Genomic DNA, 72,089 nt, shown 5'->3' with positions numbered 1-72,089 from the left:
CCAAGTTTCTATTCGCCGCAGTTTGGGCTGGACAATGATGAATCAGTCAGTCAGTCAGGACGTTTCCCTTTTTATGTGTAGGGATGAACGAAAAAGTGAGTATCAGTTACCACTCTACCTGAGAATCGTAGGTTAGGAGAAAGCTTCGAATCCATTTCAATAAAACGACTACTAACAGTTATTGAGAAACAGACAATCATTCACCTTAGTTCAGCGTTTAAAATCTCCGCGATTTCCCTAAATCACTTAAAGTAAACGCCGGAGTGGCTTCCTTTGAAAGAGCACGACCGACTTCCCTTCTTTATCCGTTCTCAGTCCGAGTTTGCGCTCTATAATGACCCCAGTGTTGACGGAGCGTTCAACCACAACATTTCTCCTTTCTACGCACGTTAGTGTGCTAAGGAATACAGATGTCAGTGCTACTAGATATCATCAGGATAGAAAGAAGAGAAGCGCCAGGTACGGACATTCCATACCACCTTAGCTGTTCTCAATAATTGTAGAGCAAGTTTTCAGATTCGCTTCGAGAACAGAATAAATTAAACGACTGGAAGATCTTAACGAAATAAGTTCGATATTAGGTCTGAAAATTAGTTACAATAAAACTGAAGTAATATATAACCAATGAATCGAAAAGAAAATAACACAAATTAACAAAGAAGTTATATAAACAAAACAAAGGTAAGGCTTACGTGACAAAATAAGAAATGATCAGAAGAATAAAAATAGATTGTATTGCTCTTGGTAATTAAATAGAGTTCATGATCTTCTGATGTGCCTCTTCTAAGGAAAGCTTATATTAGTGTGGATTACTTGTTTAGCTTGTGGCGGTGAGACATGTACATAGCAAAATGGCCGTCGGGATTTATTATTTAATTACTCTCTTTAAATAAGAAAAATGACCGTGAACACCGGACCGCCAACGACATGTTACAACAGCAATTTTAAGTACATGCGGTAATAATGTTTTACGTTTACGTTCACAAAAATGAGAGACAGGAATTAGAAAGAAAGAAAACATTGACGATAATTGGAAGGTTGACCCAAGTACTACCGATGATGTAATATCCTGTAGCACTAACATGTGTGGCGACTATACACTATAATAACAGATAAGCACTCAAACACCTATACATACAAATTACTGTACTAATAATTCACTAAACGTTATCAATATCGATATGAAGTTACCATGCAGATAGTGTAGCTTAGCATATTACTGCAATGGCTTGAGAGATGATATGAAAAGACTTTATATGGCTTTTCGTGAAAAGACTTTATATGGCTTTAAGTGCTAAACTTCAAGCTGTGAAAAATACTTACTGCTTGAGGATGGTAGGCGGCAGAAAAAATTATTAGTATGAAAGCAAATACATAATACTGATTTTTAAATTATTTAAACTCAAGACTGTACGAAAAGATTGAGAAGGTGCAATATACAACAATTTATCGAACTTAGGTGGATTGTTGGTGTGGACGTCGTGTATTTAGTTGCCCCCGCCCCCACTCCCCACTCCCCCCTCCGCACCCTAGTTCTCAGGGAACCAGAGAAAGGAAAACATATAATGTAGTGAGGTGTTTTTCCTTCAATAAAACGATTTAAAAGTCGACATCGCACACGTTTTTAACAGGATCCGAAATGGAACTTTTTTGTGGCTGCTTACAAGTGGCCATTTGTCTCCCAAAATATTAAAAAAATACTCCGTACCTCCCAGATCTACCCGACCCCTACCCCCCCTACAAACTATCGCCCTTGTCGTGGCTGTGTTGCGTTAAATGTGTAATAGTGATAAACCTCTTCTTCCGGCAGCCCCGTAAATGGCCACTACACAGTTACCCAGCCACTTGTTCGCAAGCACCATAACGTAAACATTTGTATTCGAGGGCACCACCTCCCACATTCAGATCGAATGTCAGCCACACACTCCTGTTACACGAACCTTTAAACAGTAATAAACTCTTAGGCTGCCTACCCACTGTAGTTCTCCTTGTCATGTTAACAAAATTGTTTATACAAGTATCGTATTTCAAACTATATTTTCTGTTTTTATAAGTTACTTGAGCTTTTAAGAAAAATATGTCATACAAGTAATAATGAAGGCAATTACAACTTTACAGACCAAACGTATAAAAACCTTCAGACCTGTTGTTTACCGCGTCATTAAATGATGTTATTATTAGTTAAATTTACACAACATTTGCGTATACATTGATATACCTCATACTGAGTTATTAGGTCAGATTGCAAATGAAAGAACGAAAATTATGCTGTTCCTTTACGTTTAGAGAGTGAGTGTCTTAAATGTTTGTTAATGCCTTGAGTGAACTGTCAATACAATTTTTAATGAGAAAACCATTAGAAACTGAGGGTTGATCCGCGATCAATGCAAAAACGAGTGTTAGAAATTACGAGGAGAGGCAGGGAAACTAACAAATGTATCAAGAAACAGACTACAGTCGAAACAGTGATCACTGACTTTAAAGAAATGGAGGTTTATGGAAAATTTGACCAGGTAAGTGGTTGGTCGATGAACCAAGAAGATACTTTTCTAGATTCGAAAAGGTATAGAAAGATGAGGCGACTGCCGGGTGGAAAGGTGCGCGAGCAACATAGCTTGCAGCATAGTATTTGTTAAGTCCGCGTTGGAAAGCTATTACCAAGATCGTTAAAACTGGGAATTCATCAGCGAGAATTGTAGAGGTGTGTGTTCCCAGTTTTTCGGAGAAAAGAAATGAAGGTAGGAGGTTAATGTTTGATTGGCGATGGTTATTGGAAATGGGGCACTATGAGGGGTTGGGGGAGGATAGGAAGCGAATCGGCCATGTCCTTCTCAAAGAAACCATTCTGGCATTTACCTTCAGCAATTTAGAGAAATCGCAGAAAACTTAAATGGATAGTTGGTCTGGGCTTTAAGCGGTATCCTCCCGAATGGGAGTCCAGTGTCTTACCCAGTGTTTCACCTCTCTCATTAAGTCTTAGCAGAGACAGGATAACAAGCAAGTACATCAGGAAACAAACTGGAGTATAGGGCGTGATTGTGCCTGCAGTAAAAATTTGATGCAGGTGGGCACAATATAGAGCGAGCACCCAGACTCCGCAAGGAAAAAGTCGGAAGTTATTCTGATTATTTTGGCCCTAGGTATCTGGTGACTTGTTACAGAGTAATGGTAAAATTATGGTTTATTCGACCTTCTGCTCCAAATACCTTTGTTTATGCAAAAATACCTTCACAATATTGAAGAAGTGTAATATTCAATCACCGAAATATGTAGCACAAAATGCAACAACCCTCAGACAGAATCGGTACACTTTGATGTTGCGGTCGCCATGGGAACAACCAGCGTGGGGCCGCTGTGCCGGTCTTCCGTTGCATTCAGTTGAGCCACACACGAAGCACATATCAGTAAAAGTACCCCAACTGTAGTCTGTCACTAGCAACGTACAACTAGTACTGCTGAAAGAAAACCCGAGACTGAACCATGTCGTGCTGAATGCAAACTAGAGGGCAAAGAGTAAAGTGGGCATTATTCTTCTCAATAACTAGTACCGTGAGTGAAAGGAATAAGTCTCTTTCCAAGAAAGATACACGCGGATGTCTTCGACATTTACACAGTTCTGCGCATATTTTCTGTGTCATACAGATACGGTAATTAATGGGCATAGAGAACAAACGGAAACGTAATTACTGTGTAATCAGCCATCAGAGGTGACGGATAGTTTAAAAAAATCTCTGAAGATTCTCAGAAATTTTGTCAGCGTATTTCGAGTTCTCATGTACGATCAACGAACGCTTGGCAAATAGACGAAGCAAGTTTTCTGCTCTATTGCGAGGGATAAGTAAACTCGTAGACGATGACCTAGCAGAAGCTGTATTGATGAGATTAGAAAAAAATTACATGACCAGGATGGATGTGTATAGCTGAAGTTGTAATGCACTGAAAGGCAGTCAGTAGGAAGCCTTTATTCAGCAATGGAGGTCAGACGGCTGATGGTATATTCAGTTCACTCGCAGTTCGCAGCTTGATGTGTGTTTTATGGTCACAGAGCAGTATACTCTTGAATAATGTGGCAGACCTGCATTAATTTCTCTTTTCTTCGTGTGTATATACCGGTTTCCTCACTCTCAAACGTATTAGTGGTCTACTTTATAGGCAGCTTTTCTCGTGTTTCTCTCTTATCACAGAATTCATTCGTCATTATCTTTTAATGGAGTGAAAATTCATTTGACGGCACTTACCAGTAAGTATTTACAGTCATGTTCGTTAATGATATTAAATATCCACCAGTGAAATACATGTTTTATCATATAGTTTGTTTCCTTGCAAATACTAACTTCATGCAGCATCGTAGTAATGCGCTTTTTATGTACAAGAGCAGAAGTAATCTACCGACCACTGTGATCAGGCTATAATTAATTTATGTAACAATGTTGGCTACCTTTCACTACAACGTTCTTGAAAAGTAGGTGGTGAAGAGATCAAAATGAAAGCAATAGATGTATATGTGGTCTATTGGAGCCTCTCATTCACTGATACGATGTGTAAGAATAATTTCCTTCCGTTCATTTAAAACTATAGTAAACTTATTTTATAATGGCCACCATTATGTTTAGAATCTGTTAACTAACAAGGAATTCACAGTGCTGAAGATGTGAATTTGAGGTAAGAGAGACGCAGTGGATAGTCTAATCTCTTAATGTGCACCTTCTATTGTAAAGTTTCTTCTAATAGTGTAAGGTCTATTTTCCAAAATATTTCACATGTTATCCCACATAGCTTTTTATACTAAAATGCGTGTTTATTCTCCCTTCCTGTTTTATGTAGCTTCCGGATTTTCAGTACTTAGCAACAATGCCTATAATTCTTTTAGAGACGACAAAGGACTCGGAAGGGCAGTTGAACGGAATGGGTAGTGTCTTGAAATGAGGTTTAAGATGGACATCAACAAAAGTAAAACAAGGATAATGAAATATAGTCGAATTAGATAATTCATTGCTGAGGGAATTAGATTACGAAATGTGACTGTAAAGGTTTTGCTATTTGGGGAGCAAAATAACAGATGGTGGGCGAACTATAGGGGGACATAAAATACAGACAGTTCTGAAAAAGGAGAAATTTATTAACACTCAACGTCAATTTAGATCTTAAGGGGTCTTTTCTGATGGAGTATGTCTGGAGTGTACCCTTGTACGGAACTGAAACGTGGACGATAAACAGTTCAGATACAAGGGAATGGAAGCCTTTGATATGTGTTACTACATACGAATGCTGAAGATTGTATGGGCGGACCTAATGCGGACCTAATAGCTAATGATAAGATACTGTGTTAGGGAGAAAAAGAAATGCATGCTACTACTTGGCTATAAGGGGGGATCGGTTGGTAAGACATGCCCAGATGTCAATTTGGTATTGGAGGGAAGTATATTAGGTAAAAATTGTAGAGGTGTCCAAGACTTGACTACAGTAAGGAGGTTCGAATAGATATTGGTTGCAGTAGTTATATCGTCCAGGATAAAATGGCGAGGAGAGCTGCGTCAGACCAGTATTCGGACTAAACAACAAGCAGAAGGATGACGACAACACATCTCAATTTTCACTCTATTGAAATCTCAGTCGAATCGTCTGTTTGATTTCACGAATGTAACACTGAATGGCACATGTTGGATATTTGGCGTTCTGTAGCTTTCATATGCACTTACATTTTCATGAAATATAGTCGCAGTTGCGAATGGGAACAACCGTCAGCTGTATAAGAGAATGACGACAACGCAAATTTGTGCCGGATCGCTACTCGAACCCGAATTTCCCGCTTTTCGACCAGCAAATACCTTTAAGCAGCGTGCAAAATATGTATTTGTCATCCGAAGCTCAGGTACTAGCCGAGCATCAAGAAGATGACAGATGATACCATCGCCAAAATTAGGTGGTTATAAAATCAGTCATCATGTCGAATACACATTCTGAGAACAAAATACACCGTGAAGTGGTGGGACTTGGGTTTCGTGCAATTGATCTTCTGTTAGTAGGAGATTGAGCTTTTGGTCTGAACTCGTATTGCTAACTACTTACCACGTATTTTCGTGGTTATTTTTCAAGTTCCTCTGATAAACTTAACGTTAACAGTCTCTAAAATGGTTCAGATGGCTCTGAGCACTATGGGACTTAACATCTGAGATCATCAGTCCCCTAGAAATTAGAACTACTTAAACCTAACCAACCTAAGGACATCACACACATCCATGCCCGAGGCAGGATTCGAACTTGCGACCGTAGCAGTCGCGCGGTTCCGGACTGAAGCGCCTAGAACCGCTCGGCCACCAGCGGCCGGAAACAGTCTCTAAACTGTATACCTGTTACCTACGTAGATGTCATTAATACCACTGTAAGGTCCGGTTCATTTGTTAAGTGACATTTGCTAGTCGTAAAAGTATTTACACAACTTAAGTAAATGAAGTGCATTCTCCTGTGTGGGAAGCAGTTGTAGGCTACCAGATCGGTGTTTTCGGCAGATTAAAGTGTACACTGGAGCACGAAATATTGTTACGCAGTTAATACTAATAATTCATTAACCAAACGAGATTTAGAAGCCAGAGTTTCTGAAATGAAAGGTATAGTTTTTTAATGGCATTCGGAAGCTTTTGAAAAAACGAGTACAGTGATGGAACGCTGGTTAAAGTGGACGTCAAATCTTTCGTCAAAAATTTCTGACAAATGTACTAAAATTGAGAGGCGAGGTGGCAGGAATCAACTGTTGCGGTGTGGACGCAGCCGAACGGGCTGCAGGGCTCTCGCGCCAGGCTGTGTCGGTATACGCAATGTATATAAAAATGAGGACATGCACGTATTTAAAATAGTTTAGTAAATCTCCTTCAGATAATGCGAATTTTAACACACAGCACCACTGAAAAATCGTAGCTAACCCTGTTTCTATGTAGTATAAATCGGGCCAAAAGAAAATATATGTCATTAACGCCTGACTATCTTCTCGCTACCCACGACGACGGAGCTTGGCGTGAGACCCCAGTTTAGTGGTGTTTACAGCGCAGCAGCAGATTCCGGCCGCCTTGCCGTTCAGTTTCAGTACATTTCTCAAATACTTTTGCGAAATTTTTCAGAGTCAACACTGCCAGGTGATGTATCATATCTACGTCTGCACGGCAAGCCACTTTGCGGCGTGTGACGGAAAGTATCTAGTGTACCACTGTCGCTTTCTTCCTTTTCTGTTCCAGTCGCGAGTCGTGCGGGGGAAGAAGTGTCACTGGTAAAATGGTTCAAATGGCTCTGAGCACTATGGGACTTAACTTCTAAGGTCATCAGTTCCCTAGAACTTAGAACTACTTAAACCTAACTAACCTAAGGACATCACACACATCCACGCCCGAGGCAGGATTCGAACCTGCGGTTCCGGACTGCAGCGCCTAGAACCGCAAGACCACCGCGGCCGGCTGTCACTGGTAAACCTCGGTGTGACCTCGAATCTCTCTACTTTTACCTTTACGGTGTGTTTGAGAGATACACGTCGGAGGAAGCGTTAATCGACTCTTGTAGCATCTGCCATGGAGTTCGATGAGGATCTCCGAGGGGTTTCGCGCTTAATAAACTAGCTTGTCACGAAATGCGCTGCTCTTCTTAGGTCATTCTATTAATCCTATGTGGTACGGGTTTCAGACTCACGGGCAATATTTAAGTATCGATTTAAAGATGCTTTTCTAAACTACCTCCTTCGTCAGTGTACTACATTTCTTGTTCTATCTGAAATATCCCTTTCCAGCGATTAGTTTTATGTGGTCACTTTAAATCACTCCACACGCTTACTCCGAGATGTTCAATACATATGACTGATCCTAGTGATTATGTTCTACAATCGTGTAATGATACAATAATGTGTCCTGCCATCTATTTATCCGCAGTACTTTATATTTGTTTATGTTAAGGGTCAACTACCAGTTCAGCACCAAGCTTCGATGCTCTGCGTGTGTGCGTGCATTTCTCTACAGTTTTATAACTTCTTTTCAATAGTTTCGATTGCTGTTAAGAGCAGTTCAAGGTTTCATTAAAAGTCTTGCTTTAATATCTAGGTCGATACCGAAGCTGGTGAAATTAACTGTTTAATAAAATTAATGCCCCCCTGCATACTGTCACTTGCCGAAGACTCGTTTCGATATATTAGGAACTGAAAGCGGCCCCACTTGTTAGGCGACTCACCTTGTACAGTGATTCATTCCATAATCGACTAGGCTCAGCTCGCAAGGTCCCACGGAACCTGACGAACAGAAGTTAAGGTGTGTAATACAATACAAGTTCAGTTTTCTACAGGCTTCCAGTAGAGTTAAGGATGGGAACCGGTAACCTCAGGTTTTTAAGCTCTTGTTGAGGTGCTAGCTGTATTCTTTACAGACGTTATTCACATCGATGTATTTGAGCTCTACGGTATAATGTAGTGCTCTCATGCAGTAAGCCTTCTACCGTTTAACCTTCGCGGAAAGTTTTCCGCTAATTTCTAATACATTGTAGGGAGAATTTTCTTCAGTTCGTTCTGAAGCCTGCTAGACAGTTACTGCCTTCCATTTGGTGAACCGAAATGTTATACATTCGATGCTGTAGTTCGTCGTGCACCTGTTCTATCGAGTTCTCAAATAGATATGGATTTGGATGCTAGGATCGAAGAAGAGAAAGAAGACAGCCCCAAAGACAGGAAACCTTTACCACCCCCCTTCCCTAGGATCCCTACCTCTCAGGTACTTGAGTGAGACGCCGAAGGAGGTTTGGTGTTAAATCGTCTCCTACAAAACGGACTTGCCCCACCTTTACCCTTTGAGGTCCCCGAAAGAAATCCTAGCAACTCTATGGAAGCGGCAAATGATGAAAAATGAGGCACACTTGTTTGTGAGGGTTGTGTGATGTGTGTTCTGTGTCAGTCATGATTTATCTGTTCTTGTAAATCATGCTTTTAGCTACAATACGCACCCCTTTCAAAATTTATACATCCCTCCCATCTATATCACGTCACATAAATGTATAAAATACTCTATATAAAATAGAAACTCTATACACTACAGTATAAAAGTTGTTCAGCTAGTCACATCTTATTATATTCTCCACAAATATAATACTCTATTTAGTTTATTTTGTCTAGATATCTCTTTTTTTCTGTGATTCTCTTAAGTTGTTCTCTATTTCATGGTCATATCCGGTTTTCTAAGCAATAAGATTACAGAATAGTTCTGGATTTTAAAGGAATTCGGTGCAGGAAATTATTTGGAAAAAACACCGAAAACAACTCGGGATCCGACAGTCGTTACTCCGCCCGTTAACTTAGAATGTTAACGTCCCTGGGGGATATACAATTTTACACCCTTTACATTGTATTTCTCCTTTTTTTTTTGCTTGTGTTAAATGCCAATCGAAATATTTCCTTATAGTACCCCAAGTATTATTATAATATTTTGGGTCCCACAGATCTGATATTAACTTTTCTTGAGCATTGCCAGACCAGTAATTCTCTTTAAATTTCTTTTGAAAGTCTTCCCGAGAGGAAAAATTCTCAATATTTACTGTTTCCCATCATGAGTCTTCCCGTAGAAGGTACCCCACAGCAAATTCGAGCTTCTTGGAATCTTACCAATTTTTTGGCAAAGCTTGGTTAAATCCTTTTAAGAAATGGATCGGACGTACATCTCCGTCCGGCTTAAATTTAGGGAACTGTCTAGATAACCCTGTCTTAGCTCCACACTGCATATCAGTCACCGCTTCACTAGTTAACACAACATTAGGTGAAGTTACCCTTTTTTCTACTTTGCCTTGGATAAGCTTAATTTCTCTCCACAGGTCGTCCATACAATTTCAGAAGTTCGTTTGATTTTCTTCGAACCACGATCCAATGATGCTGATCAATACCAGAAGCAGTACCACGTACGTGCTAAAAAAAAAGTCACATAGCAAACTATTGCCTCGGTTTGCGAAGGCTCCCGTCTACAATATTTATCGCTAAATGCCTATCCCGGTTCATGCTTCATGGTGCACCTTCCAAATTGCAGGATGCATATATAACTGCTTCCAGGGACAACAAAAATATGGTTTCAATTATTTCATATAATTATTAACCAAATTTAAAAAATTAAAATGCTTTCGTAATTTACTAATTGAGAGGTGGATTCTTATGTTAAATAATTAACACACTAAGACAGATATTACGGTTAGAGGCTGTGTATATTGCTTGAGACAACGCAACTGACGACACGCAAATGACGCACATTATACTCAACCTTTATTTGAGAATGGATGCACTTAGCGACCTTTCAAACCTGTGCAAAACTTTTGCGTGCTGACACCCCCACAAAATAACGAAAGGAAGGAAGTTATCGCTTACTGCAATTTGGCTGTTTATTTAGTAAAACATTAGCATCGGGCATGACATTTTAAATTATTACTTGTTTACTGCTGACTCCATTAATTACATATTTTTCCGGACAGTAACTACATACACCGTTGAGAACACCTTTAAAATTATAACATTGTATGACAGACAGGTCAAGAGATATGACGCCATAAACATTCCGACGCGTGAAAAACTAATTTTGCTTATAACACAGCGCATATTACGCTGACTATATTCATCCAGCGTTTCCTAATGACAGCACTTAGTTACCTCCAACAAACTTAGGCATGACTGGAAATATTTTGCAAACTTTTTCTTGCTTATATGTTTAAGTTTAAATATTTGACACATTACCTCTTTTGCAAAGTAATCAGACTTTCGAAACTGTTTGTGTAAGAGCTCAATTCTTTAAAGAATGAGGTGCGTATTGGTGTTTTAGTAAGCATCTTAATTCATTTTACCATAGAGCAAATCGTAACAGACCATCGTATCACCTCCGCCGAACTTCAGTCGTACCACGACGCACTCATTGTCAGATAAACACCGTTCCACAAGTGTCTGCGATATTCCACCGAAACGGCTCTGAGTCTCATACCATTTACCGAAACTGATCACTCTGTTAAACGCTCTTTCATTCTTTCACGGAAAAATGACAGCGTTTTGAAATTTCCCGTCAGATTAAAACTGTGTCACAAAGAGGAATTCGGACGCCGAACACTGCTGTTCGTGGGCAATACTCTTGCAGATTCGCAGATTCAATTCACATCCAACGGACAGATCACCATCATTTTAAAGTCCAACATTCCGTCGAAGACTGGAGAAATGTCGTATTTAACTACAAACCGTGGCGCATAATCTGGTTATCAGAGGCTGCATGTCACCATCCCCTCCTCACTTTGTCCACAAATCTAGGCGATGAAAATTTTCCACTGCCACAATTTTTACTGAATATCACTGGAGGAGTGTGAGCTTGCGACGTTGGCCACAGAGACGAATATTCGGTACGACGAGAGCTAAAAATGTCGTAGCGCGTGAAGAGTAAATATGTGAACATGCCGCCATTCTGACGAGTGATAATTCTCATTACTATTTATCACGGATTCGTTACCGGATACCTACGAGGGTCATTCGGAAAGTGAGGTCCCATCGGTCGCGAAATAGAAACCACAGTGGAAACCCGACGGCGCTTTGCACGGATGGGTTGGACAACGTCTCTAGTACGTCCGTCGTTCACGTCATGTCGCTCTTTTCAGTTCTGAGCGCACGTAACGGTACCTAGAACAAATGACTTCTGTGAGATTTCGCCTGGTTTCATGCAACCCCTTTTTAACGTATCTATCTTGCACTTCCTTCTTCATGACAATCCTCTGCCGCGCACTGCTGGGGCAGTGAAGACGAACCTGCTGCGTTTTCGATGGAAAGTATTTGATCATCCACCAGAAGACATTTTGGTACATCCATTAAGCTCCAGATCAGCGCTGAGAATTGTGTTCCATGACGAGGGTAGCGGAAAGCTGGTGCAACGCTACGACAAATGAATAAAAAGGAGCGGCTACTATGCAGAGAAGTAACTGGGAGATGAAAATAACTGTTGCAGACAAGACGGTTTTTGTTGTGGTTTCCATTTCACGACCGGTGGGATCTTACTTTCCGAATAACCCTTCTGTTGTTACTCGGCCTGCACGATGTGACTCGCAGGTTCGAATCCTGCCTCGTGCATGGATGTGTGTGATGTCCTTAGGTTAGTTAGGTTTAAGTAGTTCTAAGTTCTAGGGGACTGATGACCTCAGATATTAAGTCCCATAGTGCCCAGAGCCATTTGAACCACGATGTGACTACTATTGATATCGTAACAGCACTGTTATTTCTGCTTCTGTTGTCAATAATAATTTCATTCATTGGTCGACCTGGTGGGCGGGCGTAGGAAGCGGGAGACGAAGCAAGTCTGAATGAATGGCCATTGAGAAGGCGTCAGCCGCTGGGTCACGGTGATGCAGCGCCGCTAGCAGCTTCCGCTACCTGCTATGCGTGAGGCTTCTGTACTTGGACCTCAGTCGTCGGGCGCTCATAAAAGAGACCCAGCTACTTCGTAGTTGAGGAACAATGTCACACGATTCTTGAAAATACGTGTTATACGTTCACCTTCTTGGGTGGCACTTATGGATGGGAAAAAACAGTCGGTTAAAACCGATTGCGGTTTTTTAATTCTGAATAACCGGTATTTTTCGGTATTTGGTTGGCCTTGGTTATAACAGACATTTTCATTTATTTACTGATCACCAGGTATAAAACCGATATATTAGTTGGCCATAGCAGCTGTGTCAAAATTTTTGGTTTTCAAATTTTTTTTAACGAATTTGGTAGGAAGTTCGGTGGCTTCTGTAAGATTCGTATCATCTTTGAATGATATTGGAGTCAACTTACATTATAGAAAAAGTATTTACGAGCAATTTGGACAACAAATATTGACCAGTAGATTAATTCATTATTGAAACTCTAACTACTGTCATGTAATTGTTCATGGTAAATGCTGTATTTTATCTACTACATAAATTGTTTATTTGAATATTTTTGAGGAACAATTTTAGTTTTGTCAATAAGAAATAAATTGTGTTCAAGTAACCATTAAAAAGTAAAGATGCGTTTCAGTAGAAATGTGTTTTTCGTTCGAAATAATTAAAGAAAAAGAACGAAATGTTACATAATAACTTATTATTCGTCTGTCATTTCCGTGAAATAATACAAGAGAAAGAAGTCATGGCGACAGTAATAAATTAAAAACTTAAGTTTACAATAAAAACAAAAAGTAGTTGATCTGCTGCCTGTGTCTACGTAAAATGCCTTTATCTGCTTGTAGCCCGTGGAAATGGACAACGTAACACGAAAAATAGTGTCCCCAAACCCAAGTTTTCACTCTTTAGCACTGACTATGCGTAATTCCCAAATAGTGGTATCATTCTCGATTACACGCATACTCCGAGATACTCAGAATATATGACTGATCCTAGTGAGTATGTTCTACAATCGTGTAATGATACAATAATGCGTCCTTCCATCTATTTATTCGCAATACGTTATATTTGTTTATGTTAAGTGTCAACTAACAAAAAAATGGTTCAAATGGCTCTGAGCACTATGTGACTTAACTGCTGAGGTCATCAGACCCATAGAACTTAGAACATCTTAAACCTAAATAACCTAAGGACAGCACACACATCAATGCCCGAGGCAGGATTCGAACCTGCGACTGGAGCGGTCGCGCGGTGCCAGACTGTAGCGCCTAGAACCGCTCGGCCCCTCTGTCCGGCCTCGATTACAACGTGATATTTGGGCACAGATTTAAAAAATTAGAATCAGTAGGGCAATACTGGTGAATTTAATGTACAGTTAACACCTCACTAGTTTTCAAGAAAAGGAGCGGAGAATGGACGAACTAAGTTTTCTTCTATTTGCCTATTTTTTTGATATTTTGAGTATCTGTAACTTGCAACGTATAATGCAGAAGTCTGAGGGAGTCTTACAATTTTTCAGTCTTTGTTCGATGTCTACATTTATTGCTGGAAATGACAGCAATAAAAACCGAAAATCGCTTATTTCGGAAACCGGTTATTTTGAGCAATTGCAACAGTCAGGTTGAGCTGGAGATGAAAATAAATAAATAAATAAACGGTGTAACCGGAAACGGGATTAACCGAAAACTGACTGTTTTAGCGATAACCGCAATCCTTAGTGTGACTTCATCCAGCAGTAAAAAAATCATACTTACTATTTTCTCGTGCTACGATAGAATATGAATCCGACGCTGAACATACAAATGCAAGCGTATATTCCCTCAGAACGAGTGGAAGTTTAGTACTAAGTACAAATGGGGAAAGTTTACAGGAACCGAACAGTTCGGCCTTTCTGGCTGAGGTTTATCACTTGTGGCCAGTTGCACAGTAATTATGCTGTAATGGAGAAGTAAATTCAGAGAAGCTCCAAATCAAATTATTGTCTCTGAAAGTCAAAGAAATAAATTGGTAGCAACGACTGAAATCTAAAGCGGACTGAACTGAACAATAGCCAGACTTTTGTGTCTGCTGCTGCAAAGAAATTCCACTGCAGCGAAGCTGTAGAGACAGATGTAGGAGGCGTAGTGGTTATGACACTGGCCTCTCATTCTGTAGGGAGGGTATTCGAATTCCCGTACTACCTTCCAGATTTGCACTGATCAGCTAAAACTTTATGGCCACCTGCGTATTAGGCCGGAACGGAATACAGATATGTTTCAACAGATGTCTACGCACAAGTCACACAATTGAGGCAAATTTCAAGCCGGTGGATCTGGCACCAGATAGCCTCTGATATGTGTTTCATTGCGTTCAGATGAGGCGAATTTGGTGGCCAAGACACCACCGTGAGTTTACTATCGTGCTCCTCAAACCACTGTAGCACGGACAGTTATTCTGCTGCGAGATGCGATCGTCGTGGGGGAAGACATAAAGCGTGAATGGATGCAGGTAGTCAGCAATGATACTCACATAGTCAACACATATTAATAGCATCTGGTCCACAAGGTTTCCTGTTTTTCACACTTTTTAAAACTATGTGCAGTTCCTCTATTGTCATTAAATTGACGTGCTATTATATAATGTCATCTCTTCTGCCTTCATTTCGAGTGTTTTTTAGCTATATTTAAGTTTCTGTTCCTCGTTCCAAGATTCTGAGCTAATGACCTTCTTTAGACGAACTGGTATTTTTGTTTGTATATACAGGGTGATCAAAACGTCAGTATAAACTTGAAAACTTAATAAACCACGGAATAATGTAGATAGAGAGGTAAAAATTGACACACATGCTTGGAATGACATGGAGTTTTATTAGAAAAAAAAAACAAAGTTCACAAAATGTGCGACAGATGGCGCTGGACAGCAAAACTGCTAACTTGACGGGTGAGAGGTACGCCGATATGTTACAGAATCGCTTCATCCCCAGCCTGGCTGATAAACACCTGCCGGAACGTACGATGTTTATGCAGGATGGCGCTCCATCCCATATTGCTAGACGCGTGAAAGATCTCTTGCGGGCGTCGTTTGGTGATGATCGTGTGCTCAGCCGCCACTTTCGTCATGCTTGGCCTCCCAGGTCCCCAGACCTCAGTCCGTGCGATTATTGGCTTTGGGGTTACCTGAAGTCGCAAGTGTATCGTGATCGACCGACATCTCTTGGGATGCTGAAAGATAACATCCGACGCCAATGCCTCACCGTAACTCCGGACATGCTTTACAGTGCTGTTCACAACATTATTCCTCGACTACAGCTATTGTTGATGAATGATGGTGGACATATTGAGCATTTCCTGTAAATAACATCATCTTTGCTTTGTCTTACTTCGTTATGCTAATTATTGCTATTCTGATCAGATGAAGCGCCATCTGCCGGACATGTTTTGAACGTTTGTAATTTTTTGGTTCTAATAAAACCCCATGTCATTCCAAGCATGTGTGTCAATTTGTACCTCTCTATCTACAGTATTCCGTGATTTATTCAGTTTTCAAATTTATACTGACTTTTTCATCACCCGGTATATTTCACACACTTTCGTAGATATGTAGAGACATTACCTATTATGCTAGCCACTGATATCAGTCATTTGTCCAGCAGCATATGCTTGTCGAATTGACGATTCCGTTACCAGCCACCACATTAGAACAAATACATAACGTCGATTTTACGACCTGCTCTTACAGCATAACACGTAGGCAGAGCGCGCCGTTGGCTAACTGCTGCTCATCTGGAGCACGTTGCTGTCTGCGTAACGCTTTTAGACGGTTTCCCACTGTCTAGGCAAATTAAAGGCTGGTTCTTCACCCTCTCCAGCAGTATTTCGACTAGACTTGAGGCTCTGATAGGCAGAACCCACAATGGTTTCGTAGGAGACGACTAGTCTACAGGCGGCCAACAAACGTCCAATATCAATTAAGAGAGTATTAATATGAACACCCCTGTTATAACTTGTTTATGATGTAACACACTCTCACACTATCCGCATATTCAAACAACTGTACTGTTGCCAATTCCAGAAAACATAAAATGTAGCAGTTAACGATTAATAAATCACGTGCGAAGCGCCCATGAATAGTTGGGAGAACAATGCTCGTTGATAATAAACTTCCTGGAAGACTAAAACTGTGTGCCGGACCGAGACTCGAACGCGAGAACTTTGCCTTTCGCGGCCAAGTGCTCTACCGACTGAGCTATCCAAGCAAAACTCACGACCCCGCACCCCTCCCCATAGTTTTCCTTCCGCCAGACCTTATCTCCTGCCTTCCAAACTCCACAAAAACTCTTCTGCGTAACTTGCACGCCTAGCGCTCCTGGAAGGAATGATATTGTGGAGTCTTGGTCTGGCACACAGTTCTAATTTGCCAGGAAGTTCTACATCAGTAGATTTTCCGCACCAGAAAGAAAATTTCATTCTCGAAACATACCCCATGCTGTGCTTAAGCCGTATCTCAGCAATATCCTATCTTCCATGGGTGCTAGTCCTGCAAGTTTCACTGGAGAACTTCTGTGAAGTTTGGAAGGTATGAGATGAGATACTGGCGGAAGTAAAGCTGTTAGGACGAGTTGTGAGTCGTGCTTGGGTAGCTCAGTCGGCACAGCACTTGCCCGCGAAGGCAAGGTCCCGAATTCGAGTCTCGGTCCAGCACACAGTTTTAACCTGCCAAGAAGCTTCATATCAGCGCAATCCCCGCTACAGAGTGAAAATTTCTTTCGAAAAGTGCGTTGGTAATGACTACCACATGAGTTCAGCTGAATGTAAAATAAATGATAGGTTTCGATTCATTGGTAATATACTGGGAAACAAGTTTTCCTACTGCGACATGCTCTTTCAAAAGGGATTACGTTTCCAGTGACGTATCAACTTTACAGTATCCCCCATTTGCCGTAAAACAGATAGCAGTCATGCTCAGCATGATAAATTATAAACCTGGAACTAGCTGGTTGTATGTTGGCTTCGTTATTTCTCCTGTTCCAAGGAATCTGGAATTTTCCAAAATCTTAACAGCCGAACGGGTGATTTTAACTATTGAATAATAAAAGTTCATATAGTTTAGCTTTCTTATTTTTTGAACACTCAAACAGCGGTTTCATAATAATCATTCAGCTTCCGCTAACACGAGGGCTGTTCGGAAAGTAACAGCTATCCTGGCGAGGAGGTAGTATTTGTGCGCGTAGCGCCGTAAAGGTCACTTCTGCATGTTCTTTGATCCAGTAAGCATCCGGCTGTAAAAGCATGAACCTCGCTCTTTGCGCATTCGCGTATTATAACCTCAAAACGTGAGCACTGTAATAAAAGATCCCGCGAAATGCGAGCAGTAATAAGATTTCTTTCGGCGCAAAATGTTTCAGCAGAAGACATTCATCGTCAACTGCGTATTGTAAACGGTCCAGATGTTATGACTGAAGCCACTGAGCGACAATGGGCTCGATTTTTTAAGTGGCAGAACAAACACTCATGATGAAGAGAAGAGTGGTAGGCTTTTTGTTGTGTGTAACGATCTTGTCAAGAAACAGCTCGGGAAAATCTAAGATTCCCGTCCATGAACTGCTGAATAATCCCACAAATTTTTTCTGCCGATTGTACAATGCTCTCGCTGATAACTTAGGCTACCGGATGTTCTGTATTCGGTGGGTACCGAAATTTCTCACAGAGGTCCACAAAACTAAATAAAAGTGCTCTGTTTTACACTTCCTTTCACTGCTACGAGGCGGGAGGAGGTTGTTTGAAGAAAACTGTGACTGGTGACGAAACGTGGTTGCTTACGTTATCGCTGAAACGAAACAGCAGTCGACGGCTTGGGCCATACCAGTTATCCATGCAGGCCGAAGAAATCCCGCCAAAATTTTGTCGTCGAGGAAGGTTATGGCTACGTTTTCTTGGGATGCCGAGGGAGTTTTGCTCGTTGAATTTATGTAGCGTGGAACGATGATCACTTCACATGTCAAATGTGAAACTCTGAGGAATCTTAAGCGAGCCTTTCAAAACAAACGTCACGGTTTGCTGACATCCCGTGTTGTGTTTTTGCATGGCAACTCTCGTCCTCACAGCGCTCGAAAAATTCAGAGATTTAGAAGCAATTCAAATGGGACGTTTTTGATCGTCTCCCACACAGACAGCCCAGACTTGGTGCCAAGTGCTATTCATCTCTTCGCTCATATGAAAAAGTGACTTGCGTCTGAAATGTGCCCCCTCGATAGAGAAACTTCTTCAAAATCCTCCAGCTAAGCGACACTGAAAAAGGCGAATGCTTTAAAAGTTTCACTTGCGTGTATTGTCACGTCAAGAAGGCACATTCCAACGGCGATGGGATTATCTTTTATGTTTGGGGACTGTGTAATTGCCTCTTGTAAGACATTTTTAGTGATATGAAAAGACAACAAATCAGTAACGATTATTAATGTCGCCGTAAATATGATGATGTTTCAGGCCAATGCGTTTGTTTATTTGCCGCCATTGTTCAGAGACTCTCGACTGTGAAAATTTAATAAAATTCTTACATTGAAGAAATGTAGAAACTAATGTAATCGGAGTTCGATGTTGAGGAAGATAAGTTATTTCTCTATTAAGAGAACGAATAACCGAAGAGCCAAAATGGAGCTCGAATCGTTTGGTCGTTGAAGAGTCTAGCTCCAACCCTTTGAAGACGGCCTCTGAAAGTCGCAAGTAACACATATAATCCAAAAATGTTATTCACATAATGAAAGTAAAGTATTTCATCGTGTACTACGAAGTTAAACACAGTTAGACCATAAATGTTTATTTGTTATTCCGTAAGCAGGCTGTACACATAACTTACATGTTGCTTCCACAACAAGGCAGAGAAAGGTGAGTGAGTACTGAAGTGACAAATGAATATGAAAAAGGGGCTTCTTAAAACAAGATTATGTAGCATATAGCTAGGCTCTCATGCCCGGGGTTTTAGTGATATACGTTCGTATTCACACCCTGAGAAACTGAATTGGTTTTAAATAGCGCATATGCAAAAACTAATTCTGTCACATATTTTACTTGTGATTAAAAATATATGCTGTACGTCACAGCACTTCGATAATGATGAACTTCAAAATACCGTGGAAATTTATTTACGCACCCAGCCGGCAGAAGTTTATGAAGAAGGAATTTGTAAATCAGTGAAACGCTATGATAAATGGCGACTACGTTGAAAAATAGCAAAAAGCTGTAGTTTCAAGATGTTTAATTTTTTTTTTTTTTTTTTTTTGCATGCAAGTTTTTTACTTACAGCCAAACACAGGTTACTTCTCGAACCTTCCTCGTATAATTCCCATATGCTCACATGAGCTACAAAATTCCAGATACTCGCTGTGACTACACAAACATGTCTGAGTTTTTCATCGGATCTTCAAAAAATGGTTCAAATGGCTCTGAGCATTATGGTACTTAACATTTGAGGTCATCAGTCCCCTAGAACTTAGAACTACTTAAACCTAAGTAACCTAAGGACATCACACACATCCATGCCCGAGGCAGGATTCGAACCTGCGACCGTAGCGGTCGCGCGGTTCCAGACTGTAGCGTTTAGAACCGCTCGACCACCCCGGCCGGCATCGGATCTTCCCGCGAAGCTAGAGAGATTAGAGAAAATAGAATTTCAGATAAGGACTCTAGAATGATTTCCATTGCTGGAAGGGAAGTATTTAAAATGTCTTTACATACGTTTTTACGTAAAAATCACAAAATTTAGAGGAAACGTTGTTGTAAATAACTTTTTAAAATGCACATTGTAATGTTCCTTGTTAATTAACATCAGAATTATTCTATTCTTATAGAATGAAAGCAGTAGTTCGCTAGTACATCGTTTACATATAGTTAGATTTACACAAATTTACAATCTTTTATCAATGAAGTGGTCCATATCCACTGGTACCTAAGGGTTCCTACTTAGCATTAGGCTTGAATACGTCACACTATACAAGATAATACTTGCGATATGCGTTTATGGTCCATATTGAAACGACTACGAAAATATAGCGTTGTTGTTACCTTAGACTAAACGGAACTATAGATCATATACAAACTAGGGTAGCGCTTAAGGTCAAAGATCTGGTAGATTTACAAAGGAGTGTCACAGACGTGATCAAAATTCTAAGTTGACGTACAATAGTTGCAAATCCATTTATTATCTCGAGGAATCCTGCCGAAGAAGTTTAGACAATCTGATTTGTGATACTGAACAAGTTGCTACGGTAAGGACCTCGAAGATAAAGTGAGCTTAATAAAACCGAGCAGGCAGCGAAATCGTGCTTGCACCACGATGTATCTCGCGTAGCTATAATGAGGATAACATTAAGATAACTAGTTTTATTATCTACTTCTCACATAAAAACATCATTTCTTCACAGATTTGTTGTCGCGGCATACGATCTGAAAGTTCCAGTTAATATTCAACTTGAATTTGGTGAGACTGAAACTTCAAATCACTGTGGAGTATGCGACTAACTGTTTTTCGGCTGCTTCATGTTTACTTACAGATCGCTGTAGGAAGCACCTCAGTGTTTCCTGGGGTTTATTAGTTGCTTTGACATACAAATCGATTCTTTTCTAGAAATGAACCGCCGGCCGGTGTGGCCGAGCGGTTCTAGGCGCTACAGTCTGGAAACGCGTGACCGCTTCGGTCGCAGGTTCGAATCCTGCCTCGAGCATGGGTGTATGTGATGTCCTTAGGTTAGTTAGGTTTAAGTAGTTCTAAGTTCTAGGGGACTGATGACCTCATAAGTGAAGTACCATAGTGCTAAGAGCCATTTGAACCAGAAATGAATCCTTCTCCTCGAATCTCTCACCCCATTTATTGCTGGCGTGCCAGTGTTCGACGCGGCCATGACGTCCCGTCGAGTAGTAATCAGACTCTCGCCGTTCTTGTAAAATGCGTTCACAGGGAGTTCTCCATGATTACTAAATGGAAAGGATTTCCGCATACATAGATACCACTTATACTTTTCCACTAATTCCTCAGAGGTTGCACTGTTAATTTCAAAATTTTCAGTTTTCCGGTGCCACACTTAAGCTAAACGAACGATCAGGTGTGGTGAGAGCAGCAGATACAGTTCGGAGTTGATGATGTTGCTTTGGCAGGAGTGGCAACTAATGACCACTAACAAGAGAAGGAATCCCATATTGCCTGATTCTGACAGTTGTGTTTAATGTATGGAACCTGCCACATCATATAAAAACGAAGGAGGAAAACTACAGAGCCATATGAAATGGAAGGAGCATGTGGAATCACCTAAAGATAATACTAATGACAAAGAGCTGTGGACATGTTAGGGAGACGCTGGTGTTGCCTTTTCTGCAGTAACTTACCGTTCCTGTATTACCAACTAAACCCGGCGGAAACCGTAATGTCTGATTTTAGTTTCACGTTTTGTAACACACCTTCACTGTTTTCTTCACGTCACTTGCAGTCAACATCGAAACAAGATTGCACATACCTTGACTAACATTTGGTGTTTGCTTGAATATTAAATTATTTGCTTTTTTGTATTGCATATGTAACGATGCGAAGACAAAAGATGAGCGATAGAGGACACCTCCGGACTAGCACTAGACCCACGAGATTCAGGGGCGTGCCACTTGAGGCGATCTGTCGTAACTGAGCCTGAGGTGACAAAACTCATGGTATACCTCTTAATATCGTGTCGGTCATCCTTTGGCCCGACGTATTGGAGCAGCCCGACATGGGGTGGACTCAACAAGTCGTTGCAAGTCAATTACAGAAATATTGCTCTATGCTGTCTCTATAGCCGGCCATAACTGCGAATGTGTGCCGATGCAGGATTTTGTGCTCGAACTGACCTCTCAATCATGTCCCATAAATGTTCGATGGGATTCATATCGGGCGATCTGGGTGGCCAGATCATTCGCTCGAATTGTCCTGAATGTTCGTCAAAGCAATCGCGAATAACTGTGGTCCAATGACATTACTCTTTGTCATCCATAAAAATTGAATCATTATTTGGGAACGTGAGGTCCAAGAATGGCTGCAAATGGTCTCCAGCTAGCCGAACATAACCATTTCCAATCAACGATGCGTTCACTTGGACCAGAGGACCCAGTCCATTTCACGTAAACACAGTTCACATCATTATTGAGCCACCATGAGCCTACCTGCACCAGGCGAACGGTCTACCCGATGGGAGGCCCTAGCCACACGACATTTCCATTTACCATGAGCCTGCACAGTGCCCTGTTGACAACTTGGGTCCATGGCTTCGTGGGATCTGTGCCACATTCGAACTTACCATCAGCTCTCACCAACCGAAATGGGGATTCATCTGACCAGGCCACGGTTTTCCAGTAATCTACGGTCCAACCGATATGGTCACGAACCCAGGAGAGGCGCTCCAGGCGATGTCGTGATGTTAGGAAAGGCCCTCGCATCGATCGTCTGCTGGATTGGATTGGATTGGATTGGGGTAAGAGACCAAACAGCGAGGTCATCGGTCTCATCGGATTAGGGAAGGACGGGGAAGGAAGTCGGCCGTGCCCTTTCAAAGGAACCATCCCGGAATTTTCCTGGAGTGATTTAGGGAAATAACGGAAAACCTAAATCAGGATGGCCGGACGCGGGATTGAACCGTCGTCCTCCCGAATGCGAGTCCAGTGTGCTGATCGTCTACTGTCATAGCACCTTAACCCCAGTTGTCGCCGTACTGTCCTAACGAATACGTTCGTCGTACGTCACACATTGATTTCTGGGTTATGTCACGCAGTGTCGCTTGTCTGATAGCAACGACAACCCTACGCAAACGCCGCTGCTTTCGGTCGTTAAGTGAAGGCTGTCGGCCATTGTGTTGTCTTAGGTGAGATGCAATGCTTGGAATCTGGTATCCTCGGCACTTTCTTGACACTGTGGATCTCGGAATATTGAATTCGCCAATGATTGCCGAAATCGATTGTCCCAAGCGTCTAGCTCCACCTACCATTCCGCGTTCAGAGTCTATTAATTCCCGTAGAGCGGCCATAATTACTTCCGAAACCTTTTCAAGTGAATACAAATGAGTACAAATGACAGGTCCTCCAATGCACTGCTCACTTATGTCTTGTGTACGCGATACTGCCGCCGTCTGTGTATGTGTATATCGATGTCCCACAACTTTTGTCTCATCAGCGGACAGTCATCAATGAATAAATAGTAATTCTGAACTTAAAAGACAACTATCTCTAGCATTATTGTAAGCAGAAAAAAGTGTTTTTTTTTGCTCGTTTAATGATGGTAACAGTTAATGCCGTCCAGAACGGACGGATTTTCAGAAAGAAGCCAACTTTTTCTGGTATTGCGGTAATGTATAGTGAACAGCAGCGACTTTTATTGGTCCCAGATGATAGTGTTTACGTTATTGAGCTGTGTAGCTGTGGGATGAGGTTGAAGTAACCAGATCGAATCGATAACCGAAAGGATATAATTTTTGCTTGGTAGGGAGAAAACTGACGCTTTACGATATAAGAGACTTTTTTGTTATAGTTTGTAGGGAATCGTCGAGACATATTGAAAATAAATGTTATTTCAACTTAAGAATTAAGAAAGATACGCCATAGGGGTAAGCCGTTTTTTAAATGATTTCAAATTGTATTTAAAAGAAAATCTCGTACCACAAGTGTAACTAAAAACGTCCAAGAAATAGTACTGAGAAAACAGACAGGAATAAACTAAAAAGAGACCTGAGCGTCAGTACCCAAAAGTGTGTGTGTTAAAATGTTCTGTTTATATCTGGAGGCACTGCGGGTTTAAACAGATCTTATCTAGCCTAACTGATAGCAAAGCTGATTGGTCACTGCAGAGTCAGTTTTATTGTGAATGATATAGATGTTCCATAATAGTTTATTTTTCCAAAATTCAGTCAGGTGCGTTATTGTTACGTTCCAGACAGATATAGAATTACTTTTACGAAAGAGAGAAAGTGAAGTTTAAGACAGCTGGTCGAAAGTTCTTAAACGAACTTTTTTGTATCATCAGTCTTCTGACTGGTTTGGTCTAGCCCGCCACGACTTTCTCTCCTGCGCTACGGTCTTCATCTCAATGTAGTACTTGCGCCGTGCCTTCTCGATGATTTGTTAGATATATTTCACTCTTCGTCTTCCCCTATAGTTTTTACCCTCTACAGCTACTTCTAGTATCGAGGAAGTAATTCCCCGAGTATTAACACATATCCTATCATACTGCCGTTTCTTGTCAGTGATCTCTACAATTCCTTTCCACGCTGGTTCTGCGGAGAACCTCTTCATTCCTTACCTTATAATCCACCTAATTTTCAGCATCCTTCGATAGCATCACATCTCAAACGCTTCGAGTCTTTTCTTTTCCGCTATTCCCACAGTTCTTGATTCATTTCCATTCAACGCTGTACGCCAGACATTCTCAGAATTTCCTTCCTTACATTTGATACCACTACAATTCTTTTGGCTATTATCGCTGTCTATGGTCGAACTAGGCTGCTTTTATCAGTCTCTTTGCTTCATCCATGTTTTTTTATTCCATGGTAGCAGAATTCCCTAATTCCTCTAGTTCATAATCACCAATTTCGATGTTATGTTTTTCGTTAATGACGTTTCTGCTACTCCGCATTTCTTTCCTCTTTATTGAATTTACTCTCAGTTCTTATTCTGTACTCGGTGGACCGTCCGTTCCATTCTACATATCCTGATACTTTTCACTTTTACTGAGGATAGCAATGCCATCAGCGAATCTTAACATTCATTTCCTTTCACTTTGAATTGCAACCCCACTCCTGAATCTTTCTTTTATTTCAGTCAATACTTCTTCGAGGTATGGATTGAACAGTGGTGGAAGATGGTGCTTTCCTGTCTAACACACTTTTTCTACATCTGCATATACAGGGTGGCTCAGTTGCCCCTACCTGTGGGTTTTATGCAATACACAGCGCCTTTTAAAACCACGTGCGAGATTGTCATATTCTCTAGCTCGCTACACACGAACTATTAGCCGTACAGAAAAAAAATGAGCAGGACCTTTTTGTAGGAAATTCAATTTACACTACTGGCCATTAAAATTGCTACACCAAGAAGAAATGTAGATGATAAAGGGGTACTCATTGGACAAATATATTATCCTAGAAGTGACATGTGATTACGAAATGGTACAAATGGCTCTGAGCACTATGGGACTTAACTGCAGTGGTCATTAGTCCCCTAGAAGTTAGAGCTACTTAAACCTAACTAACCTAAGGACATCACACACATCCAAGCCCGAGGCAGGATTCGAACCTGCGACCGTAGCGGTCGCGCTGCTCCAGACTGTACCACCTAGAACCGCTCGGCCACTCTGGCCGGCGACATGTGATTACATTTTCACGCAATTTGGGTGCATAGATCCTGAGAAATCAGTACCCAGAACAACCACCTCTGGCCGTAATAACGCCTGGGCATTGAGTCAAACAGAGCTTGGATGGCGTGTACAGGTACAGCTGCCCATGCAGCTTCAACACGATACCACAGTTCATCAAGAGTAGTGACTGCCGTATTGTGACGAGCCAGTTGGTCGGCCACCATTGACCAGACGTTTTCAATTGGTAAGAGATGTGGAGAATGTCCTGGCCAGGGCAGCAGTCGAACATTTTCTGTATCCGGAAAGGCTCATACAGGACTTGCAACATGCGGTCGTGCATTATCCTGCTGAAATCTATGGTTTCGCAGGGATCGAATGAAGGGTAGAGCCACGGGTCGTAACACACCTGAAACGTAAAGTCCACAGTTCAAAGTGCCGTCAATGCGAACAAGAGGTGACCGAGACGTGTAACCAATGGCACCCCATACCATCACGCCGGGTGATACGCCAGTATAGCATGACGAATACACGCTTCCAATGTGCGTTCACCGTGATGTCGCCAAACACGGGTGGGACTATCATGATGCTGCAAACAGAACCTGGATTTATCCGAAAAAATGACGTTTTGCCATTCGTGCACCCAGGTTAGTCGTTGAGTACACCATCGCAGGCGCTCCTGTCTGTGATATAGCGTCAAGGGTAACCGCAGCCATCCATGGTCTCCGAGCTGATAGTCCATGCTGCTGCAAACGCCGTCGAACTGTTCGTGCAGATGGTTGTTGTCTTGCAAACGTCCCCATCTGTTGATTCAGGGATCGAGACGTGGCTGCATGATCCGTTACAGCCATGTGGATAAGATGCCTGTCCTCTCGACTGCTAGTGATACGAGGCCGTTGGGATCCAGCACGGCGTTCCGTATTACCCTCGTGAACCCACCGATTCCATATTCTGCTAACAGTCATTGGATCTCGACCAACGCGAGCAGCAATGCCACGATACGATAAACAACAATCGCGATAAGCTACAATCCGACCTTTATCGAAGTCGGAAACGTGATGGTACGCATTTCTCCTCCTTACACGAGGCATCACAACAACGTTTCACCAGACAACGCCGGTCAACAGCTGTTTGTGTATGAGAAATCGGTTGGAAACGTTCTTCATGTCAGCACGTTATAGGTGTCGCCACCGGCGGCAACCTTGTGTGAATGCTCTGAAAAGCTAATCATTGCATATCACAGCATCTTCTTCCTGGCGGTTAAATTTCGCGTCTGTAGCACGTCGTCTTCGTGGTGTAGCAATTTTAATGGCCAGAAGTGTAGTTAAATTTTTTACTGGGTTATGTTTTCGCTGGCGGCTGTGGTTTTCGATTTCTTCATGAAAAACGCATTTGAAAGTCACATTTGCACGTTTCCCTTGAATAATTCGAAACCTATCGCCTCTAGCAAAAACGTATCCCAGCACAAGATTTAACTACGTTAAATTTCCTTCGAAAAGGTGCTTTTCATTTTTTTCTGTTCAACTAATAGTCTGCATGTAATGACGGACGAATGTGGAAATTTTGCTTGTGATATTTGAAGGCATTGCGGGTTCCGTAAAGCATGTAACTAGGGGAAGCTGTATCACCCCGCATATTCCAAAAGTCATCGTACGGTGCTCTGCAGAGGGTACCTAGTATCACTGCCAGTAATTCCCTTCCATGTTCCATTTTCAAATGGAGCGAGCGAAAAACTAGTGTCTATTCGCCTCCTTACTAGCTCTAGTTTATCTTTCTCTCTTGTCCTTAAACGAAATATGCTTTGGTGGCAGTAGAATCGTATTGCAGTCAGCCGTAAATGCCAGTTCTCTAATTTTTTTGAACAGTGTTTCGCGGAAAGGATGTCGTCTTCCCTACAGGGATTCCCATTTGATTTCCCAAAGCATCTCCGTAATACTCGTGCGTTCTGCTGACCTTACGGCAATGAATCCAGCAGCACGCCTTTGAACTGTTTCAACGTCTTCCTTTAATCTGACCTGGAAGGGATGCCAGACACTGAAGCAGTACTCAAGAATGGGTCGTATCTGCGTTCTATACGCTCTTTTCTTCACAGATGAGTTACACTATCCTAGAATCCTCACAATATACCGAAGTCGACCATTGCATTCCCTATTACCGAGAGCTTCGTTCTTGGTCTTCTGTCCCTATTATTCCCTCCCGACTCTTGTAAATACAGGTTGTAGGTTACTCCTATTTTTTTAATGATTTCAAACATTTTGCACCATTTTGCATTGTAGAACCTTTTTTTTTTGGGACAACCATGTGAACCTGTCGTGATAATTGTAAGTCTTGCTTCCATTATCAAACGCATCGTCAGAACTGCTTCTCTGATGTCTGCCGAACTGACCGTCATGTCACATCAATTTTCTACTGCGTTCTTTTGAATATTCTTCGTTTCAGAAACACTGATGCATGTGCTGTTAAACTCATAGCACCATAGTTTTTACACTTGTCTGCCCTTGTTATCTTCGGGATTTTTCTAATGATATTTTTTCGAAGGTCTGATGGTATATCTCCAGTCTCAAAGATTCTACAAGCCAACTTGAATAGTCTTTTAGTTGCCACTTCCCCCAGTGATCTTACAAATTCCGGAAAAAACGTTACTTATGCCTTCCAGCTTATTTGATGTCAAGTCTTACAAGACTTGTTAAACTCTGACTCTAATGCTGGATACCATGTATTTTCCATATCGACTCCCATTTTTTGTTCTGTCACGTCAACAGACACTTCTTTCCCCCATCCACTTCCCCCCCCCCCCCCCCCCCCCACACACACACACACCGGAGAGACTTACATTGTACTTCTTCTGGCATTTCCTCTACGTTTAAAAGTTTAATTCCCCTTGCAGCCGTAATACAAATGCCTTTGCCTTTGATTTCACCAAAGGTCGTTTTAAATTGTCTATACGCTCACTCTGTCCTTCCAACGAACATTTCTTTTTCAATGTCTTCACCAGGACTGGGAGTTTTCTCTTTCATAGCAGCTCACACTCCGCTGCAGAGCGAAAATTAACTTTGTAAACAACCCCCAGGCTGTGGTTAACCCATGTGTCCGAAATACCCTTTCTTCTAGAAGTGGTAGTCCTGCAAGTTTCGCTGCAATGCTTCTGGAAGTTTGGAAGTAGAAGATGAGGCACTGGTGGAAGTAGAGCTGCGAGGGCAGATCGTGCGTCGTGCTTGGGTAGCTCAGTTGGTAAAGCACTTGCCCGCAGGAGGCAAGGGTTCCGGGTTCGAGTCCCTGTTTTGATCTGCCAGGAGGTTTCTTGTCACTGAACACCCCGCAACAGAGTGAAAATGCATTCTGAAAATTCAGTTAGACTTTCTTCTCTCTTTTTCCTACTATCGGGCCCTTATTCTAACTCTTCCTTTTCATGTCCTCCCCTATTACAGCGTTCCAATCCCCCACACTATTAGACTTTCATCTCCCTTTACTGACTGTATTGCCGTTCAGTGTTCTCATATACCTTTCTTCACCTGTTCATCATCTGCTTTTGGTGCCGGCATATATACCTGAACTGTTGTTGATGACATTGGTTTGCTATCGACTCTGACGAGAATAATGTTATCACTGAATAGTTCACAGTAGGTCACTCTCAGCTCTACCTTCCTCTTTACAACGAATCCTACTCAAGTTACATCATATTCGGCTGCTATTGATATGACTTTATGCTCATCTGACCATAAGTCCTTATCTTCTCTCCATTTCGTTTCACTTGCCCCTACAATATCTAGACTGAGCTCTTACATCTTACTTTTCAGTTTTGTAACTTCCCTACTACTTTCAGACTTCTGATATTCCACGCTCCGTTTAGGAGAACGTTACCCTTCCATTGGTTATTCAATGTTTTTCTCACGCTTATGTTTCCCTCGGCAGTCCCCTCCCGTAGTTCCGGATAGAGATGTCAATGGAGAGGTCGTGACACTATTTTCAATTGCAGGCCACATGATCTGTGGATAAATATTATGTGTTTTTAGTGCAGTGGTGTCCATTGCCTTCTGTATCCCTATGTTGTCGATTACTGCTGATTCTTCAGACTTTTAGGAGCCGTTTCTCACCCTGAGGACAAGAGTGTGCCCCGAACCTCTGTGCATTCATCCGTCCTCTTTGACAAGGCCGTTGACAGACAAAAGGTGACTCATTATACTGGAAGTCGTCGGCCAGCATTGCGATAATTTTGTTTTCAAAACTTAAGCAATGGCTGGTTTCAAACCAAGGACCCTGAACTCTTTTATTACTATTAGCCAAAAACGCTACTCCTAGACCATGTACAAAGTAGCGTGTCGTAATATTGTTGCGAACCGTTTCGGTAGTGTCTATTGTATGCACGTCAGTAAATTAGGAATATTTTTTTTTTGCTTCAGTAACTGCGATGACTACCCATAAAACCAGAACGCAAAGTAAATAATATTTTAGGTTAAGATCCCTCGAGTTTACATACCCGTTAATTCTGAAGGTATTGTTTATACAGTAGCGATGTTTAGCTATAAGCTTAGTTCCTTTTAGCGTAGCAAATACTCAGAGCTTAACATTCACGGTGTGCTGATTTTCGTTGTACAAAAGGTAGGTGGAACCCAACTCAGTAAAATGAATAAATCTATTTATATATTTACTTATTTACATTATAGCTTATTAGCTAATATTGTACAATAGGCTGTATTTACTGTCTGGAAATTTATTTCTGCGTTCACTTTAAACAAAATAATGAATTTGTCGTTAATTATTATTGTTGTTACTATTACTATTATTACTGCTAAAACTACCAACATACCCGTGTATACTGGTAGTATTACATTTACGTATTTCGATCGCTTGCATTATTATTTCTACACCTGTTAAGATGTGTACACGCAGAAAACTATCTCTTAAATAGTTTTGCATCGCAGATTCCCCACGGATTCTCAGTGGCATCGCACTGCGTAGGTTGGCTGCCAGCTTTGAGCGCATTGCAGTGGACGTTGTAACGGAATCCTAAACCTCTGTCCATTTCAGGTTGGACAGCACTCTTTTTTCCGCACACTTTTCCCCTGTGCTGCCTGGTTGCGCGGGACAGTCTCCCTTTCCTAGCACACACTGCTATGCTCAGTGTCGATCTTCGCTTACTGGCGACCCGTATCACTAGCATTCCTCGGGTGCGCGGACCTGTACTTCAACGGTGCTGCTATTCCGACAGTGCAAGAGTGAGCGTAGAAACAAAATTCCAGACAGCATATACAGCCTATTGTACAATATTCGGATGATGATGTGCCTCCCACGCCTTTCCGGACAATGCGTCAGCGACGTTTTCATATACAGCCTATTGCACAATGTTCAGATGATGATGTGCCTCCCACGCCTTTCCGGACAATGCGTCAGCGACGTTTTCGAGGATTTTCCAGGTCGACTGATAGTGAAGGGTACCATTAACTTCTGGTATTGCATGCTGCTTAGCAGTAACCACTTCTGTACAGAAACATTCGTTTCTTTCGCCTTCTGATTCGGTGCAAATATGTGGCATTTGAATCGCAGCTCGTCAGAAGGAAGTCAGCCTTCTTGAGGGTTTTCAGTGTCGTAATCTGAGCTTTTGCTTGCTGTCACCTAAGTTGGTTGGTTGGTTTGGGGAAGGAGACCAGACAGCGTGGTCATCGGTCTCATCGGATTAGGGAAGGTTTGGGAAGGAAGTCGGCCGTGCCCTTTCAGAGGAACCATCCCGGCATTTGCCTGGAGTGATGTAGGGAAATCACGGAAAACCTAAATCAGGATGGCCGAACGCGGGATTGAACCGTCGTCCTCCCGAATGCGAGTCCAGCGTCTAACCACTGCGCCACCCCGCACGGTTGTCACCTAAGTAAATCGTAGGACCACAACAGATCCGTTTAGTTCGTTTAGTTCATGCGAAAGTGTAACGGAGACCCTCAGGAACTTTAATGGGAACTGTTGGAAGAAACGAGAAACGCAATGTCATTCTCGTGAAACCCTGTAAGATAGAGAGCTACATTAAAGCTAGACGGCGCAACAACTGTACCGACTCCATATTTTCCCGTCGGCGTAATGAGAAACCGAAAAATTGTGGGAGGTGTGGTTGTGACATAAGACACTATACAGTAGCTTGTGGAACATACAGAGTGCGCGTCCGCAGCTCGTGGTCGTGCGGTAGCGTTCTCGCTTCCGCGCCCGGGTTCGATTCCCGGCGGGGTCAGGGATTTTCTCTGCCTCGTGATTACTGGGTGTTGTGTGATGTCCTTAGGTTAGTTAGGTTTAAGTAGTTCTAAGTTCTAGGGGACTGATGACCACAGCAGTTAAGTCCCATAGTACTCAGCGCCATTTGAACCATTTGAACACAGTGCGCCATAATTAATGATTAAAACTGGCACGGGAGAAAACGTACAATAAAAGAAGTAACACATTAAGTAATCATGGGAATGCAAACTATCTGTTTGAGAGATAACTGTACATGTCTGGTTACTAGCCGTCAGTCACTTCAGTATGAAATACTAGGGGGTATAGTAAAGTTCTAATTATAATCCGAGAATTATTATATTATATTGATGAAATTTGGTCAGTGTTATCAATGGTCCCTAAGCGCATGATGTTGAAAATTCCAATTAATTTTTTTATTTTTATTTATTTATTTATTTATTTATTTTACAGTGAGCCGTGGTAAAATTTGCTGTTTTGAAGAGCGCGCCGCAGCGCGTAGTGTGAAGCAGTCGCCCTCCGTTTCTGGGGGTGGCGCCGCTGTGGCAATCGCAGCTTTGGTGTCTCCCTCTGGTGGGAAAGGGGAAAGATTGCCTGTTCACGTGCATTTAAGGGGCGCTATGAGATCGGCATGGTGAGACTGAGTCGGCAAGTCTGGACAGATGGTCAGCCGGGTCAGTGTGGGGCAGTCAGTGTCTGTCTGTCGTCCGTGGTGCTAGTATGTGTTAGGCCGCCAGTCTGCTCGAGCATTGGTCATTGGCGGTTGGATCGATCGGTTGGTCGGTCGCGCACTGGGACACAAGATGACTTGTCCGTCTTGAGCGTCGGCGCATGTGAGGTCGCCACGTCAGTTCACTGGGCCGCGCTTATAGTGAGTCGTAGTGGCTTCGCGGCCGACACGAGAGCAACAGGAGTCAACCCAAGACATCGGTCTGGCCGGGACGAGCTGCGACGCCGTGAGACGGGAGATCGGCGCGCCTTCCTGCATCCGTTGAAGCGGTTGGCAGCGGACGATTCGGGAGAGGGATTTGGGGGGGTTGCGCCAGGTCTTAGCCAGACATCGCAGTTTATTAGAAGTTAAGTGAATCGTGGTATGTTGTTTCAGTTACTTGTTAAACTCTACTTTTTTTCTTGGTCAGTCTCGTCTGTTTCCCGTCCGTATTTGTTAGGCAGTTAGTGTCTGTCTGTCTGTCGGCTTGCCGTACGTTAATAGCTGCCTCTCTGCCTTTGTCATGTTTGTCGGATTCGGTGTTAACGAATTTATAGAATTAAGGTGTAAAGGCCGAATTCCTGAAATATGTTTTTATCTTGCCTATCATCTTGCGAGGCGGTATATGTGTAATGTAGAGCATTTCCAGAATGAGTTTTTCACTCTGCAGCGGAGTGTGCGATGATATGAAACTTCCTGGCAGATTAAAACTGTGTGCCGGACCGAGAGTCGAACTCGAGACCTTTGCCTTTCGCGGGCAAGTGCTGTACCATGTGAGCTACCGAAGCACGACTCACGAAGGTAGGAGACGAGATACTGGCAGAAGTAGAGCTGTGAGGACCCGGCGTGAGTCGTGCTTCGATAGCTCAGATGGTAGAGCACTTGCCCGCGAAAGGCAAAGGTCCCGAGTTCGAGTCTCGGTCGGGCACACAGTTTTAATCTGCCAAGAAGTTTCAATGTAGAGCATGTTGTACATTTTATGTAAGTCTGAATTTCATGGATTTTATTTAAATAGTCATTTTTATAAAGTTGCCACCCCTCCACCGTAAGAGTCCTTTTAAAAACAAATTGCACTTTCGGTGGCAAATAATTTCTTAGTGTGAGTGTTTGTACCATTTCCATCCCTCTTACGGGGTGCATAGTTAATATGTCTGTGTGAGTTGTTAAAATTTTTAGTTTAAAGTAATCTGGTGTGTTGCAGATTTGCACCAGTGTAGTCTTTCAGAGGTTGTTGTGAGCGGTCGTGACTACGGACGTGTTGAAAGGGAGCGGCAAGCTTCTCAGCCCGAAGGCTCATACTGTCAATATTGTTCTTTCTGCCTCTAAATAAAATTGTAACTTGACATTTGGAGGCTGCTTTTCTGCTTTTAAATCTGTTTTTGAAAAGGCTTTTATGAATAAAATTCCCATTTGTTAAAGGTAATTTCATTTTCATCAGTTACTCCCTGGCAACTACTTCCACGCTCACCTAGGGTGACTAAATGTGTTAATGTTCTTGATGAATCGCTAGTAAATAAAGTAAATTCTTTAAGAAAAGATTTTGAAAGTAAATTCAGGGTTCATACAGGAAGTGCCAGAAGTGACTGAGCTGTAGATAGAAACGATAACATGTCCCTTTGAGGTCTTACAGCATATTTTCCCGCTCTCGCACCGAGTAACTTTTCTTGTTCCCACAAACGAAAAATCAATTGCGTTTGCGCCGATTTGACGACACAGATGACGTCATTAATGAGTGGAAGAGTTGTGTAAGCCGACTACTCACCCGGCAATCAACAACGCAGACGGGCTCTGCGGGCAACGGTCCTCTCTCCAGGCGACGGACACGAGGGCTGCGCTCCGCCGCGTAATCAGGTGGCAACCCTGGCGCCGCCACACAGAGGTCACTGGCTCGGCGGATCTTTTCTCCCCCGCAGACCACGTGACCGAAAATACTACCAGAAGTATCCTGGAGCTCGGCCCGGCTCTCGATCTACGGTGGGCTGGTTTATTCCGAGTGAACTTCCTGGATGAAAGTATTCCAGGATCAGAAGAGCTTCTGTGAAGTTTGGAAGGTAGGAGACGAGGTACTTGGAGAATTGAAGCTGTTAGGATGGGTCGTGAGTCGTGCTCGGGTAACTCAGTTGGTAGAGCACTTACCCGCGAAAGGCAAAGGTCCCGAGTTCGAGCACGACTCACGCCCCGTTCTCACAGCTTTACTTCTGCCAGTACCTCGTCTACTACCTTCCAAACTTTACAGAAGTTCTCCTGCGAACCTTGCTGAACTAGCACTCCTGAAAGTTAGGATATCAGCGCACACTCCGCTACAGAGTGAAAATCTTATTCTGGAAACATCCCCCATGCTGTGGCTAAGCCATGTCTCCGCAATATCCTTTCTTTCAGGAGTGCTAGTTCTGCAAGGTTCGCAGGAGAGCTGTAAAGTTTGGAAGGTAGGAGACGAGGTACTGGCAGAAGTAAAGCTGTGAGGACGGAGTGTGAGTCGTGCTTGGGTAGCTCAGATGGTAGAGCATTTGCCCTCGAAAGGCAGAGGTCCCGAGTTCGAGTCTCGGTCCGGCACACAGTTTTAATCCGCCAGGAAGTTACAGCTCATTGTTGTGTATACAATTACTGTTTAAAATTATATAAGGAGAAAGGATTTCAAAAAAGATTTATATGCCCTGCTGTAGTAGTTAAAACTGAGTTCGAGAAAGAAAACAGAAGCGGAATTTTTACAGCACAGCAGAGCAGTGGGTTTTGACAGAAAATCTATAAATTTCTGTTCAAAGGAAAGTGCGAGTAATGTCTACGTCCGCTTGAATGATTGTTAGAGTATCATGTGATAAACTGAAGTAAATCGACCAAGAACTTCTCGAGAATTTCCTGACAACGCTTCCCTTTCGCATAAAATACACGTAACCTACACTACTGGCCATTAAAATTGCTACACCACGAAGATGACGTGCTACAGACGCGAAATCTAACCGACAGGAAGAAGATGCTGTGATATGCAAATGATCAGCTTTTCAGAGCATTCACACAAGGTTGGCGCCGGTGGCGACACCTACAACGTGCTGACACGAGGATAGTTTCCAACCGATTTCTCATACACAAACAGCAGTTGACCGGCGTTGCCTGGTGAAACGTTGATGTGATGCCTCGTGTAAAGAGGAGAAATTCGTAACATCACGTTTCCGACTTTGATAAAGGTCAGATTGTAGCCTATCGCGATTGCGGTTTATCGTATCGCGACATTTCTGCTCGTGTTGGTCGAGATCCAATGACTGTTAGCAGAATATGGAATCGGTGGGTTCACGAGGGTAATACGAAACGCCGTGCTGGATCCCAACGGCCTCGTATCATTAGCGGTCAAGATGACAGGCATCTTATCCACATGGCAGTAACGGATCGTGCAGCCACGTCTCGATCCCTGAGTCAACAGACGGGGACGTTTGCAAGACAACAACCATCTGCACGAACAGTTCGACGACGTTTGCAGCAGCATGGACTATCAGCTCGGTGTCAATGGCTGCGGTTAACCTTTACGCGCCTGCGATGGCGTACTCAACGACGAACCTGGGTGCACGAATGGCAAAACGTCATTTTTTTTCAGATGAATCCAGGTTCTGTTTACAGCATCATAATGGTCGCATCCGTGTTTGGCGACATCACGGTTAACGCACATTGGAAGCGTGTATTCATCATCGCCATACTGGCGTATCACCCGGCGTGATGGTATGGAGTGCCATTTGTTACACGTCACCTCTTGTTCGCATTGGCGACGGTTTGAACAGTGGACGTTACATTTCTGATGTGTTATGACCCGTGGCTCTACCCTTCATTCGATCCCTGCGAAACCCTACATTTCAGCAGGATAATGCACGACCGCATATTGCAAGTCCTGTACGGGCCTTTCTGGATACAGAAAATGTTCGACTGCTGCCTTAGCCGGCACATTCTCCAGATCTCTCACCAACTGAAAACGTCTGGTCAATGGTGGCCGACCAACTGGCTCGTCACAATACGCCAGTCACTATTATTGATGAACTGTGGTATCGTGTTGAAGCTGCGTGGGCAGCTGTACCTGTACACGCCATCCAAGCTCTGTTTGACTCAATGTAACGCGTATCAAGGCCGTTATTACGGCCAGAGGTGGTTGTTCTGGGTACTGATTTCTCAGGATCTATGCACCCAAATTGCGTGAAAATGTAATCACATGTGAGTTCTATTATAATATATTTGTCGAATGAATACCCGTTTATCATCTGCATTTCTTCTTGGTATAGCAATTTTAATGGCCAGTAGGGTATGTCCGTCCGAACAGATTTCTTGCTGAGGTAAGCTGTGGATGCAACTGAGCCTAATTAGATGCGCACATAATCGGAACGTTTCCACCTGTAACACATTTCTGTTAACTAGGACAACATATCAGGCTGTAGTGGTGGCTGTACCTCCGCATTACTTCCCAGACGCCAGATCTGCGAACCATTTCTACTAGGGCGCTTATCCTTCTGTTACTGTGTACTGTCGCCCATGTCAGTTTTTGCACTTAATTATGATACACGCTGTATACCTAGACGTAGATTTACCATTCACGTGATGGGGCTGGGAGTGAACTTTCTAAGGTCATTAATAAGATAACGTTAGGTCTCATGCCTTTGAAATATAAATAGCTAGATGCCGGTAAGACGTAAACAGCCACTTGGCTACGTGGCAGCGGAACTACTCGCGAGTCTTATTGCCGGTGCAGACCAATTAGGGCCTTCTGTGTACAGCCAGCGATTCACGGAGGCGTCGCGCGCGTCTTTGACGTCTGCGCACGGCAGTGGACGCCGCTGGCGCCAGCCGGGGGCGGAGGAAACTGGCGCCATCGCCGCTGCTGCCGCCGCCGCTGCCACCGCCGCTGACGGCCATTATGTCGTTTCCTGGACCGCGATTGTTAGACTTAATTTCTAATGACGCCTGGCTCGCGGTGCGCGCTTAACGGAACACTCATTGTGCGCTGCGGGCGGGGGCGGCAGGCCGGGCCGGCCGCTCACAATTGGGACACAATGCGTGCGCGTCCGGGCCCTTTCTTTCCCTCTCCTTTCGGGATAATTGACAGAAAACGCCCGCGCTTCGGAACGGTTGACCGGTCCGCGAAAGGAGCGAGGCGCGCGCGCCAGTGACGCAGCAGTAAGAACGGCTGCCCACTGGGTTTCCCGCCTGGCCGCTTCCGTGCCGTGCGGAGGCTCCTCGGTCAGGCACGAGGCCACTACTCGCAACGTAAATTTTAAGTTAAGGTTTATATGCTGCCAAAGTTCTGTGAGCTGGATCTCAGTTTTGTTCGAACTGTGATTTTGATGCCTTGTAATTAAGAATGTGATGGGATTCCACAAGATTCAATTTTGGGTCCAATTCTGATACTGATAGGAATGTCTCTCCTAACGGTAGTCAGGTTCTAGTAGATACATATATATCTTATTTCTTTCCCTTCTGATTCTGCTGTTAGTTCTACCTTTAACACATACGAGAAATAATTATGCAGGATAATTCTGCAGTTTACTCAAAACCATGGATTCTTCGAGGCCTACCCTTTTTATTCACAATAATGGTACAACGACAAGACTGCGTCTTTCTTTGTATCTACTCTATTCCACGGCTACTAGGGGAAGACACGATGCAGTGGACTCTCCCTATCCTCATTTGCTTTGCGACAAATGAAAATGAGCCGGCAGCAGAGGTGAACATTACTCGAGTGAGTGCCCATCAATGATACGAAACGCTCTACGACTAAAAAAAAAAAAAAAAAAAATAGGAAAAAAGATGGAGGAATTATCCGGATGGGATGGAAATCGATACACATGATGTACATGTACAGACAAACAAATTGCTAAAATTTCAGAACAATTGGATGAGTGATTCAACAGAAAGAGATTAACAAATTGGTCCACCTATGATCCTTCTGCAAAATGTTATTCGGTTTGGCATTGACAGAGTTTTTGGATGTCTTCCGCAGGGCTATCACGCCAAATTCCGTCCAATTGGCGCGTTATATGGTCAAAATCCCGGGATGGTTGGAAGGTCCTGCCCACAATTCTCCAAATGTAGGTATCCCACCGCTGTCCAAAGCGTCTACAGACACATCTTCGATAATCATTGGGGCCTAATATATCCATATATACCGTGTCCGAACGAACGTGCACAATATCTGCAACCCATATCTGTTCATCGGGGCTCAGATCGAAACGGGACTCATCACTGAAGACAGTTCTACTCGAGTCAAGGAGATTCGGGACCGAAGACATGTCTAGAGACTCCCTGGACAGTCAGGAACCTTTGTGGGATAGCGGCACGTCGACGATATTCTACGCCCCGTTTTGCTGCCCTTTGTGGCAAGCCATCTTAGGCTTACATTTTAGCAAGATAATGGCTGCCCGTACACTATGAGGGTTTCTATTGCTTGTTTTCCTTCTTTCAAGTTCAAGTGGCTCTGAGCACTATGGGACTTAACTTCTAAGGTCATCAGTCCCTTAGAACTTAGCACTACTTAAACCTAACTAAGCTAAGGACATCACACACATCCATGCCCGAGGCAGGATTCGAACCTGCGACCGTAGCGGTCGCGCGGTTCCAGACTGTAGCGCCTAGAACCGCTCGGCCACCCCGGCCCGCTTCCTTCTTTCCAAACGCTGCCTTGGTCAGTAAGGTCACCGGATCTCTCCCCAACTGAGAACGTTTGGAGCATTATTGGCGCGGCCCTCCAGCCATCTCGAGATTTTGACGATCTAACGGGCCAATTGGACAGAATTTGGCATGATATCCTTCAAGACGACATCCAACAACTCTGTCACCAATGCCAAGCCGAACAGCTGTTTGTATAAGGGCCACAGGTGGACCAACGCGTTATTGACTAGTTCAACTTTTGAAGCTCTTTGTCTTGAATAAATAATCCAATTTTAAGTTTTTTCTGAAATTGTAATCATTTGTTTGTCTGTGCGTGTACATCACATCTAACGATTTCCGTCCTGAAAGGATAATTCCATCGTAACGTATCTTTTTTATTCTCTTTTTGTCTTGGAGTGTATTACAAGATACCTTTCCTCCGGTATTTCGTGAGAAAATTTGCGTTTCCTGAGTCAGAGAGCAAGGCGCTTGCCTCACCAGAAGCTGGAAATGTTAATTATTCTTCGTATTTTGCAGTCATTGTCAACAGAGTTCAAATACATTTGAACCGAAGATCAGGAAGAGTCATCTGTGGTCGACAAGATGATTCTGATTTTCAGGCCCACTGCGCCCACGGAGAGTGCACCAAAATGTATTTACTGTGAAATTAGAGTAGAAGCCTTCTCCGCGTCTGAGAAAGAAATGTACTAAGGTGAGAGTTTCGCTGGAAGCTTTTTTGTTACGTGACGAGCAACGAATAAGGCAGCATTAGGCTATAGCTTTTAAATAAAACCATTCTACTTGGAATTTAGCTTAATGAAGGTACAGATACAATACCTCAAGATTCTGTCTATAATGAGGAAAACAGTCACTGTTTAGTTGTAAAAATTATTTTAGCAGCTAACCTGTTTCCGATGTTTTCACACCTGTCTATGGAAAGCACATTTTGTTACATAAAAGATGACAAATCTAATGTTCATTCTCAAGTTTCGCCTATCCTGTTTTATTTTAGTAATCGTAGGTACCGAAATATTAACACAATGCACTGTAACCACATTTCTATGTCTCTTACAAGCCTGGCTTCAGCAAAATAACTGTTATCTGACAGGAAGTTATGTCGATTTTGTTTTTATATTATTGGCATGCATAAAATTATCGTTACACATATTCGTTTTTGTTCGCCATGATGTCTATGACATGCAGTAACGTTAGAGATTTGCCATGTGATAGAATTCACATGCACATTTCACTGAGACCACTGTGTCGGATACTAATGTGTAACAGTAGTATGACATTCTTTGGAACTACAATTTTATTTTTACAGCTTTTAAGAGATCATCTGCAGGCTTAGTGATCGATATTAATGTTTTGATGTGATAGAAATATTTATTCTTTATTTATAATTCCATTACCGAAAAAATGTTGTTAGTCCGAGATTTTTTGCAAGTATGTGCATTGTTCGTGAGAAGAGACGAATTGTTCGTTCAATCGGCTTGATCTCCTGTGTTCAAGACAGAGCATGATATGCTTACCAGCCAATCAGTTGGTACTTGCCTTGTTACTATACTATAGAACTCAGGCAGCTTGTCACATTATAACGAAATTTCATCAGTTTCCAAAAGTTTGGAGTTTCATCGTGTACATCAGTGGCCACCCAAGTTCTTCACATTGTTCTCTGCTCTGACTACGTCCGCAGCGTTAACTGGTGTCTTCTCGAATTGCAAAGTGATAGTGTGGAGTAACTTGTTTAAATGAATTTTCACGTGAACAGACTGCACATACGTAATGGAAAATAAAAATATCAGATGCCGCAGTGCAATCTTCTTACGTTATAAAATATCTTCTTTCCTCCCAGCCTGCACCTGTTCTTCTATAGTCTATTGACGAAAAAGTATTCCACCCCAGATTCGAGGCAGATACTTGTTTGTCAAATGTTAACGAACTACCGGCGATTTCCGTCAGGCTGAGGAGCTCCGAGGGTCAAAACGATCCTGCACTGACGGCCATTCGTATCATCGCACGTTGGTATTCAGCCATTTTATCTTTAGTGATGGCAGAGTTACCAATCCAGCCGTACTCAGTGATGGATATGAACAATTTACAGTGAAAACCATTTAACAACAACGCTTTTCACATGTAATAATACTGCAGCCCTGAAAATACCCTCTATGATTTCATACCTTTTTTCTTTTAAAACGAAGCAACTATCATTTAACAAGAGAAGATTTCACTTTTCGGGTGATTGAACACGGTCAAATCAAAAGTAAACATGATTGCTACTGTTGCTATATTATCTCCCTTGTCCTTTGGTACTGCTATTATCAAAACATTTCCATGTTAGTGAATTCTATATCAAAACTGTATCGTATCTTTCGTTATTAAATAGATATACAGTAAATTTACTTTTTTTTGTCCACAGTGGCAGAGAAATAGGGAAAGTTTCAACATTGTTAGACTGTTCTACAGTAATCGCCAAATGAATTTGTTGCAGATGATGTTGTTCGTACAACGCCGACTATGACAGAGATCGTGAGAGATGAGAGATTGCATCGATGTAGATGACAGCGGCGATGACAACGACGAATTTAACAATGAAATCAACAATGATGTTTCTGTCTGCACTACCTCAGAAATGCGAAATATCGTGAAAAGCATGGACAGCTATTTAGGAGCACATCTAACAGTGAAATGTATTAGATGGACGATATCGAACAATTTGTCGAACATTTTATGCTGAAAAAGATTCTACAGAAGACAATAAAACATTGTTCCACATAATAATTTTATACTGGACGCAAATTTTCACTGTACAATATGTACCTACAAGGGCAACATTTACTAGAAAATTGAATTACTGTGCCTTGTTAATGATTTTTTTTTTGCATCTATCTTTTAACACGGCTTTTAACACAAAAAGATATTTCGGTCTCCACTGTTTTGAGGTAAACGATTTTCATTGTGTACGCAGTCCAGGCTCCCAGCCGCAAAAGATTCCACTGAAGACGGTTACAGACGAAGCAGCAAGGCGCCATCAAAGAGTGAAGCGGGTTGCCTAGGACGGCGTTGGCAGGCTGTAGCCCCCGTTACGAACGCAAAAGCAGCGCAGCGCAGCAACAACGCGCCGGAAGCTTCACCTACTCTTACGGCACATTGTATTGTAGCGTTTCCGTCTGCGGTTCTCATTTTCGAGACACTATCATCGGTTTGAATCTCTTCACACAGCAGTTAGTGTATTTTAGCTCACTCGCTAAGGTCTGAGCAGTTCTCTCAGACTTGTCTTCCTCGCGGAGTGTGTTTGTTACGAGAATCTTCTAGACAGAATTGCAGGAGAAACAGGTGACGCGTTGCTAATTAGAGAGACTGGCATGTTCTTATGGCACCTCTGCCGTGCAGTTGCCAGTTCACTGCGAGTTTATTTTTCCAGCTGCTTCCGGTCGCCTATTGTGGTGCGGCTTTTCTGTCGCTACCGGACACTTCTCCCGTTTCCGCCTAACATTATTCTTTTACGTGTTGTTTGATTATTTCCTTTCCGCTCTGCTGTTTTCACGCTCTTCAGCTCTCTCACACTTTAGCACTCTTCACCAGCTGCAAACGTTCTAGTAGAGCTTTCTCTTGTATAGTCTTCGATGGACAACTAAATAAAGCGAATTTTGTGCAAACCAATTCTTTTGAAATTCTGCTTAAATAAATGCAATTTTCTGATGGAATGCCCCCCTAATAAGATAATAAAACGTGAATCATTACGTATGCTTACGGGATATTTAATTTTTCGGGCAGTTTATGGTGTATTATTTTATTAAAATATCTAAGTAATTTTATTACAGTGTTGATTTGTGAGCAATTTAGAAGTATGTTTCTTGCATATTTACTCTTTAGCACCAATCTGTGACTATTTTCTATACAGCAGCGCTTTTGCCACGAGCCAGTAATCCAAAGTAACTTTTCCTTGATACAAGCATTCTTCTCTGTGTCCCAAGATGTCTACTATTTTATTATAATTATTTCAACTGATTCCACTAATCACACTGTTAAATATTAGTTTTATAGCTGTACTCATTGGTTTTTATGTTAATTCTTTTGATAATCGTCTAGAACTTTTTTTTCAAAAATGTGTTTTAGAATGTTGCAACTGCCGAGCGAAGTGTGCAGTTGGATTGGATTTTCTTTCCTTCTGTGGCGTTTTGCAATGAATTTTTTCGGAAATTTGTTTTTCTGTGCAAGGATGATTTTTCGTCTCTGGCGTTTTTCCTAAGAGTCCGCGCTTCACATTTTGGAAATCATAATCCTCAAATCAAATCTTGTGAATTTTTTCGGCTGTAAATGAGTTAGCTCTTTATTATTGAATCACTATTATTGTCAAAAGATTCGCAAATAGCTGGACCACTTAATTTGACAGCCCTTGTTCTCACTTACACTAACACTCAAAATACACGTTTATTAATCCGACTTCGAGGTGTGTTCCTTGTTTATCTGCTATTTTTCTATGGTTCTCCCTTCTTCGTTTAGTGTTCAACCCTGAGGTGGGTTTGCAGCAGAGCGTCTTTGGTTAAGTTTCGAGTTTGATACGTGAGCCATAGTTTTTCCTAAAAATTATTCCAACTCCTCCCATTCCTAGTCTATCTTGGTCAGTTCCGGTGTGAATGACCTTGTATTCTTCAGACTAGTAATAGCCTGGTTGGGGCCATCTCATCTCCGATATGTCTAGGATATCGATTTCCAATCGTTCCATTACAAGTTTTAGGTTTTCTAGTTTGCTACACTGAAGCAGTGTTCTTACATTCCAAGTTCGTATGTTAAAATTGGGATTCTTTTCCTTCACCTTGTCAGTATCCTTTGCAGTCCCCACCTGTAGATCCCACTGTGGGAGTATTTTGTCTCCGTAAAATTTTACAGAAGATACTGGCATGGTTCACTGCTGGTTATGTTTTTTTAATTTTTGTGTTCTTTAATTTTTGACTCTTTAGGGTGACCATTAAAGCAATAAAAGTGTAATTCATTTCCTACTGGAGTAACTGAACAACAAGTAAGATAGATACATGGGCTGTGAATACTGTGCGTGGCGTGAATAATGAGGAAAACGGGTCAGATTGGCCTAATTATTTAATTTCAAAATGGCGACAAACGCTTAAGTAATATTGCGACCAGGTCTGTATTTTGAATGAAATACTTAATATAATTTTGTAGCTAAGTTAGCTCGAGATAATATGCATAAATTATGAAGCAGTATTCATTTTTAGAACTTTACAGCTTATTCATTTATTTATCCTGACAAGATCAGAGCCATTCTACATTTTTCTTTTTTTACAGCGTGTCGACATAATGATACAGATACTATTAGAGGAGTTACATTTAACACTTACAAGAAACTGTAACACAAACAGTGAAAAGCAGTAATAGCAGCTATAGCAGAAAAAATCCAAGTTTGTATCACTTCCTGGAAAGCATAACAGCAAAACCAGTTTGCCGTCAGGAAGATTGAAGGTGAGTGTACTGGCAACAATGGTCATTAGAGAACGGGTAGGCGAGGAACGGAAACAAAAACATGATGGAGCGCATTTAATGAACAGAGGGAAAGAAGGTGGTGGGGCTGACTGAGAAAAAGAAAAGAGAAAAAATCAGAACGGTAAGAAGTCGGAGAAAACCTGGCCATATACTATCTGATCAGAGCTATCTAACACCTACTAGCGGGTCTTAATATGGGGTGTGTCCACCCTTCGGCTTGAATTCTGCTAAGGGACTTTCGGTTAGGTGCAAGAGTGTCTGTTGAGGACTGGGAGCTCATTCTTCCCCAAGAGCCGAAACCAGAGAAAGCAGAGGTGTTGGAGGCTGGGGTTTGCAGCGTATTCAGCGTTCTGACTCATCCCAGATGTGCTTCACTGGATTCAGATTGGTATTCAGGGCAGGCCATCTACTTCAGGAATGTTATTTTCAACAAACCACTGCCTCGCAAGATGCTGCTTTCCGACAGGTTGCATTGTCATGTTGTAACAGTCAGTTATGATCTCCGAACTGTTCTTCTGGGGGATGCAGTACACAATGTTATAAAATGTCTTCATGTCTGTCCGCATTTAGCGCTTTCTTAAGTACAATAAGGGGACAACACTCCACCCACGAAAACGACTCCCATAACCATCTCCTCCTGGCACTGCGTATGATGGCAAGTGACATTCGCCAGGTATTCGCCTAACCCAAACACCTCCATCCGATTACCACATGATACACCATGATTCATCACTTCAAATCATTCGATTCAGTCATCCATTGCCCAGTGGCTTCGCTTTTTACTCGACCTGGAGCGTCGCTTAGCACTGACTAGAGACATGTGCTGCTTACGAGGAGCTGTCGGACCACTGTGCTTCTTTCCTCTTAGTTCCATACGGGCAGTCATTATGCTAGCAGGACTGGTGGTAGCGCTTTGCTCACGAGCGATCCCCTTTCACTGATTCCATGCGATTATCTACAACCACCCTCCGCAATGATCGGCGGTCCCTCTCCATAAGTACATCAGGCCTGCCTTGTCTTGGTTTAGCTGTGATGGATCTTTGGCGTTTCCACGTTATAAAAACGTCACCAACAGTAGACTTGCCCAACTTTAGAAGGGTTGAAACGTCCCTGATGGATTTGTTACTCACGTTCGATGTCACAGAGTTCTGCGGTTACCACCTCTCTACTTACAACACTATATTCCCTGCCTCTTTTTATGCAGGCGGGTCCGTCCCTCGTGACATCCAGTGGTCAATTCCGCATTATATAGGGGTGTTCGGATACTGTTAATCAGAGAGCGTATTTGTTGTTAATTGGGGAAATGTTATTACATTGACACAATGAGGTGCTCCGGCTTTTTCTTCAGTGCAACAGAGCATTGAACTGGGTGCAGAATGCAGGGTCTAGATTAGATTAGGTGTACTTTTCGTTCTAATCGATCCATAGTGAGGAGATCCTTCGGGGTGTGGAACATGTTAGAAAACAAGAATACACTAGAAATATTTACAAAATAAGAAAAGTTATGCTAATGTGCCTTCCACAGATACCGTATGAAAATGCGCTTGTGGCTGTGAAAAAAAAAGAAAGGTTACCAAATATTGAATGTTCGGTACACTTAGATGCATATGATGATTTGTAGGCTACAGTAGCCATGCATCATCAAATAGAAAAAATAAAACAAAAAACATTTTACAGCATTTATTTACAATGATTGCATTACTGCACAGAATTCGTACAGAAATCAGATTGTACGCAATATTCACATTATGTGATATTATTAGTAACATACACGCATCAGTCGGTTCTGTTGGGAAATCAATCAATGGAGTTGGCCACCAATAAACGCTTTAGACTTTTCTCAAACTGAACTTTATTATCAGTTAAACTTTTTACGGCTGCTGGCGTGTTAGTGAAAATGCGTATTGCTAAATAGTGGTCACCTTTCTGTACCTGAGTAAATGACTTTAAATCTTTGTGAATGTTATTCTTTTTCTAGAATTGATGCCATGAACTGAGCTGCTGTTGGTTTGCAAAAAGATATATGTTTAATGCCAAGTTTCGTTAAAGAATAAACATATTAGGAAGCAGTAGCTAATATCCCCAGTTCCTTAAACAGCCCTCTCCAGGTCGCTCCTGAGTTCACTCCGCAAAGTGGCCGAGCGGTTCTAGGCGCTTCAGTCTGGAACCGCGCGACCACTACGGTTCCAAGTTCGAATCTTGCCTCGGGCATGGATGTGTGTGATGTCCGTAGGTTAGTTACGTTTAGGTAGTTCTAAGTTCTCGGGGACTGATGATCTCAGAGGTTAAGTCCCATAGTGCTCAGAGCCATTTGAGCCATCACTCCACAAATATTTCGTATTGAATTTTTTTGGGCTCGGAAAATTTTAGCTTCGTTTTTGAGTTACCTCAGTAAATAATCCCTTGGAATGAAAGTAAGGACAGTACACTAGCTTTATATATATGTATATCTGAACGTACTCAGACATTTCGCTCTTTACCTATTCTGATCAACACTAAACTGACACACAATATTTTTAGCGCAACGCAGTCTGACTTTCAATAATCCCTACAAAAGGATGGCCCTGACTAAATATAACCTATACCTTTCATGAATCACTTACCTCACAAAAATCTTCGTTATTAGAAATACTGCAATACAGCGTGCGCGAATACTGCCAGCTGAATAAATGATTCTAACTACGGAAGGCACTAACTACTGATAGGCATAGTTAGCAAATGAAAGATTTTGATAGAGAACAAGCAATGTATTTACCTTAATAGTGTTCAAAAGTCATTATATATATATATATATATATATATATATATATATATATATATATATATATATATCAGTCCATGATATCCAATATTACAAATTTACTCTTTCTGATGGACACACGTCCAGATAGTCCGCTCTAAAAATTCCGCCATCTCTCTCCCCACATCCACCACTGCTGGCGGCTCACCTCCAACTGCGCAACGCTACGCGCTGTTAACAGCCAACTGCCCAAAACTACAATAGCGAATATTACAACAATGCCAACCAACCACAGACTGCACACAGCACATCCAGTGATTTTCATACAGACGTGGTGTTACCAATATAAAAACCTAAACAGCCTACTTATAATATATATCACCTGTGTTTGACAACATTGGCATAGCAAATAGAAATTTGTCTAGGCGCTTCAGCAATTCTGTGGTGTGCTCTTCCCAGTTAAATTTATTCAACCTGTAATGCAAGAGTTTAACACTGTCAACTTTATCTATCTTCGTGTCACCATTTTTTAGGCATATACTGACAGGAAACCTTTTTCAAGTTCTGAACTGCACGTAGTTATGTTTTTTTCAAGATTTACTGACTGCAAAGTGGCTAGGAACCATTTATTAATGTCCATCAAAACTTCACTAGCCGACCTTCGTAAGACTACACTTGATTTACTATTTACTGCAATGTTTGTATCATCTGCAGCCAAAACAAACTTAGCATTTATTAATGTTGCTGATGAAAAGTCATTGATATACATAAGAACAAGGGCCCTAAAATGGAACCTTGAGGAACACCATATGTTATTAGTTCCCAGCTGGATGATGCCTGATAGCTTAGCACATGTCTCTTTCGAATTAACACCCTTTGTTTTCTGTCAGAGATATAGGATTTGAACCATTTCACAGCATTTCCTATTGCACCATAATACTCTAATTTACTTAAAAGGATATTGTGATTTACAGTTAAAGGCCTTTGACAGATCAAAAATACGCCAGTAGCCCATAATTTATTGTACATTCTCACTGTATGTGTAGATACCCTTCTCAATACCAGTCCTCTTTAGAAATCTAAATTGTGTCTTGGATAATATTTATTTGTGGACAGGTGGTTAAGAAGATGACTGTATATTTCCTTTTCTAAGCTTTTTAGAATGTGGGCAGAAGTGAAATAGGACGAAAGTTGGTGGTCTTTCTTTGTCTCCTAGCTTATAGAAAGTTATATTTCAACCATTCAGGCAATGTCCACAATAAAAGACTGATTACACAAACAACGTAAGTTGTCACTAAACTGAGAGGTAAGGCACACTGTTTAATCAACTTTGTTGATATATTATCATAGTCACTAGAATTTTTTGATTTTAAGGATTTTATGGTGAACATTACTTCTGTTGGTGTTCTGAGAGTCACACTTATATTATTTTAGTTATTTGTAGTGACTGGTCTCAGATTTTCTATAGGAGCATCTACTAAACCTGACAACCTCATCTTTGCAGTAACAGTTATGAGATGCTTATTGAAAAGTTCAGCAACACTGCACACAGCTGTTAGCCATGTATCATTTACCCTTGATGCAATGCGGCCCTCTTCATCTCAGGTTCTACCAGTCTCTTCCTTCACTATATCCCATACTGTCTTTATTTTGTTACATGCTGTGTCTATCCTTTTCTGATAAAGCATTTGATTTGATGTCTGTATTGCTATCTTCAATATTTTTAGTGGGTTTCTTTTATAGCGTTTAAATCAGAGCTGTTTCTGACTGACAGATTAGATTCCTTTCTGTCTTACAGGATGCCTTTATTCCTCGAGTAATCCATGGATTTTTTTATAGACTTTGGTCTAATCTGGGTTAGTTTTGGGAGAAAACAGTTTTCAAATAAGTTAAGGACGTTATTAATAACAGTGTTGTAGCTCTAATTCATGATATGGGCATTGTATCCATCACTCCAATTCATGACTTTGAGGAGCTTCTTAAAACAATTAACTTTTTTGGCTTACTGACTACCATCTTGAACTCAGATTTAGTAGATTTTATATCCTGATCAGTATTAACATTTAGCAAAAGGAACTGCATAACATGGCCTGAGAGGCTACTTATTATTGGTTTCGTAATATAATTTTTTCGTTAGACGTTTCTATAAAGATATTATAAGTGGCCATCCTTGAACCCTTTTCATTCTAATTGGAAAGTTAACAGTGTGGATGAAGTTGAATGATAATGCTACTGACTGCAAGTTCTTACTGAAAGAGTTTGCAATAAAATCTACAGTAAAATCATCAGAAACCACTAATTCTCTCTTTTTTGTTGCTACCTAGGCCAATAAGGCTTCATAGTCCAATTGGGCGTCAAAGTGATTTATGAATAGTTTAAAATTACCTGCTGGTACTCAGTGCACCGTTACTATTATGAATGATTATTATGAGATTCTACTATTGTTGCACATGCTCCCATACCTTGCTCTTGGCAAAATTTATGAATTTTTATGTTAGTAAGTGTATGGCAATTCCTGATGAATGTGGCAATTCCTCATTCTCCATTTCTGTCCTATGAAAGTGAGAAGCTAAATCCTGCAACGCTTAACACATCTACACCAGTAATTACATAATGTTCAGAGAGGAAGATTATGTCAACTGCGCTGGATGACTCTGATTCATCAATGCAGATAAGTAGTTCGTTAATTTTACTTCTTAGCCCTCGAATATTTTGACGCACTAAAGAAAGTTGGCATTTGATATTGACTGAGATAAAACTGGGTGGAAATAAAATTTCTGCTGATTGGTTAAATTTTTTAAGTAACTACTGTGTTTGATGGTCCGATGTGTCAGAATTGTGCTGTTTAGTTTCTTTGTCAAACTGAAGGTTCGTTCTGAATTCTGACCTCACTTAGAACTTGACTTCTTTCTGTTCTACCTATCCTAAAAAAAGTACTGCTCCAACACCTGTGTGGTAGCTTGGTCTAGAAGCGGACAACAGCAATAGAGAAATTTGCCGATGTTTTTGTTTTATTGATAGGTAAAGATATGGTGAGACCTTGTGGTTCAGTTATGGTGAGACGACAGGTACTTAACCTGCAATGCGATGAACTGGCGTGCATGGACACTGAGGAGCTGCTGAAGTTATCTTTATGAAATGTAACCCTAGGATGGCTTGCCATGTAGGGCAACAAAACAGGGCGTGGACTATCGTCGACGTACTGGTGCCGCAGATGACCACCAAAGCGGTCCTGCTATGAAAAGAAGTGGCACTCAAGATCATGACTCTGGTTGTCAGGCCGCATGGCTGGTAGTCCGCAGCCCGTGGCCTCGCGGTCGCGTTCTCGCTTCCCGAGCACGGGGTCCCGGGTTCGATTCCCGGCGGGGTCAGGGATTTTCACCTGCCTCGAGATGAATGGCTCTGGGCACTATGGGACTTAACATCTGTGGTCATCAGTCCCCTGGAACTCAGAACTACTTAAACCTAACTAACCTAAGGACATCACACACATCCATGCCCGAGGCAGGATTCGAACCTGCGACCGTAGCAGTCGCGCGGTTTCGGACTGAGCGCCTAGAAGCGCGAGGCCACCGCGGCCGGCACCTCGAGATGACTGGGTGTTTGTGTTGTCCTCATCATTTCATCTGCATTCATGCGAGTGGCGAAATTGGGCTGAGTAAAGGCTGGGAATTTGTACGGGCGCTGATAACCACGCAGTTGAGCGCCCCACAATCCGAACATCATCACCACCCAGTCAGGCGGGTATGCCATAGCTGTCCACGGCGTCTCCAGACGCTTCGCTGGTCATCGGGATTCAGTTCGAAGCGAGACTCATTACTGATGGGAATTCTACTCCAGTCAGTAAGATTCCAGGAGGGACTGAGAACGTGTGTATCATAATGGGTACTCCGTCTTCAGCCCACGATTGGCCTTCCTGGACCATCCGACCGCCGTGTCATCCTCCGAGGAGGATGCAGATAGGAGGGGCATGGGGTCAGCACACCGCTCTCCCGGTCGTTATGATGGTATTCTTGACCGAAGCCGCTACTATTCGGTCGACTAGCTCCTCAATTGGCATCACGAGGCTGAGTGCACCCCGAAAAATGGCAACAGCTCATGGCGGCTGGATGGTCACCCATCCAAGTGCCGGCCACGCCCAACAGCGCTTAACTTTGGTGATCTTACGGTAACCAGTGTATCCACTGCGGCAAGGCCGTAGGGCCCTCCAAACACCTTGCAATTTGACGATCTAAAGCGCCAATTGGACAGACGCATTGTATGCCTCAGGAGGGCATCCAACACGTCTATTAGTCAATGTCAAGGATAAAAACTGCTTGCATAAGGGCCAGAGATGGACCATCACGGAACTGACTTGCTCAATTTGTGAAGCTCTTTCTCTTGAATCAGTCATCCAATTTTCCGGAAATTATAATAATTTGTTTGTCTGTACAGGTACATCACATTTACCAGTTCCCGACCCATTTATATAATTACTTTGTGGTGCTTCTTTTTTTTTGTCTTAGTGTGTATATTCATTTATTCTGGAGGGCAGACAAGCAAGCAGAAGTTGCAAGTGGAGACAATATTTTCTGCTCAATTAAGGTGCTCATCCACAGCTCACCATTTCCTGATACGAAATTGGGATACAGTCGAGAAGAGTAGGAGGGTCTTTTTCGTGGAACTCAAAACTAACAGATTTTTGAAGATTTAATAATGGAGGCGCTGAGCAATATTTAGGCCTATGTCTCAGGAATCGAGTAGCTAGTGCGTCCGCCCACTGGAGGTTTGTGTTACACAACACTGTAGTGACATACATGTCAGTACATCGGTAACAAGTCAGCTTGGTGCCCTTGTTGTACACTGCGTGTGCGTTAAGCGCGATATACTCGAGCATGGCTATACGCTGTTTGCCCGGCGCAACTGACGCGGCGCTAAAAAGTACGCCCCTGGCGTTTAGGGGCTACGCGCATGCGCAGATAACAAATGACGAGCGGCTTCCTAAGCGCCGGCCAGCCGCGCCCGCCCGCAAAGATAACCGGCATTAAAATAACGAGTTTCGGACTAAATGGGTGAAATTGATTTGTTAACTGCCCCGATACGAGGTTCTTTTGTTCGAGGAATTATTTATTAGCGATCTTTCCAGGCAATTGGAACCGAAATGAACGCGGCAGAGCCGTTGGAAATAATTGTACAACGTTTGTCAGATATTGCTGCGATTGGCACGTTTCTGAGCCGTTCGTTTTAATGCCGTTTGACGTGCATGTGTGTGGGGTGGTACAGTGGCGATTAGATACGCCGCGTGCACTGACCGGCTACAGACCGCAACTTGTCTCGTTGAATGTGTGAATGACGTATGCTAAAATTTTCACCGAAAAAGTTTATGTAGCAACTACTCAAACTCTTCGGCGTTTTCTGTAGTAAGTTGCGAATACAGTCATTTTACAATAAGACATTCGCCGAGTCTACAAAATCTGGGAACACTCAAATTTTATATCGGAATAGGGTTCTAAAACTATCCTATGGGTCTTTCTATTTTGTACTGTTAAGGGTAATGTGTGATTTAGTCCTCGGATACTAGTTCTGTGGAGACGTCACTGCCGGCCGGAGTGGCCGAGCGGTTCTAGGTGCTACAGTCTGGAACCGCGTGACCGCTACGGTCCCAGGATAGAATCCTGCCTCGGGTTTGGATGTGAGTGATGTCCTTGGGTTAGTTAGGTTTAACTAGTTCTAAGTTCTAGGGAACTGATGACCTCAGAAGTTAAGTCTCATAGTGCTCAGAGCCATTTGTACCATTTTTGAGACGTCACTGCCAAGAGCGATCTTCAATTTCTTTCAGAAAATTTCAGTGACATAACGGTGGTATTGTCCTTTTTTTAATCCATCTTCTTTTTCACGAATCAGAGTTGACTTACGTCCTCCCAGCTAACATAAAATAGGAAACTGCCAGTCTGTGCCAGTTCAAAAACAAATGAAGACCATATCTCGGTGGCCACTTCTACTAAAAACTGTCTGATTATCTAGTTCTTCGTTGCAGTGTACTGTAAAAGAGCGTCTGTTGTTACAGGTAAAGGTAAGTATTTTCTTTGAAAATACAAATGGAATAAAGTAAACATTAAGATACCGATAGAAGATAGGTAGCATCTATTTAATAAGCATCAGTTTTTTTCCAATGCCGTGGCCATCATTCTAATTTCCTAAGTTATATTTAACTGGCGTAAGAAGAAATCGCATCAAGGAGTACAGTGGTTGTTTATTATAGATATAGTCTATAATCTAAGATTTTAAGAGTCGTTACTCTATTATTAATGTGTAACTTGAATCGTTCGATATCCTTGAAGGTCCTCCTTGTTGCGATCTAGGGAACACGATGAATGAACGAATTAATGATGGATGAACGGACGAACTAATAGTTGGATGAATAGACGAAGTTGCCCTACCGTGCGATCTTTAGTTCGTGAATACTGCCTTACATGATGGACATTTCCAATCTAACTGAATTTTTACTGAAGGAACGTAAGAGATCTTAATGGTTGCAGTAGGAACTTTTAGAGCGTTAAATTCATGGAAGACCGTCTAAGTTCTTTTCGAGACGACTGTGGAATTCTGCTTGAACAGCGCATATCGAAAGTATCATTGATAGTTTTGTCATTTGACGCACGGTGCAGGAAATGGCAATTGAATCTCAATGTAGACAAGTGTAATGTGCTGCGAATACATAGAAAGAAAGATCCTTTATCATTTAGCTATAATATAGCAGGTCAGCAACTGGAAGCAGTTAATTCCATAAATTATCTGGGAGTACGCATTAGGAGTGATTTAAAATGGAATTATCATATAAAGTTGATGGTTGGTAAGGCAGATGCCAGACTGAGATTCATTGGAAGAATCCTAAGGAAATGCAATCCGAAAACAAAGGAAGTAGGTTACAATAAACTTGTTCGCCCACTGCTTGAATATTGCTGACCAGTGTGAGATCCGTACCAGATACGGTTGATAGAAGAGATAGAGAACATCCAACGGAGAGCAGCGCGCTTCGTTACAGGATCACTTAGTAATCGCGAAAGCGATACGGAGATAATAGATAACGTCCAGTGGAAGACTCTGCAGGAGAGAGGCTCAGTAGCTCGGTACGGGCTTTTGTTGAAGTTTCGAGAACATACCGTCACCGAGGAGTCAGGCAGTATTTGCTCCATCCTAGGTATATCTCGCGAAGAGACCGTGAGGATAAAATCAGAGAGATTAGAGCCCACACAGAGGCATACCGACAATCTTTCTTTCCACGAACAATACGAGACTGGAATAGAAGGGAGAAACGATAGAGGTACTCAAAGTACCCTTCACCACACACCGTCAGTTGGCTTGCGGAGTATGGATGTGGATGAGGGTGGATGGATGGATTTTCCTACACGGTCCAACTTTTGTAGCTGTCAAAAAGGGTGAATGTGACTAGTTTTTCATTTTCTACGTTACGGCACGCCTGATAGCAACATCTTACTGCACATTGTCATCTTACCTCTTTCTTTCAGTTTCTCCTATAATTGGCGGTTGTCTCCATATATAAGAAAGTATTTTCCACAACACATTCCTTCAATTAAACACTAAACTGTGCTCCACCTCTTCAGTCAACTTATCTTTCGAGTAAATATGCCAATTCGTCTTCACCGCCAGCATGGATGGTAATGTCGCCATTAAACCACAAATTGTTAATTATTATCCTTCCGCCAGTTGCCATGTCGCCACTGTGCGCAGCAAGTGCTTTAGTAGAGCATAGGCCAACTCCAAATAGATGTTGTGGAGTTATGATTCCAGTATTCAGCCCTGCGTCATAATTTATCGGACAATGCAAAATTCTTATGAATTTCCACTCATATATACCGCGGCCGTCATAAAGGTCTTTCAGCGAATGTGCAAAATGAGGAAAACGTCAAATTCATATATCATATTTCATTATTAGTTACATATTACACAAAACAGGAAAACACATAAGCCAAGGAGTATATAACTTACAATTTTCATATTTGCTTGAATATTATTTAGGTTTATCCTGCACTAAACAAACCTCGTAATGATTTCCATCATGAACTAGATTTCAGATTATACTTTTGTATGTATAGTGGAGTTGAGATGCTTGTTATATTAACTAACCGATTCCCTCCAGCTGACCCCTTTTTTATGAAAGATGTGAAAAGAATGCAGACGTTTTCCAGTCCTTTGGCTATTCTCCAGTGGTGTGTTCTCTGGTGCATATTAAGTGTAACAGTTTAATGCGTTCTACAACTTTAATTTTGGGTATATAGCCCAAAATTACACAAATATCTGGAACGTTATTGGTTCCTAGACATTCCATAACACAATTTAACTAGGGATTACATAATAGATGCACGTTTATAGGGATTTCCTGTTCTTCACACTTCGACAGACATGGAAAGTATTAAATCAACACCATAGCCATACGGTAACAAGCTGATACTCCAATATTTACACGCCTGTGAGGAGTGTTTACAGAAAAAAAATCCATTCCTACAGATGACTAATGGTGACACAGGGGCTACTGGATGTGTCTAAACGTTATTGGAACTTTTCAGCTGGAGACGGCAACACAGCATGCCCAGGCGACGTGCACGTGCAGCTGGTGATAGCCTTTCAGACCTTGAGAAACACCAAGTCATTGGTATGTCGGACATCGTAGCATTATACCGGTAGATCTGACAGCTAGACTGCAAAACGTATTGCGATGAGAGGGACTCAGACAATAGTATGGTGAAAAGAGTAGTGAAAGAACCTTCCAGATGGACAATCTGTGTTATCACATAGCAATACCACAGGCGTATCACAGTTGACAATGGAACTGCAACTTCTGTTCAACATCAATAGTGGCCGTGCGGGATCCTGTGGACCCAATGGAGCACACCCGCTGAGCCACACCACCAGCGGCTCTGTACTTCGAGCGCCCTCTGCCACCGCAATGTAGGATGGCTGGCGGCAGACGCTCAGCCACTGGAGCCACTGTGCTTCGATACCATGGTTCGTGCCTTTGATCAGGGAATCTCATGCTGCTTGATAGTGTGATAGCTGGACTCTGTTTCCTGCTGCGTTATTTTTAATGAGTCTTCATACGTTGAAGAAATACAAGTTAAGTAAATTTTTTGTTTCTTGTGTTAACTTGTTCTTTAATCATTTCTGCTCCTGTACAGCGTTGCGGTGACGACATCTGCTACACCACGCTATCGCCCACCTCTCCTCACCTTCGTGTATGAAGTCTTACACAACACAATCCAACGAGAAAGTCAAAGGTCTGTTCGACTGCCTATGCCGAAAACAGGGATTGTAATATCCGCAATCTGGGCAGAGTGTCACCACGAAACGTCGGCAGCAGATTATTGGACTCTAGATTGAGATCTCGAGTTGCCATAAATATCATTTACTGTGTAACCTCCCAACAGATAAATTCTTTCCGTAACCTCGGAATAAAATGTGACCAACCTCTCAATGAAAATGTGGCTCATATAAAACCTTTCAATAATTAACTGACCGTGAATTTAAACTGGTAAATCTGGACGTCAGCAGTGCTCTGTCATGGCTCTGAAAAGTCATTTTGAATAAATTGAAAATTCTTACCTCAATGAAGTCGCCGGATAACGCGTATATATCTGCCCCTATAAGAAATTTTTCTGGCACAGCCCAGTGCAGTGCTGGCCGCTAGATTTGTCATGTATAAAAAGAAACTGGCTGGCTCTGAGCACTATGGGACTCAACTGCTGTGGTCATAAGTCCCCTAGAACTTAGAACTACTTAAACCTAACTAACCTAAGGACAGCACACAACACCCAGCCATCACGAGGCAGAGAAAATCCCTGACCCCGCCGGGAATCGAACCCGGGAACCCGGGCGTGGGAAGCGAGAACGCTACCGCACGACCACGAGATGCGGGCTATAAAAAGAAACCACTGATTTTTCTTTACGATAATCGGGATGACCATGGATAGGAGAAATTAGTAAAATGTTTAAATTCAGACGAATGAGTGTCAAAAACTATTTTTATAAGAAAGATTATTATTAAAAGATTTTTTAAAAACATTTACAAAGGACTTGATATAACAGTAGTACAAAATCAGTTGTTACAAATTACATATGCGCGCGGCTATAAATAGTAATTTTTGGTTTTACCTTATACTACAACGCTCAGGCACCGCCATCGTTCTCCACGACCGGCCTTGGTAATTCCATACAGGACGCAAGTGTTCTCTGTGAGCTATACAACCAGACAACTGCTCTCTAAGAGCGACCTGACCCAACCGCCCGACTGCGGGCTACTACTGCTACTGCTGCCGACACTGCTCTCTGGTCTGGGATTCTACTGTAGCTTACATATCGCAGGCAGCGCGTGAGCAGTCCATCGAAGTTACATCTGGTCGAGTGCGCTAGCAATAAATTCCTTAGTCATGGACCTCTTACAACTGCTTTCACTATACTCCATAAACAGAGACTTGCATTGTGTGGAGTCAGGGTCACCTGGGACGTTGAGTCGCTTTTGTTTGTGGCTTTCAGAACGAAGCCATCATGTTCGTAAACGACCTGGTGAAAGATCAAAAGACACAGCGATTCCTGGGACCCATACTTCTCCGACTCTTTGAATCTTCGTGTGGGGAGCATTTCGATATGACAACAGGACTGATCTGTTGTTCTGAATTTTCGCCAGTATGTGTCAAGCGCTGCAAACCCTGTTCCCATACACTTGATGACAGCGGTACCAAATTCACTGAAGCGCCAAAGAAACTGGTATAGGCATGCGTGTTCAAAAACAGACACACGTAAACAGGCAGAATACGGCGCTGCGGTCGGCAACGCGTGTATAAGACACCAAGTGTCTGGCGCAGTTGTTAGAGCGGTTACTGCTGCTACAATGCAACTTATCAAGATTTAAGTGAGTTTAAACGTGGTCTTATTGTCGGCGCACGAGCGAAGGGGCACAGCATCTCCGAGGCAGCCATGAAGTGGGGATTTTCCCATTACGCCCATTTCACGAGTGTACCCTGAGTATCAGGAATCCGGTAAAATATCAAATCTCCGACACCGCTGAGGCCGGAAAAAGATCCTGCAATAACGGGACCAACGACGACTGAAGAGAATCGGTCAACGTGACAGAAATGCAACCTTTCCGCATATTGCTGCAGATTTCAATGCTGGGCCATCAACAAGGATCGGCGTGCGAATCATTCAGCGAAACGTCACCGATTTGGACTTTCGAAGCCGAATGCGCACTCGTGTAACCTTGATGACTGTACGACACAAAGCTTTACGCCTCGCCTGGGCCCGTCAATTCCGACATTGGACTGTTAGTGACTAGAAACATGTTGCCTGGTCGGACGAGTCTTGTCTAAAATTGTATCGAGCGGACGGACGTATAAGGGTACGGAGACAACCTCATGAATCCATGGAACTTGCATGTCAGCAGGGGACTGTTCAAGCTGGTGGACGCTCTGTAATAGTGTGCGGCGTGTGCAGTTGGAATATATGGGACCCCTGATATGTGAATATACGACTCTGTCAGGTGACACGTACGCAAGCATCTTGTCTGAGGACCTGCATCCGTTCATCTTCACTGTGCATTGCGACGGACTTGGAAAATTCCAGCAGGACAATGCGACACCCCACACATCCATAATTGGAGTAGCGTCGCTCCACACTCTTCTGAGTTTAAACACTTCCCCTGGCCACCAAACTCCCCAGACATGACTATTATTGAACATATCTGGGATGCCTTGCAACGTGCTGTTCAGAAGAGATCTCCACCCTCTCGTACCATTACGGATTATGTGGACAGCTCTGCATGATTCATGGTGTCAGTTCCCTCCGGCACTGCTTCAGACATTAGTCGAGTCCATGCCACGTCGTGTTGGGACGCTTGTGCATGCTCGATGGGGCCCTACACTATGTTAGGTAAGTGTGCCCGTTTCTTAGGCTCTTCAGTGTAGTACAGTACAGCAGCCTAATGCAGACCCCGCTCCGTAGTTCACACCACAAACGCATTGAGGATACGGATCTTTGACTCGCCTGTCTGGTCTCCTGATTTGTCGCCTACAACTCTGAACTAAGCATAAGAATAGAGGGTCACGAGGAGACGAAGTTAAGGGTTTCTGATACGTTAGAACAATGGTCGTCAAACTTTCTTGCTCTAGAGCCAATACTGACATCGTCGGGCGGCATCTGGGGCCGGATAGGACCATTTTAGTAACTGCTAACCTGCATAAATTAATATGTTATGAGTCTCTAATAGACTAGCTATCACAAGGACGAGATAAGTTGGCCGCCGGCCGCCGAGATTGTTAAAGTCGCCACCACTTCGAAAACTCGTGTCGACTGTTGTCTGTTTCTGATTGCTGCCATCCTCAGAGATCCCAAAGTTGTGCCACTCTAATTGCCCGACGAACTTTTGTTGAGTTCTTGGTGCGAGCGGATGGCTAATTGTTTAATAACAGTAAATAGTACTTATATATGGTCCAGTCACATTAATGTGACCACCGCCTGTGTTCGACCTCAACGTTCAATAACCACTCACAGGTGGCCGGTGGCACCCTAGAAGTGTGTGAGACGAGGAAAACAGTGCAGTCGTTGTCGTAATGCGCTAATGAAGCAATTTATGTGATGTCCAAAAGACTATGGTCATTGGCCTTTAGGCCAAGAGTGAAAGCATTTCCGAAACGGCTAGGTTTGTAAACTGTTCGCATGCCGCTGTGGTTAAACTGTATCATGCATGAGAAAATGGCCCTATTCGAAACTGGCGCCATGGCAACTGTCCTGCCCCACTGACCAGAGATGACAGGGGTGAACAACGGCTGCGGAGATGTGTAGACGAATACATGTGCAACTATTCAGGGTGAGTCACCTAACGTTACCGCTGGATATATTTCGTAAACCACATAAAATACTGACGAACCGATTCCACAGACCGAACGTGAGGAGAGGGACTAGTGTAATTGTTTAATGCAAACCATGCAAAAATGCACGGAAGTATGTTTTTTAACACAAACCTACGTTTTTTTAAATGGAACCCCGTTAGTTCTGTTAGCACATCTGAACATATAAACAAATGCGTAATCAGTGCCGTTTGCTGCATTGTAACATGTTAATTACATCCGGAGATATTGTAACCTAAAGTTGACACTTGAGTACCACTCCTTCGCTGTTCGATCGTGTGTATCGGAGAGCACCGAACAACTCCACAAAGTTTGTTGAATATCGGACTGGGGTTCATGGCATATCATTTTGCGTTTCCGTCAATATATGGCAATGCTGTTCCCAGCACTGTACTGTTTATTTCTTGTCGTCGCCCAGGTAGCCCATTCTGTCTTCAGTAAGCTCGGGTAGTAGGCCACTGTGCCCGACAACCAGTTCGCCATTTGGTTCGTTACTCAGTGATGACGATGCCTTCCCGTTTACTTTCATAAACAGTGCTATTTCTACAGTTGTATCTGTACTCCGCAAGCTACCTTGCGGCGTGTGTCGATGGGTACATCCTGGCCTTTAATTATTTTCTGCTTTACCTAATCTTTTTACCAACACTCTTGAGTTAATTGAGGGTTTTGTTTGCAATGATTGATTACCCATCCTGAAATCACGAAATATACACTACTGGCCATTAAAATAGCTACACCAAGAAGAAATGCAGATGATAAACGGGTATTCGTTGGACAAATATATTATACTAGAACTGACATGTGATTACATTTTCACGCAATTTCGGTGCATAGATTCTGAGAAATCAGTACCGAGAACAACCACCTCTGGCCGTAATAACGGCCTTGATACGCCTGGGCATTGAGTCAAACAGAGCTTAGATGGCGTATACAGGTACAGCTGCACATTCAGCTTCAACACGATACCACAGTTCATCAAGAGTAGTGACTGCCGTATTGTGACGAGCCAGTTGGTCGGCCACCATTGACCAGACGTTTTCAGTTGGTGAGAGATCTGGAGAATGTGCTGGCCAGGGCAGCAGTCAAACATTTTCTGTATCCAGAAAGGCCCGTGCAGGACCTGCAACATGCGGTCGTGCATTATCCTGCAGAAATGTAGGGTTTCAAAATGGTTCAAATGGCTCTGAGCACTATGGGACTTAACATCTATGGTCATCAGTCCCCTAGAACATAGAACTACTTAAACCTAACTAACCTAAGGACAGCACAAAACACCCAGCCATCACGAGGCAGAGAAAATCCCTGACCCCGTCGGGAATCTAACCCGGGAACCCGGGCGTGGGAAGCGAGAACGCTACCGCACGACCACGAGATGCGGGCTGTAGGGTTTCGCAGGGATCGAATGAAGGGTAGAGCCACGGGTCGTAACACATCTGAAATGTAACGTCCACTGTTCAAAGTGCCGTCAATGCGAACAAGAGGTGACCGAGATGTGTAACCAATGGCACCCCATACCATCACGCCGGGTGGTACGCCAGTATGGCGATGACGAATACACGCTTCCAATGTGCGTTCACCGTGATGTCGCCAAACACGGATGCGACCATCATGATGCTGTAAACAGAACATGGATTCATCCGAAAAAATGACGTTTTGCCATTCGTGCACCCAGGTTCGTCGTTGAGTACACCATCGCAGGCGCTCGTGTCTGTGATGCAGGGTCAAGGGTAACCGCAGCCATGGTCTCCGAGCTGATAGTCCATGATGCTGCAGACGCCGTCGATCTGTTCGTGCAGATGGCTGTTGTCTTGCAAACGTCCCCATCTGTTGACTCAGGGATCGAGACGTGGCTGCACGATCCGTTACAGCCATGCGGATAAGATGCCTGCCATCTCGAATGCTAGTGATATGAGGCCGTTGGGATCGAGCACGGCCTTCCGTATTACCCTCCTGAACCCATCGATTCCATGTTCTGCTAACAGTCGTTGGGTCTCGATCAACGCGAGCAGCAATGTCGCGATACGATATACCGCAATCGTGATAGGCTGCAATCCGACCTTTATCAAAGTCGGAAACGTGATGGTACGCATTTCTCCTCCTTATACGAGGCATCACAACAACGTATCACAAGGCAACGCCGGTCAACTGCTGTTTGTGTATGAGAAATCGGTTGGAAATGTTCCTCATGTCAGCACGTTTTAGGTGTCGCCCCCCGGTGCCAACCTTGAGTGAATGCTGTGAAAAGCTAATCATTTGCATATCACAGCGTCTTCTTCCTGTCGGTTAAATTTCGCGTCTGTAGCACGTCATCTTCGTTGTGTAGCAATTTTAATGGCCAGCAGTGTAGATTTCCCTGCCAGTTGTACCAAATTTTTGATCTGTTTATGCTGACAGTTAACTGACCATACCTGCCACGAACATCAGTCCTCTGCATATGTTCTTGGTACACAGCGACTTCTCTGTATACAACAGTATTAGCCGCGAACAGCCTTCTTGATCTTCCGACGTTACCCACCACTACATCTCTGTAAGTGACGAAGAGTAACAGTACACAGCACATGACGTAACTCGCGCTACCGTATCTATGCTGACTCTTGTAGAGGAGATAGTAGTTCACCATAATATATTCCAGAATTCTACGACAGACTGACTTTGGCAATTTAGTTCTACAGCTATTCGTTTCGGTCCGACACCCTCTGGGAAGTTGTAATGATGTACGCCTTTTTCCAACCGTTTGGAACTGTTGATTGAACAGAGGAACTACTGTCACATCTCCTTTTCATACCATTTATCCCGTCGCACGGGGTCCACTGTCTTCATGATTTGGCAAATTTATTTTGTATTTTAACTTCGTGGCCGGATGCCGTACGTGACTCTGTTATCGTTACTTTATTGACTCACGTGCATTCGTCTCGTGTATTATACTTTAACTTTCTATGCATCGAATTTTATGAGGCAGAGATTAGGACCATCCCAGCATTTGCCTAAATGGCTGTTGTCAATCGCTTAAAGATCACACTCAGGCTGGTTAATGTACCAGGCCAACGTTAATCCACAACGCCTATTCGATCCTCTTCCATTTCTTGCAAATTAGCTCCCTAAACTATGTCAAGTTCTTTCGCATTACGTCACTCCTCTTTTTCCTTGTTGAACGATTTTCGTTGATATTCTGTTCCGCGATCGCTCACGTCAACTGTGGCGTTCGTGATAAGCGCACACGTTTGTGAGCCGAGCGGCTCACGAGGATATTCCTTGTAAGTGTATACGCACATCTATAATTGAAATGTGGAACCGCAGTATGACCTCAATACGAACTCGTCGTTGTCGATTTGCATCTACTTAATCAACGTGGAACGATTAGGTTTGCCCCACATGCTGCTTCTACTTCCTGCACCAATGTTGCGACGTTTATGTCACTTTTATATCATCATATTACTTTAATATCGAGTTATGTCGGTTGAAATAGCTACGTTTCTCAAGGAGAGATAGACAGATAACACTCTCGAAAACGGCACGTGATCAGCTACTGGGCCCAGCAGCGTGGGAATGAGTCTGCCGAGTCGAGACGGAGGCCCTGTGATGAAACGTATATTAAAAAGCCCCGGTATGAAATAATTAACACACTGCGGTCATAAGCTGACTTTACCGGAAGCTATAGTCATACTAGCATTTCATGTTTCTAACAATTTTTATAAAATAATCGTTCATAAAAAAATCATTCCAGAATATAGTACGATGAACAACAGTAATGTTATGAATGTCTATGGCAACAGCCGAACGCTGACGAACTACAGTTTTCTTAGGCAAACGGATTCGTTGTAGTCTTCAGTCTGAGAGCTTCTGCTATAGCCATAGGCCGCAGACGACCGTTAATATTACGTGTTGCTTGAAACTGGTCAATGTACAGAATATTTTAGTGTTCAAAGTGCTTCGGACATGTATCTGAATGACAATGAAAGATTTAATACGAGGAAAAACTGTGATATTTATTTCATTTGACATACTGCTCGGAGCTATGAATAGTTATCTCGACTTTATTGGTTCTCCATCGGCAATATGTTATGTGCTTCGTGTGTTTTTTCATTACATAAATGTAATGGTATCGCTTCTTTCAAATCAAAAGACTTGGAGCTTATCTTTTAAGACAGAATTAGTGAACTTCATTACCATCCTAGAATTATCTGTTTTGCCGGTCGTAGTGGCCGAGCGGTTCTTGGCACTTCAGTCTGGAACAGCGTGACAGCTACGCAGGTTCGAATCCTGCCTCGGGCATGGATGTGTGTAATAGCTCTGAGCACTATGGGACTTAACATCTGAGGCCATCAGTCCCATAGACTTAGAACTGCTTAAACCTAACTAACCTAAGGACATCACAGACATCCATGCCCGAGGCAGAATTCGAACCTGCGACCGTAGCAGCAGCGCGGTTTCGGACTGAAGCGCCTAGAAGCGCTCGGCTACAACGGTCGGCCATGGATGTGTGTGATATGCTTAGGTTAGTTAGATTTAAGTAGTTCTAAGTCTATGGGACTGATGATCTCAGATGTTAAGTCCCATAGTGCTCAGAGCTATTACACACATCCATGCCCTATAAGACTCTGCGACCAATGGAGAAGGTAAACAATGGCGCATCGGGTCACCTATAGAAGGTTCTTGGTAAGCAGACTTCTTATGATTTACTCATGCAGTTCATCTCACGTTGTCCTCCGCATGCAGCTTCACAAAGGGAGAAACGTATTGGTGTATTATGGTTGATGCAGCAATGTATCGTGGCAGGAAGTTACTTTGCAATCACAATTACTAAGGGACTCGCTACAAATTCTTTCGTACTGGCATTGATTGACAAAGTGGAGGTGGGCAAGTTGTGGTCTGTCTGGCAACCTCATATAGTCAATTACAATGTAAGGGTTTTGTTTTATACAGGAAATTATAATTTTGGTAATATTTTGGATGTCAGGCAGAAAAGTAAAGCTTCAATAGCATCTGAATAATAGCGGGCGTCTCTGCCAAAGAGGTTGCGCTGTGAGAGACTGTTGGTAGAACCTTTGCTTGTGACTGGTGTGCAGTCTTGGAGAGGGAGAGAAGAGGAGTGGAGTTGAATCTTGCGATGGAGTAAGATGTGTCACAACCGGTTGATTTTGCGGAATCGGAAGAATTTTAATGTTTCTAACGTGTCCAAGCAATCAATTGTGATCGACAGACGTAAGTAGAAGATATGCAACATAAATTCTGAGATTGCTAACACTAACAGGAATCCTGCTTCGTCTAATTTTTCTTACAACCAGTCTCGAAATTTTTTCGAACGCGAACACGCCTCACCGCAACATCAGCTGTTAGGTCCAGTCAGGCGTGAGAGTGACTTCTCTTTTGACAACGCTTTCTCTCATCCCGATTTTAATAGCCCAAAATTTGGTAATTCGTCTTTGACTTCGAACATTTCCTCTCAATTCGTAAGTTCATAGTTTTTCGAAATAGTCCAAATGATTTGTATCCATCAGTTTACTTATTCTTTACCACCTCAATGGTCGGTAACTCAAAAACTGGAGTTAATATGCAGCCGTTTAGACTTCGAACCAGCCATGAGAATGTGGCCAATTCCGCTTCAATGGTACTCGCTGGAAGAATTTCAAAACGCTTTTCTATAAGCATATTGGTCAGACACAACACAACGTGGCATGAAACATAAACCTCTTAGTTTACCAAATTTCCATGAGTCACAGTTTGCAACATCACACAATTTTTTGAGTACATGGTACAACAAAACCAACACTTTTTTCTCTTTCTTGTTATGTTTAGCGTTAGACTTTTACCTCTTATTTAGGTTACACATTTTTTTCAGCAGGATGTCTTGTGTCATTTTCCATTTCTTTCATTCCATGTTTTAATCTTTATGTGTTACCGATAAGTTTATAAAACAATATGTAATTTTTTAAAGTATGTTGTCAATGATAAGACCAACTGCGCTTCTTTTATACTATTTCTTGCACCCACATGATACCACTTTACTGTTGCAGATTAACATACATTTTCAATAAGCCATTGAATTTAGTTTTTCCTATGCAGCTCTATAATACAGAACTAACAGATAAGAGCTGTGTACAAGGATTTAAGAAAGTGAATAATTTGCACCACCTTTGTGCACCATAAAGCAGAAATGATTAGCCGCAGTCAGGTTTTTGACAATGTTGATGATGAATTACAGTGGATTTTAGCCCATTTTGTGTTGAGGTGTAATGAAAACGATCTAAAAGTGTCTTTATTTTCAGATAGTTAATTGAACTAGGATGATGACGTTATACGATTATTTGGTAACAAGATTTTTTTTCTTTCAGATGTTTCATACAGAGGAGGTAAGTGAATGATTATAGAGGTTTTGACATAATGATGATGCTTATAATGGAGATGCTGCGACTATTTCGAGATGATTACTTGCTTTGTGAACATTATAGTATAAGGTTGAAATCATGGTGATTATGAGGATTTCATGTATTATTTTGAAGGAGTTTTGAGTGAGTGAAGTACTAAGGATCTTGTGGAGACTTGTGATTCTTTTGCTTATACGATGTACATGGAGCTATTCTGGTTTAGTGGATTAATCTGAGGTAAAGAAAGAACAGGGGTAGATTTTTCTGAGAGGATAGGCTATTTGAACACTTTTTATACAATGAGATTTTTCTTTACCTGTGAGTGATGTGCACATTTTCTTGTCTTTAATACACATGACTGGAATTTGACAGTATGATAAATATTTTGATTCATTTAACCCGTCTTTGCAGCAAATATGATTCCACCACCGCTGTCTTGTTTCAGTAATTCATGGTTGTCTAAATGATTTTTGTTTCTGATGATGTTTATCTACACTATTTTTTCAGTTGGAATCGAATCTTTTCTTTACATTTATATGTGTATATGTCTAACTACTTTGATATGTTTCTTTAATTATTCTTATTTCTAGTTTTGATTCCATGAATTGAGCTGTTGGTTTGAAAAAGTGATGTATTTTAATGACAAATTTCACTAAGGAATAAATATATTGGGACGCTGTAGTTAGTATCCCTAGTTCCCTAAACAGGCTTCTGCAGGATGTTCTTGAGTTCACACCACATATAACTCTTACTGCACGTTTTTGTGCCCAGAAAATTTTAGCTTAGTTTGATGAATTGCCCCAAAAAATAATTCCATATGACATTATGGAATGAAAGTAAGCACAGTATGCCAGCTTTTTCATTTTTGTATCCCCTATGTCTGGCACAATTCGCATTAGAAATAGAGATTTGTTAAGACGCTTCAGCAGTTCTGTGGTATGCTCCTCCCAGTTGAATTTATTATCAAGCTGACTTGTATCCCAAGAATTTAACACTGTCCACTTCTTCTATCTACTTGTCATCGTATGTTAGGCATATACTTGTGTGACACCCCTTACAAGTTCTGAACTGCATGTAGTGTGTTTTTTTAAAAGTTTAGTGACAAAGAATTGGCTAGCAACCAGTGATTAATGTCCACAAGTAATTTATTAGCTGACCTTTCTAAGACTACATTTGATTTGCTATTTATTGTAATGTTTGTATCATCAGCAAACAAAACGAACTTGGCTTCTAGTAATGTTACTGATGAAAGGTCATTGATATACACAAGAAAAAGTAAGGGCCCTAAAATGGAACCTTGTGGGATAGGTTGATAGCTTGATACATGTCTCTTTCCTAATAACACCCTTTGTTTCCTACCAGAGATATAAGATTTGAATCATTTTGCAGCATTTCCTGTTACGCTATAATATTCTAATTTATTTAAAAGGATATTGTGATTTACCCTGTCAAATGACTTTGATAGATCACAAAATATACCAGTTGCCTGCAATTTTTTGTCTAATGAATTAAGCACATTTTCACTGTAAATGTAGATAGCCTTCTCAATATCAGAACCCTTTAGAAATCCGAACTGTGACTTTGACAGCATGTTATTTGAGAGAAGATGGTTATAAAGCCGATTGAACATTACTTTTTCTAAAATTTTTGAGAATGCTGGCCAAAGTGAAATTGGATGGAAATTTGATGCTATTTCTTTACATCCCTTCTTAAACAGTGGCTTAACTTCAGCATATTTCAACCATTCAGGAAATATTCCACTGATAAATGACTGGTTACACAGATAGCTTAATATATTACTTAACTCAGAATCACAGTCTTTAATTAACTTTGTTGATATTTCATGATACCCACTAGATGTTTTTGATTTTAAAGATTTTATGATGAATATTATTACTACTGGGGTAGTGAGGGTCAAATTTATATTATGGAAGTTACTTGAAATGTCTGGTCTGAGGTATTCCATAGCAGCATCTACAGAACCTGACAACCCTATCTTGTCAGTAACAGTTATAACATGGTTGTTAAAAAGTTCTGCAACACTATACATGTCTGTCACTAATGTGTCATTTAAACTTAATGCTATTTGTCCCTCTTCATGTCTGGTTCTACCAGTCTCCTCCTTCACTATATCCCATATAATCTTTATTTTGTCATCTGATATTACTATCTTTTCCTTGTAATATACACTCCTGGAAATTGAAATAAGAACACCGTGAATTCATTGTCCCAGGAAGGGGAAACTTTATTGACACATTCCTGGGGTCAGATACATCACATGATCACACTGACAGAACCACAGGCACATAGACACAGGCAACAGAGCATGCACAATGTCGGCACTAGTACAGTGTATATCCACCTTTCGCAGCAATGCAGGCTGCTATTCTCCCATGGAGACGATCGTAGAGATGCTGGATGTAGTCCTGTGGAACGGCTTGCCATGCCATTTCCACCTGGCGCCTCAGTTGGACCAGCGTTCGTGCTGGATGTGCAGACCGCGTGAGACGACGCTTCATCCAGTCCCAAACATGCTCAATGGGGGACAGATCCGGAGATCTTGCTGGCCAGGGTAGTTGACTTACACCTTCTAGAGCACGTTGGGTGGCACGGGATACATGCGGACGTGCATTGTCCTGTTGGAACAGCAAGTTCCCTTGCCGGTCTAGGAATGGTAGAACGATGGGTTCGATGACGGTTTGGATGTACCGTGCACTATTCAGTGTCCCCTCGACGATCACCAGTGGTGTACGGCCAGTGTAGGAGATCACTCCCCACACCATGATGCCGGGTGTTGGCCCTGTGTGCCTCGGTCGTATGCAGTCCTGATTGTGGCGCTCACCTGCACGGCGCCAAACACGCATATGACCATCATTGGCACCAAGGCAGAAGCGACTCTCATCGCTGAAGACGACACGTCTCCATTCGTCCCTCCATTCACGCCTGTCGCGACACCACTGGAGGCGGGCTGCACGATGTTGGGGCGTGAGCGTAAGACGACCTAACGGTGTGCGGGACCGTAGCCCAGCTTCATGGAGACGGTTGCGAATGGTCCTCGCCGATACCCCAGGAGCAACAGTGTCCCTAATTTGCTGGGAAGTGGCGGTGCGGTCCCCTACGGCACTGCGTAGGATCCTACGGTCTTGGCGTGCATCCGTGCGTCGCTGCGGTCCGGTCCCAGGTCGACGGGCACGTGCACCTTCCGCCGACCACTGGCGACAACATCGATGTACTGTGGAGACCTCACGCCCCACGTGTTGAGCAATTCGGCGGTACGTCCACCCGGCCTCCCGCATGCCCACTATACGCCCTCGCTCAAAGTCCGTCAACTGCACATACGGTTCACGTCCACGCTGTCGCGGCATGCTACCAGTGTTAAAGACTGCGATGGAGCTCCGTATGCCACGGCAAACTGGCTGACACTGACGGCGGCGGTGCACAAATGCTGCGCAGCTAGCGCCATTCGACGGCCAACACCGCGGTTCCTGGTGTGTCCGCTGTGCCGTGCGTGTGATCATTGCTTGTACAGCCCTCTCGCAGTGTCCGGAGCAAGTATGGTGGGTCTGACACACCGGTGTCAATGTGTTCTTTTTTCCATTTCCAGGAGTGTATTTGCTTTGATGTCTGTACTACTGTCTTTAATATTTTGCAGTATTTCTTGTAATGTGCTATAGCATCAACATTGGAACTGCTTCAGATTGACAGATACAGTTTTCTTTTTGTTTTATAAGATACCCCTATTCCATGAGTAATCCATGGCTTCTTTGTAGACTTTTCTCTAACCTTGGTAAGTTTTGGGGGAAAACAGTGTTCGAATAAGGTAAGCACTTTATTAGCAAAAGTGTTATATTTTTCTCTCATACCATGAGCACTGTAAACCTCAGTCCAGTGAATTTCTCTGTGGAGTGTCCTAAAATAATCAATATTTGGCTTATTGATTACCCTCTTCAGCTCAGATTTAACACATTTTATATCTTGTTCAGTATTAACATTTAACTGAAGGAACTGCATGTCATGGTCTGAGAGGCCATTGATTATTGGTTTTGTAATATAATTTTGTTCATTGTGTGGGGCGACGGGTGGAAATTAATGGTAATGTAAAGTAGAATGTAATGTAGAAAGATGCATTTCCCGGCCGGTTAGCAACATATGTGGGGCGACGGGTGGAATGATTGTTATTATAAAATGTAGAATGTTATTTATTTAATGCTGTTGTTTGCCGTTCTCAACACTGGCTCTCTAACTGCAATATTGGCAACCAGAAAGTGATTAGCAAAACGTGAAGCCTGTAATTAGAATTCCTAGTGCCCACTTCATCTCAGAAATACACTTATAGCTACAGCTTATAGCTCTGAGGAATTAGGAGATTGTCTGGGATTCATAACCAAAAACGATTCTCTCTAAAATGTTCACTATATTCTGAAAGTCACAGACCAAAAAGAATCCACACAATCCAACTACCAGAGCAGTTCAGAGTCTAATGCGCTGATGCAACTATAACTGTGCAAATTAAATGTTTAAGTGAATGCTCGCCATAATTTGATGATAATGTTCATCAAATGCCACGCTAAATAATGGTAGAATGTCTGTCCCGCGGCGGCACGTGAAAATACGACATATGCAAACTGAACATAGATCATTAAAATCATCCCAGAATTAACACTTCACTCGAAAACGATTTCATGGTTACGCATATCCTGAGTAACTTATTACAGCATCTGAAGCTGTTTATAGCAATGATACCGATGCGACGCGACTCCCGGCACAGATGGTGTGCTAATCAGCGTCTGGAGAGAACTGGGGCCTTTTTTTCTCGCACAGCGTTCTTATATATAAAGCCGCGGTGCCGACAGCTAAGGGAACGCCTGATCAAATCGGCTCTCCCGACTAGCCGCTGGGCTAGTAATGCACCACTTTAAGTTATCGAATAAATCATTGCTTCCTTTGCTGATGGCCGATGAAACTCTCAATTTAAATGTGCAATCAGCACACAGGTAAATAATAATAATAAAAGTCTGACGTGGCTAAGTCAAATATTTTGGGCGAGAGAATTAATTTAATTACACTACATGCAGTAGACGAGCTCTGAACTTGCCCTTTGGAGATACGCTATCGCTATAGTTTTATATTTATTCAGTTGAAACTTCTCATATCTTTATGATTATAGCAGATCTCCCTTCTACTTAAATTTAAACATCCTAGCTTTATTTATTCGCCTACTTAATCTATCTTGCTTCCTTAATTTTTACAACAAAAACCAGAAAAACCATGAATTTCAACTAAAATTTTAATTTGTGTGATCCAGAATACTGTTTCTACTA

The 72,089-nt window shown here is 42.4% G+C and overlaps 1 non-coding gene across 1 annotated transcript; it reads left to right on the top strand.

The window, feature by feature from the left end:
• The first annotated feature begins 35,123 nt into the window (after nucleotides 1-35,123).
• Nucleotides 35,124-35,198, top strand: Trnas-cga. Its single transcript has one exon. It is a non-coding gene; the product is annotated as a tRNA-Ser (tRNA).
• Nucleotides 35,199-72,089: the final 36,891 nt, after the last annotated feature.

Source organism: Schistocerca piceifrons, chromosome 2, assembly GCF_021461385.2.
Source record: "Schistocerca piceifrons isolate TAMUIC-IGC-003096 chromosome 2, iqSchPice1.1, whole genome shotgun sequence".
Taxonomy (NCBI): Eukaryota; Metazoa; Arthropoda; class Insecta; order Orthoptera; family Acrididae; genus Schistocerca; species Schistocerca piceifrons.
This window is presented reverse-complemented; position numbering and strand designations above follow the sequence as displayed.